This window comes from Hibiscus syriacus, unplaced genomic scaffold (genome assembly GCF_006381635.1).
Source record: "Hibiscus syriacus cultivar Baekdansim isolate YM2019G1 unplaced genomic scaffold, ASM638163v2 tig00111427_pilon, whole genome shotgun sequence".
Classification (NCBI taxonomy): domain Eukaryota; kingdom Viridiplantae; phylum Streptophyta; class Magnoliopsida; order Malvales; family Malvaceae; genus Hibiscus; species Hibiscus syriacus.
In genome coordinates, this window is record NW_024063088.1 from 941640 (window position 1) to 1013728 (window position 72089).

Consider the following 72089-nt stretch of genomic DNA (forward strand, 5'->3'; position numbering starts at 1 on the left):
AAAAGTCACTTTTCTACAATTTGTGTCTTTTCGCGAAGAGGTTCCATTTTGGGACATACTTTTCACCAAGAGCTGCTAAATAATTCCTCAAGATATAAGTCATTTATAGCCAGCTCACTTCCAGCTCATTCACCCTAGAACATGACTTTTCATGAAAGGTTACATTCCAAACATTGTGTCATTTCATAAAGGTTGTTATCCATGACGAGTCACAATCAAAGGGGTGCACATTGGTGAAGAGATTTCAGCCAAAGAAGGCCTAAATCATAAAGAGACATGAGGGAGACCATCATGACCATTCGGCCAAGGACACATTCATCCATCCTAGCCGAATCAACACCTCCTTTTATGAAGAGTTAGCTGAACCAACTTGATGCCAAGGGACCTATGCATTCATCTAATTAATTATGTACTTTCATAAAGACTTATACATTGGCCTAAACATCACCTACCCATTTGGCCAAAGCCTTTCATTTCCTACAAATAGGAAAAACATTCATCATTTGTAATAATCTCACCACTTAATCAGAATATGTCTTTGTGAGTTTATCTCTCTTCCAAGTTATTTTTAGAACTATATCGATTAAGCAAGTATATTTTTATACTTGTGGCTTCACTTCTATTCACCTTGATACTTCAAATTCCTAGATTCATATATAGTGGGTTTAAGTCACTTCTACTACCTCTCAAGCAAGTTTATAAAGGTCGGGGTTGTGCTTTATAACATAGTTTATTCTTTGGCGAGTTTAAGATACTATCTACATCACCATCACCATTGCCGCCCATACTTCATCAACACCATTTTCCATTGAAGGCCACCATCATCAACAACATCTTCCATTGAAGGCCACCATCATCAATGACAACTATCTTCTGCAACCAACGCTCTCCTTATTTCATTTTATTTTCCATTTCATTATTATCTTATCTTATACTTTACTAATCTTTCTTTAAACCTTTCTTTACTTTAATTTGAAAGCATCACTTGTTGTCATTCGTAGATCGGGCACACAATAAGGTTATATATTCCCTTCATCCTTGAAGAGTGTGGACAGGCTTACATCAGTACATGCCCAGAGCTTAATTGCTTTTAATAAGTTCATAACCCAAGCTTTGGGTGGTCTTAGTGAGAAAGACTTGATGAATTTACCGAATTTGGCTAAATATCTATTTTTAATAAGTTCATAACCAAGAGTTGAGTGGGTAGTCCTAAATGTGAAGGACAATTGAACTTACCATAAGAAAAGTTGAGTTTAGTTAAAACTCTATATGAATTCAATCTAAGAGTTTGGGTTTTCCTAGTGACAAGGACGTTTTGAATTCACTGATTAAAGTGGTTGAATATTTATTTGTAATGATTTCTTATCCTAGAGTTTGGGTGGTTCATTTCAGATGAACTTAAAGAAATTCACCTTACCTATTGTGAGGTTGAGTTGTTTTAAAAGTTCTTAATTATTTCATGGTTTATGTTGAGATAAATATGATGAAATAACCTAAGTAAGAAGGACTAGACATCTTCTGTGGAAATCATTGGGTCATTTTTCTAGTACACTTACTAGAATTCTAAGGAAAGATGGCTATATATATATATATATATACATTTGTATATATACTTTGTAGACACAACGAGGACTTCGGTGAATAAAGGGGTTAGTTGTGTGTTATGAGTTCACCTTAATATTTGAATGTCCAAGACTAGTTTCACTTTTCTAAGAGAAGAATTACTCATCATCACTATATATTAGTTCAAGATACGTTCATTAGTGCTTAATCAATTATTCTCGCTATTGCTATTCTCGTGTTTTAACTTCAAATTTCTTGGTTTTACAAAAGAATTCTTTTGTATTAGTGGGGAATGTTGGAAACACAAAAAAATTCACATTAGGTATGAACCGTTTGGCTTGGTCCGATTCGATTCATATGTGTTTCTTTTTAGGAAAGATTCTTCTGGTAAAATATTAATCAGGATTTATTTTTTACCATTTATAGTTGTTACAAAATATTTATGGTCATCAAAATAATATTTATAACAATTAATTATTTTGTAACTGTTATTGGATCTTTTACCATTTTACCCTTATGTTGAGCCTATAAATGGATGTTATTTTGTAACTGTTATAGTTGTATAAATGGATTTTACCATATCATATGGCACTACAAGAGAAATTACTCTAATATTATAAGCAAATGGAATATGCTTTGAGACACTCTTTGGAACTTTTCCTGGAGTGTTATTTTGAGTTGAGAGAAGAGCAGTATCATTAGAGTCCACTCCATCTTTCGAGTGTACGAAATTTGGAGAGCCGTGCTAATCCCGGGTGGGCTATTCGTCAATTGGAGCGATTACACATCGGGGCAAATTCGCTTCTAAGACAGTGGTTAATACCATGACACGGTTATTTCTCTGATTGATTATTTTATTTAATATTTTCCAGTCAGTGCTAATGTCTCGTTTTGCAGCAGTCAAATTTTCCAACAAGCTTCGTCAGAATCAGAGTCTATATTTTCATTTTGGGTTCTGCTTTGAGACGAAGGTTCCGCTTCCGTACTAGGGTATAATGTTGGCTCAAGTAGCCCGGCTTCAAGATCCTCTATCTCTTTGTTCCCTGAATCAAATTGCAATGGGGAAAATGCAGAATAGTCACAATATCTACAAATGTAACATGCAATTAATTGTATTACAACAAACAAGTAATCAGTCAATCTGTGTGACAAAAATATTCTTTTTCATGTTCAAAGGAAAGGAACTTAAAGTTATATTCAATTAAAGGTTGCAGACACTGAGTAATTGGTACCACTATAAGAAGAAGGGAACATGCTTTTAACAAGATTAATCACCTAAAAGAGACGTATGAAATCAAAAGATAAAGATGGTGATCAATAACTATGGAGCTTAAAAACTCCCATTTCATCTGTTTTGGGACAGCAGGTTATATCAAGTGATTCACACTTTGTCAGATGTAAAGTAGTTATATGTGAGTATCGATTATCAGTTACATTTCTGCAAAAAGGCTAACATTAGAAGGATGGATTAGCAGTAAAATTATGTCTAAAAAAGTTCTGCTCACATACTATTTGGCAACTTTAGAACTTCATGAAAATTATGTGGTTTTTATTTCCATGCTTAGCCCTAAAAACATGCACATACCAGCATTTCTCTGAAGCTTGTCAGCTACAGGCTTCTGCTCTCTGGATTGTAACGTAGAGTGCTGTGTGTCGAAGAAAATATGTTACCTATTCCAGGTCGTTTAGATCTTATAGCTACACCATCTATACGTTCCCCGACGGTAACTGATTGGGTTGAATTACCATCTATTCAAGGAGAAACATTTAATATGTGGAATACATCAAGTTCCTTGATACTTGAAAAGAAAGAAAAATATTGCACCATTCAGCAGGATTTTGTGCTTTCATATTCAGCTCATCAAATAATGAGAGAGAGATTACAGAAAACTAAACTGAAGGACAAAAAAGATTACATTTCAAACAAAAGTGGTGTGCATCATCCCAATCAGATCTAAAGTCTAACGAAATATTCTATTATTTCAAATCAATCACAAACAGCCTAATCCTTTCCATAGTGATAAGATGCTAAATAATAAGATGGAAAGAGAGAGAAAGAGAGAGAGAGGTAAAACAACTGAGAAAACTAAAGAATGAAAGAAAGAAAATTACTTTTCCAAACAGAAATCAAGGTGCATTGTATCGATCCCCTCATAGACAGAGAATATGCTATTAGTTCAAAATCAAGCACAAACAGCTTTACAATAGTCACATGCCCAATCTAATGATTGTCACGAAGGTCAAGGAGTTTCATCTAGGAAAACTGACAAGAAGATGAGATGATAAAAGAGAAAGAAAAGTCCAACACTTAAAAGACATTGTAGCTTTCAATCCTCAGGTTCCTTAAAAATTCCAAGCAAGCAGATGAAGATCAAGCTAATCATCACTGAGAAATTTCCTTTTAATCTAACACAGTCCAACGCACAAGAAATAATATAAAAGGCACAACTCAAAACTCCAACGAATTCCAAATAAAAAAGAAAACCCTGGTGACAAAAAAATATTAGAAACAGAGGAAAACATCAACAAAAAGATTCCAGGGCAATCTGAAACTGTTTGCATAAAAATAAGAACTCCATACAAAGAAAAAAACAGTAAGCCAACAAGACAATCATGAAAGAAACAGCCATCACATAATTCCATCTTTTGTTGATAGGAAAGTTAACCTTAACTTTCTCAGTAGTTTCTTTTCCCTTATGAAATGCAAAAAAATGAAAAAATCCAATTTGTACCGGCTGTACATATATTTCGAGGACTTCGCTTGTTTTCATTCTTTTTTATGTCCTGAGGTCTTTGTTTACTTGCATTATGGCTCATCTTTTGAAGGATTGTTTCATCTTCATTGCAGCTTACATGCTGAAGACATTGTGCATCTTCATTATGGTTTAAATGTAGAGAACTATGCTTGTTCTCTTTGTGGCTTACCTTTGGAGGACTTTCAGTGTCTTCATTGTCACTTACTTCTCGAGGAGTTTCTGTGTTTTTATTCTCACTTATCCCTTGTTGAGGATCTTGTGCATCTTCATTATGGTTTATATGTCGAGGACTATGCATGTTCTCTTCTTGATTTCCCTTTTGAGGACTTTAAGTGGCTTCATTGTCACCGACCTTTAGAGGAGATTCAGTGTTCTCATTCTGGCTTATCCCTTGGGGCCTTTGCGTTCTTTCCATCTGGCTTATCTCGTGAGGACTTCCTGTATTTTCACTCAAGTTTTTCCCTTGGGAACTTTGAGTGTTATCACATTGGTTTCTCTCTTTTGGACTTTGTGTGTTCTCTCTCTGGCATATATCTTTTGGATCTTCTGTTGGTTCATTTTGCGTCCTTTGTTTGAAGAACTGAAAGATCTTAAAACAGCCACTTCCTTCAAGATTTTAAGAATTAGGTTTCAAGTTTATAATGCTCCAGGTAGGAATAATTTATAATTTGTCATTAAAATAAGGATAATTGATCCGAAACTCATACCAAGGAACTAAAAATTAAGATACTATCATGCATGAAAATAGCCATTGCATACATGTGAGGTTACTACTGTATCATGGTTTCTGAGATACTTAGATGATTATGCAACATAAGAAACACAATACCTATGGGAATAAAAAGGCTGAAGCTTGAAAAGCAGCCAAATGCTTCTTGCTCTTGTTCTCTACCATGATTTTGCTCACCAGGTGCCACTATTGGGCTAATATTTTGTGTACATCTCAGGTGTGGAACCACTACGACTATCATCCATGGAAGTAGGCTTTTTCCGATGCTTTGGTTTGTGGCGTATATCTGAAAATTTTGGCTTTCTTCTAACAAGGATATCCTTTCTTGTGATGCAAGAATTGCAATTTGGACAATACAAATCATGTGTACTTTGTTTCTCTAAAACCCTTTCAACATCTAACTCCATCAAATCCTCTTCAATTTCTCCAACCAAGTCAAAATTGGTATCTACTTTGGTCGCACTGTCAAAATGCTTGACGATTTTAATTGTTTCTTCATGTAACTGCCCAACTAATGCTGGGCTCAAACCAAAAAAGTATTGACCATCTACATTTTTCACCTGCTGATGATGGGTTCCCGAGCTCAGGATTTTTGGAATTTCATAAAATCTATTGATGGACTTGGTGCATTCAAACCAATCAGCAGATAAGCACTTCGTTATGAAACTTTGGGCTAGCTTTGTCTATATTATGGAACACTTCAACGTGAATAAAGATGTCCAGATAACATGTCACGATTATGTTAAATATCAAAAACTTGCACTTGATAATTGGAATAATAGAATATTAAAACACAGTTCACCATAGATGGACAATGAAATATCTACTAAACACACTAAAACCTCAAAAATATCTGATATTACCAGCACGATATAATTTAACATATAAACCGTAGTTAAACATTTGTTGTCTTACTCTGACAAAGAGATAACCCAGCATCAAGGAATTAAAGCAACTAGTCCACTTTTAAAGCTATTAGCGGTTTAGATGAACTAGAAAAGCAGCAAGTTATAATGAAACAAAACAGCTTGCCCCAAATAAGTACAATTATTTATTGACATGGTTCAGTTGTTGCAGTTTTACCAACAGCTGGTGCTACCATCCCTATAAAAAAATCTTGGTATATACTGACCATTAGTTCTAAAGTGAAAACAGTTTCCACTGGTTCAAAGTTTTGGTATCCACCACCATGTTCACATATCAGATAGAATTATGGACATGAAGAATGCAAGTACTTCGAATTTGGTGAGTTCAATTTCAATAGTGACATTACCATATCCCTTTAGTTATAAACAATGAATAACAATGGCATTCATGACCTTACCAGTAACCAATATAAGAGAGGATCACAAGGAGGAAATAAGCAAGAGAATAAACCATAAGCAAGAAATTCTAATTGTGAATAATGTAAGCTGCGTCAGTCCTATGTTGGAACAAAAGAAACGAAAACCTCGCCGTCCTCAACAAGTTTTAAATTAGATTAAAGCTCCAAGCTGCTAGTAATGTCACTGCAGCTAGCGTGGTGCCATATGTGCAGTGAGCAAAAAGCTCGAACGCTGAATAAGATAAAAATTCAAGACAGGGGAAGGAGAAGAAATTCACTGGGATCATACTGATGAACCATTGTTGACACAAAAGATTCAAAGAATAAGAAAACAATGTGAAAGTAGACTAAAATGTATTGATAATGTACCTTGAAATCTGTCAAAGTAAACGATGCTTTCATTTCCCTCCCCTTCTTTTTTGAAAACATCGTCCTTGTCATTCTCATCGATCACCTCTTCATTTCGACGAATGTCACACTATTGATTCATCTTCTTCATCTTCCTCTTCCTCTTCATGGATAGAATAATCGGATGTAGTTCCACTGGTAGGAGCCGCAACAGGGGAAGGCGTAAGCTCACCACAAGTAGTAACCGCGGCTCCGATCCCATTGATTGGATGCCTGGTTAATAGACCCAAGCCCACCTTTTCGTATTCATCTTCATCCTGATTTACCCACGAACTTCTTTTGGGTAACTTAGGCTCAAGTTGTTGTTCCATGGGGTTATCTCTCTCACTTCCAAGTCCTCAAATCTAGATCCCCCACACCCACTATTCACTTCAGTCAGCTGGCAATGGTGTCCTTGAGTTTCAAGTATAACACAGCTACATGATCCAAATTCCAAAAGCATTTACTTGACATCTATTTCTGTCTCATCTTTAGAATAAAGTATCGAGTAGTACAAAACAAACTGGCAGCGCAGGGCACTGACCTGAATCCAGATCTTTAACCATAATCTTCATCTTTGTGATTCTCAATAATTAAAAGCTCCTAGTATTTTTAAGGTTAAAATACACGAGGTCACTCAATTATTACTTTATCAAATAATTAAGAATATTTAAAAAGATATTACTTTATAATGACTTTTAATTCAATAAAAAAGTTTAAGAAAAAGATGGAATAGTTAAACAGTTTGTTCTTGCAGTATGCTATAAGCGCAAGGACAATAAACAATATTTCATAACTTTTGTTTATGCTAGTCACGAAGCATTGAAATGATGACAATGGGAGCATCTTAAAGCATTTGAGCCACTATCAGAAATCCATGGGTTTTAAGAGGTGATTTCAATGATATTTGCATAATAGAAGAAAGGCGAGGAGCCTTGAATCGTCAACCTAGTATCAGTTAAAACTGCGGGACAAAATCATTAATCAGAGAATAATATACATAAATAATATAATGATAAATAATAATCGAATATCATTATAAAAATTAATGATAAAGAACGAATTTACTATGTCTTAGGATTGTTAAAGATATAACAATCCGAGACCATATTTACACCTGAGAAGATGAAACAAACAAGATTAAACTTCTTAAGAAAATAAAATAAATAGAATAAAAAATACTCTTTTCTTGATTGATCTTTTGATTGGAAACGGTTGAGGTATGTCGCTATACAGTTTCCTTAAGATATATTTTTAGCCACTCCTTTGGTGCTTGAGATCGTTGGTTGTCTGTCTCCTAAGATACAACAACTAAATGATTAACTACAGTAACACAACAGTAGAGATCACGAACTATCCTTACCTTCAACTATTATTGGAAAACTAAGAAGAGAGCCTTTTTCAAGAAAGTAAAAGTTCTTGAATTATGAGATATAAAAACTTTTCAACTTGCGAAACTTATTCTAAATTGTGATTAACCTAGCAGGTTAACTAAGTATTTATAAGGGATTTTCAAGATAGATTTACTCCAACTATATATCTTTTAATGTTCAAATTTAAACAGATAATAATATCTTTTAATTTGAAATATTTTAAAGATATAAACTCATTTTACTATTCAAACTTAAATAAATATTATTTTAATTTGAAATATTCAAAAGGATATAATTATCTTTAATATTCAAAGTTAAATATGTAACAAATATCTTTTAATTTGACATATTCAAAGAATAATTATCCTACTAATATTCAAATTAAAAATATCTTTTAATTTGCAATATTCAAAAGGTACATGAATTTAATTTAAATATTAAATCCCTAAATGAAATTTACTCTTTTTTCCAACAAAAACTTCTACAATTTTCTCTTTAACTAACGATTAATTGATATGGGTTTTAATGGTCCAAGGTTTATATGAGAGTGAGGTTCCTTGCTTTAGCGGTTGGATTGTTGTCTTTGTAATAGTGAGTGGTTGCATCTCTAGAAAACTGGATTCGGACCATAGACCAATCTTAACGTCAATTGAACTCAGAGGATATTTGAAGGTGAAGTATCTGTTTCGTTTTGTCGATGCATGGAATGACCATTCGAACTCTGATGAATATACCTTTGTCGAGAATCTAGTAGAGTTCACTAGGAAGGTTTGTGAATGGAATATGATACATTTGGTCATATTGGTTGTCGTAAATGATCGATATTTGCTAGAATTTGGGGTATTGAGAAAACATTACAGACATCAAATTTTGGTTTCCTCGTTGAACTTGAACAAAACCTGAAAGATGAGTTTAATGTCATTTTAGAGCAAGACACATGGATTGAAAAAAAGGGGATCATAACAAAAAATTCTTTTACATATCCACTATGAATAGAAAAAGAAGGAATTCAATGACCATGATCATATTGGATGATGGAAGCTGTTGCAATGATCCTAACTGACATAAGGTTCTGTTGATGTATTTTGAGTATGATATTGGAAATCAAATATGTTGTGTGTATAAGCTGTAATGATGTCTACTAGTTGTTTTTGAGTCTGTTTTAAGTTAAGTGTTTCTTTTACACTAATGTTTGATAGTTGTATTATTTCAAGCTATCTTATATTTTATAATCCTATTTAATGAAAATGTTAGAATGATGAGAGTGCACTGCATGAAGCTTCTCCATCATATTTTAAAAAATTGTTTGTATTCTCTTCTTCTTTTTCATATCTTTTTTTCTTCTTTATTAAAACGTATTTGCAGAAGAACATTACAGTGGTAATCAGAGCTGCTTCTTGAGGGCTGTGAGGTTCTATTGCTATTTTGTGAGTGATTAAACACTTTGTGAGTTTGAGAGTTTTCTAAGATCTAAAATGGCTTCTTCAAATTCTCCTTCAACACATGTTCCTATTTTTACAAGAATTCATTATCATGTTTGGACAGTTAAGATGAAAGTCTATTTGAGATCTCTTGGCTTGTGGAGGGTTGTAGAAATTGATGAAGATCCACCTACACTAAGACCAAATCCCACTCTTGCTCAACTCAAAGCTTATGACGAAGAAATGTTGAAAAAGTATAAAGATTTAACATGCATTCACTCCGGGTTAAACAGGCCACGTTTTCACTAGCATTATGGATCTTGAAACACCCAATAATTTTTTGATAAACACAAGGAAACCTATGAGGGAGGTGAAAGAATGAAGAAAAATAAGTTTTTAACTATGAAAAGAGAGTTTTCTATTATGCAAATGAACGAGTTGATTAAAGATTCTTCAACTAAGCTTATGGATATTGTAAATCAAATTTGACTTTATGGCATGGTTATCAAAACCGGACCGGATCGGCCGGTTCAACCGGTTGAACCGTGAACAGGTGGCCTGTCCGGTCCGATTACCTCACAAAACCGGTCTGGTAATGAACCGGCTGAAAATCGGCAAAACCAGTTTGAACCGCAGGTTCACATTTTTCTTTTAAAAAAAATTAAACCAAACAACGTCGTTTGTTCAACGAGCCAAGTCAAATTCGAGTATTGCTGAGCTCGACTCGAACTCGAAAACTTTAAAAGTAAGCTCAACTGGACTAAAAAACTCACGAACTAAAAATTATCAAGTTCAACTCGAACTCGAAATATAATATTAAAACTTGAAATCGAAAAGGCTCGAACACAAAAAAAAATTAGAAGTTCGATTGAAGCCTAAAATTTGAGCTCAATTGAAGCGAAAAAATAGTTCGCTATGTGCTCACCAAAATGCTCCATGATTTTGAATGTCAAATTACCTCTATTATTTATAGAAGTAAGTTGGGATGCTCTTCTATGTTTCTTAGCCATGTGGGATTGTTTTGTTCTCATATTTTTACTCTTTAAACTTTTGGGTTGCTCTTTTATGTTTCTTAGCCATGTAGGATTGTTTTTTTTAAAAAAAAAATTAAACCAAATGACATCATTTGTTATGATATTTTTAAGCCCCAATTTTTTTTTTTTATTATAGTTATATAATTATATTTATTATTTAATATGTTTTACCTTAAATATTATATTGTAGTTGATTTGAATCATTTTGTTTCACTTGATTTTATGGTTTTTAATTTATATATGTTATGACTTGTGATATTTTTATACCTTTTAATATTGTAAACTTAAAAAAGTGTTACATATATATTAATATTGCTTTGAATATTATGTAAAATTGAAAAAAAAATATTATTTTATATAAAATCCGGTTCAACCGCGATTGAACCCGGTTGAACCAGTGAACCAATACCTTCATCGGTTCAATGTCCGGTCAAGTTTTAAAAACATTGCTTTATGGTAAAGATCTACCCAAATGAAAAGGTTGTTGAAAAAGTCATGATCAATGTTCCTCAAAGATTTGAAGCCAAAATTTCAGCTATTGAGGAATCTTGTGACATTACGAGTCTAACTATTGTCAACCTTGTTAGTAAGTTAGAAGCACAAGAACATAGAATTTTTATGGGAGCTCAATAGACAAGTGAAGGTCATTTTCTTGCTACTCATAAGGGGGTAAAGTTTAATAACTCTAGGGAGATATATGACAGTTCAAACAAGGTGTCGTAACCGGTTTTCGTCCGGGCACGAAATTTTACTTGGTGGGAAAAATAATGTAAATAAATGGTTTTTATTGAAATGTTTTGGGAGTCGCCATCGACCTTTTGGGTCAGGTAGGTCGAATACCTAAAAATCATCTTTTAAAAGAGTTTTTAAGAAAACATCAATTAAAAGATAATCTGGTATGCGTTTAACCAAAAATTCATTCTTTTTAATAATAAAAAGGGATTCGTGGTCGGTTACATTTGGGGAAGGATTAGCACCCCTACAACGCCCAAAATTGGTACCTTTTGATTATAAATTGTCTCTATTATTGGAAATTTAAGAATTAAAAAATATATTTAATTCATAATCCAGTTATTTCAAATTTATTAGAAAAATATATTAATTTATATATTTTTTTACATTTAAATAAGATATTTATTTACTTAGAAATATCAGAAAATGACTTTTAGGTGCTTTAAGACAGTCCATTTCTTAATATTAAAAAATAAATAAATATTAATAAAATATTTCTCTAAAAATAATTAAAATGAATTAATATATAATTTATAAAAATAGAAAATTTTATTTATTTAAGAATAACAGAAAAGGACTTCTAGGCGCTTTAAAACAGCCTATTTCTTAATATTTAAAAATAAATAAATATTATTATTTAATCAAATATATATTTATATGACTAAAATAAAATAAATAATAATCAAAGTACTAATTTAAACATATTGAAACTAAAAGGATAATAATACAAATAAAATTAAATTGCAATTAAATAGTCAAAATAAAAGGAATTAAAAGCTATATGATTAAATTGCAAAATATAAAAATTAATGTACTAATTCGAAATATCATAAAGTAAGAATATTAACATTGTAATTTAACCATAAATATTAATACGAGATAAAAAATAATAATAATAAAATTAAAAGGACTAATTGTGATATTTATCCTAATATATATATATATATATACAAACATGCAAGGACTAAATTGAAATAAAATAAACTTCGAAGACAAAATTAAAAATGCCCAGAATTTTAATTCAGTGACTGATATGGAAATTTACAAAATAGAGGGATTGCGCGTGTGGTTTTCCCATGTGGAAATTACACAAACACCCCTCACCAAAACGACGTAGTTTTGGTGAGGGCCTTTTAATTAGCCCAATAGGGCTATTTTCCCTCATTTTTCCTTTTGGGTTCTCTATCTAAGGAGAGAACTCTTCCCATTCTCTCTAGAATCCTCCCACCGGAGGAAGTTTTGGTCACTGACCGACCGCCGTATATCGACATTTTTCGCCACCGTCGACCACCGTCTATGGTGGTCGGAATTTACAAAAATACACCCGAAAAATCCTCTTTAGATCCTAAAGCCGATTCCGGACTCCCTTTTTCTAAAAAACCCCCAAACTCCGTAGATCTAAATTTTTACCTTCGGTTTTTTGGTGGTTCACGGCAGTTTGGATGCTCCGACGAGTGTAAATTGCTCGGTATCTTCACTCTTTTTTTTTGTTTCGGTTTTGTAGTTGTGTGTTGTTGGTGATCTCCTCTTTTTTCAGGTTCAATCGATGGGGCTTTTATAGGCTCCTTTGTACTCCCTTTGGACCGGTTAAAGGAAGGTAACCCGGTGAGTCACCCACCTATGACGGTGCTAGAAGCTGATGGAATTTGCAACGTGGAGGGGCTGCTGGCAGTGCTAGAAGCTGATGGGATTTGTAACGTGGAACTGCTGGAATGAGGAGGTAAAAATGGTGCTTACATCTGCCTCTCTTTGCTCGTTACTATGGAACATGAATGAAGCAAAGACGTAAAACACCATTTTTAGCTTGAAATGTTCAAACTTATGAGTTATAAGTTCTTCTTATTATGAATTTTTCACTCACTTCGGACGAGTTTTTCTTATTATGAACTTTTCCACTAGGAATGACGATCCTCCTCCTTCTGTAATGGATTTAATTAAGAATGACAATGTCAATGTTGGTATCTCTTCCTCTGTGATAGAATCAAGCAAAAGGTCGAACAAGTTCTTCTCATTATGAACTTCTCATCCCTCATCGGATGAGTTCTTCTCATTATGAACTCTCCACTGGAAATGTTGATCCATCGAGTGAGGTGTTGGTGATTCAACTCCATATGTGATGAATTGAACTAAGGTTGAACAAGTTCTTCTCATTGTGAACTTCTTCTTCAGATGAGTTCTTCTCATTATGAGCCCCTTCTGGAAATGTTGATCCATCAAGTGATGGAAATTTTTATTTCTAGTGAACTGTCTCAAGCGAGACGAATCTTGTTTTAAGAAAAACAATCTCAAGTGAGATAAATTGTTGTTTCGAGTGAAACTGTCTCAAACGAGACAAATTTTGTTTTAAGTAAAACAATCTCAAGTGAGATAAATTTCTATTTGAAAACATCCTGCACTGAAGGTCTTATGGATGGCCCGTAGGTCTTATAAATTTGGGAAATAGTTTACTAAGTAAGATACTTTGGAAATCGTTTTCTTACTATTCAACAATTTCATTTTCAGAAAAGATTAAATGAGAAACTTTGAAAATTGTTTTCTCATTTTTTTAAATAACTTGTTAGTTGGGTAACATGCCCCACTTCAAAATAATACTTCTTTTGTGGATTGCAACCATCTGATCTTCAAATGTTTACTTCTCCTGAAGTGATTTGAATTCTTCCTTCCTTTTGTAAGGTATTTTCCATCATGAATCTTCTTTGTTCATACGAAGATCTATAAAACTTCATGTTTGAATGTAATCAAATGTATCAATGTAATGCATTTTCTATTATGCAAATGATGTTCTTATGAATGCAAAAATGTTGATGCAATCTTCATTCGAATTCAAAGTGGCAAACTTGGTCTTCATTCACTTAGTCAAAATGTCATTTCAAGCGGCATTTCTGATGAACCATCTGATCCACTTGCATCTTTGTGTCTTTTTTGTTTCATTAAAGTCTCAAAAGAAATGTTTCATTTATGGAATTTTTGCCATAATCAGAATTATGACCTTGATGCCCCATTTTGTCGTGGATAAAATTGGTTTTTTTCATCTGAATTTGTGTAGAAATCTAATAAAGCTTTCATCTTTGAAAAGAGAATCTATCATTTTTGAAGAATATAGATGTAGATATGTTAAACTCAGCAGAGTAATTAGGAGATCAACGTCTGTTCTGATTTGAGTCTTGAAACACATCATAAGGAGGATTTATCCTAATTCCTTTCATGTTTCCACATCTAATTGGATCTCGAACAAAGCCATTCAGACCATATCATGTCGAGATGCTTAACAACAACCTATTGTTCAATCTTAATTGGCTCCACTAGTTTCTTGTTGTTAAAATTTCAGCCTCCCTTTTATGGAAAGAAATCTTAATCATATTTAACTTCTAACCTTGGGGTCGAAGAAGTCAAACTTCATCTTGGGCCCATAAATGTGAATGCCATATGATTGCAACATTGGTTCAGCACCATAATCACTAGTTCGTAAAACATTTGACAACACATTCATCATTTCCTGTGGCTTCTATACAGATTTTTTCAGTGAAATTCTTTGCATAGTGTTCGGAGCTTTTGTAGGACGTCTCTTAAGAACAAAGCTCAGTGAGACCACAAGTAGGATGATTTGACTTGCCAGCATCAAATCATCAGAACAATGCAACTTTCTGTCTTATTGGAAATATTTGCTCAAATCAATGATCTTTCTGCAAGATGATATAGGCCTTCAGCATGCCCCAGTATTTTCTGATATGAACGTTCAAAATGAGTTCAAAATTTTTCTTTGATGATGTGAACCCTCAAAATAAACTTTCAAAATGCTTCACATGAATCATTTCTGTCTAAAATAGGCTTTCAAGATGTCCCAACATTTGCTTCTTGCTAAAATGAGCCTCCAAGAATGCCCAAACATTCCTATTAATGTGAGCCTTCAAAATACCCCACATATATCATTTATGTTTGAATTAGGCATTCAAGATGCCCTAACATTCTATTTCTGTTTGAAATGGGCCTTCAAGATGCCCCACATGGATCTGTCTGAATTGGGCCTTCAAAATGCCTCAACATTCTAAATTGTAAAGCTTACTCTCAACATTTGTTTGACTTGAATATCATGATCCCCACGAGGTCCAATTTTGAAAATGCACTGTTATGGGTACTTGTGGCTTTATTCGTGCCCCAAATCGGTTTTTCTTGAATACTCTCATTCTGGTGTTACAAAACAGCAGTGTTGTCAAGTAATTTGAGAAATTCTCTTTATGTTGTCACAAACTTAAGAAGTATTCAATCATTCTGACAGAAACGTCTAAGATATATGCATCTTCTGAATGAGGTGATCATCTTCTGGATATGGAGGGTTCTAGTCGGAAAAAATGGTATAAATCGCTTGGTAATACATTCCAGGCCGACAAAATGGCTTATCATCTTTCAGTCTTAAGAAACATGTTTCCAGGAGTATCAATGTTCTGTCTCTTTTCTTTAGGATTGGTGGTGCAAAGATTGCCCTTTACCGGCTCGTCATACCTTTGAAAGCAGATGTGCAAGAACTGAATGATGATCAGTTTGAGCAATTGATGAGTAGATTTGACGGATTCGACCTTGTTGTCGATGGCATCCCGTGTAACAACTTTACTGGAAGAAATAAACATCATTGAGATGGACTCAAGGATTTTTGTTGGTGCATTTTCTTGCAATGACTGCTACAACAACTGTCTCTTCTGCTGCTCCAAGATACGCACTACCATATCCCACTCTTCCCGAACCATGGAAAGGTTTAGTTGATAGTAAAATTGATTATCTCTATTTTTGGAATCCTGTAACCAATGTTACCCAATATGAAAGGCCTACAAATGTAGAATCTGTTCCAATGTCTTATTTTGTGCCTATAAGTTCTCAATTTCAAGTTCAACAATCTTCTGAAGGACATAATGGATATAATCCTGACAAGGAAAATGATCAATATGGAAGAAACAACAATGATGTATCAAGACTTGAGCCAGTATCATGGTATAACCAGAGTACAGGTGGTGGACTTATTTATTCCCATAGTACACCTAATGAGACTTATAGCTCTGTGATTGGAGGATCTGCTAGAGACATGGATTGATGGCTGGGCAAAATAATTTGTCTGGTGATGCTTATCGCCCTCAGCATGAGATAAGTGTCCCTTTTAAATAGGATAATCTTTCTTAATGAGTTGCTAATAATGTCACAGAAGAGCGTCACAAGTTCAATTCTCCAGACTTTCTGGTTTTTTTGGACCACTTGCTTTCAAGAGAGTGAAATGCTTCATCATTCTGACCTTGTTCATTCTTTTTCTTCAATAGAGGTAGAATTGGCAACAACTTGCTTCAAGGACTTTCCTCATTTGAGACTGTCCTGTTTGAAAGTGTTTTTTATTCTTTCTTTATCGAAGAATGAAAGAATTTTGTAAAGTATTGCTCCTTACAGGTTCACAATAGAATCAAATCATAAAACATGAGTTTAATGAATATCAAATAAATCAACTACTCTTTTAACTCATAAAATCATAGTCCTATGGAAAATGTCAAAATTATTGACTGATTTAAGGTGTAGGTTGATTATGGTAAAGCAAGGTCTCTTCAGGTTGGTCCAGGATATATGTATATTTGAACTTTCACTAACTTGAAGAAATGGTTGTTATGTTCATCTCATAGAGACACTTGTTGGTTCCAGAATCTCAGGAACATCTTTGGGATGTGCGGTGCTTCATCAAGAGCTTAAGATCGTCTCTTATGTCATTGTTGCACCATTCAATATTCAAGCCGCCTTTTCAGGTTTTCAACTCGAATCCTCCTTTGGTTTCAAGATGTTATTTAAAAATTTACATCTTGAACCCCCCTTTTATCATTTTTCATATTATACATTAAAGATTAAAAAAACCATTTTTGTAAATAAAAATCAATCCTGAGAGGCGGAATGAAATCTGAAGATAGTCCCTTTCACATAGAAATCCATGTATGATTAGAATGGACTTTTCAGGTACGTAACGTAGGTCATGGCTCATGGTTAAGAAAGAAAGGGATAAAAGGCCCAAACAAGTGTTTAAGGGTAATTGAACCAAGGATCAATTCACTCTGATGCCTTCAATCTTTCTTTGCTTGACTTAGATCTGCTTTGCTGGGGATTTTTCTATAAGATTCATTCATCTCCAGCATTTCTTGTGTTTCTTGTTGAATATGAATCTTTGAACTAATTACACTTGATCAACCTTGTAACTTGAGCTCAATGAGTCACCCATCTTGATTTAATTTCTCATCTTTTCTTTTTTTCCTTTTTTTCTTTTTTTCTGATGAATGAGTATATGACTCTAATTGCTTTGAGAACCTCCTTTTCCTCTTGCATTTCAAAAATTCTTTCATTATTCTTGAATGGATTGATCTTCAAGCACTTTGTATTTAATCTACCTTGTGGTATCAAAACTCTCTTCATTTCATGATGATTTGCCTTCGTAATTGACAATTTTTATCCCTATGAGCAGATATCATTGTTCTTTCCCCCCAATGTGGAGGGTGATCCTTGGTTAAGGTTGAATCAGAAAAAAATATTATAGGCTCATAAGGGGACAACAATGGATATATATATATATATACATATATTTGAAATGATAAATCAAACAATGTCATTCGTCATCTCATATACAAAAGCCTTTGTAAAAAGAGGTATCCACAGGGGGGTGAATATTCAAGATTAATCTTTATTTAAATGAAAACAATTAATGCATAATGTATTTATCTAAATCAATCTTTTTTCTTCTTCTTTGAGTATGCCCTAATCACACGAAATTATCTTCGATAAGTTGGTCCATGATGCCTCATCTCGTCTCTTCTTGCAGGAAGATTCACGGATAATTGAAAGTTTGGTTTTTTTGAGGTCTTTTAGTTTATGATGGTTTTGTAATTGGAAGGATAAATGAATGACTTCTGAAGTCGTGTATATGGTGGAATGTTATAAACCAATCAACTCTACCCAAGAATATAAACATCTGGATTTGGTGTCTCAAAAACAGGTAGAGACATTACTTCAGAATCTCAGATATTTGTGGGGTCAAGATTTGGTTTTAGTAAGGGTCAAGTAATTGGCATTGGATGCAATATGGAATGTATAATTTTACCACTTGCCAAAGATATATAATTCTTGAAAAAGGGTATTTAATCTACTTGATACTAAAACATTTCAAGATTAAAATTTGATTCCTTGCTCATAACCATAAAAGCAACACAAGTTTATTTATTGCACACTAAGACAGAGAAAGAAACAAAAGACAAGTTCAAACAAGATGCTGAAAATAGAAAGCACTATAGTGGTAGATAACAACTTCCACTTGTTTATTTAGCTTGCCCTATCATTCCTCGAATGTCCATGCTCCTAATTCAATTAAATTTTGAACCTTGCGCTTCAATGCCTCACAATTCTCAGTAGTATGCCACGAGCTTCCCATGTGGTAGCTACATATTGCATTAACATCACATCCTTTAGGAAATGAGGGTTTTTTTGGTTTAGACTGAACTGGAGTCACAAGACTGTTGAACTAGTAATGGGAGTAGTTCTTCATATGTCATTGGAATTTTATCGATATGAGCCTTCTCTCGGGTCATTCTATAAGATTTGGTCCCATGATTAGTTGGATAAGACCTCATTGTATTGATCTCGACGTCAGTACTATTGGAGCGTCTTATTTTACCATTCTTGATAGTTATTTCTATCATTTCTCCACACATGACGATGTCAGAGAACTAATTAGTCGCAGCCCCTATCATGTGATTAATATAGGCATATTTTAATGTATTGATGAACAAAGTAGTGAACTCCCTCTCAGTCAATGGTGGATTCACTTGAGAAGCAATGTTTCTCCATCGTTGTGAATATTGTCGAAAGCTCTCGTTTCACTTCATATTCATGTTTTGCAACATTGTTCGATCAGGGGCCATATCAACCATGTGCTTATATTGACCCAAAAAGGCTTGAGCTAAGTTTTTCCAAGAACGAATTTGAGTATGTTTTAGCTGATTACACCATTTGGAAGCAGGTCCAGATAAACTGTCTTGAAAACAGTGAATCAATAACTTTTCATTCTTTACATAGCCAGTCATGCGACGACAATACATGGTGATATGAGATGAAGGGCATGTGGTCCCATTATACTTCTCGAAATCTAGAACCTTGAACTTTGGTGGGAGAACCAAGTCAAGGACCAAACTTAGCTCTTTGGCGTCAAACCCATAAAATGACTCAGCCGTCTCTCTAAATTTTATCACCTCTTCTATATTTTTCAATCGTTGGATGAGTTTTTTCTTCTCAACTAATTCATTCGGGTCAGAGATCTCATTATCAGTACAAAATTCATCTGGCTTCAATCCAGAAGCAGTAGGAAGGTCAGTGGGGAATGAAGATCCAGCCTGATATTGTGGGTTCTTAACAGTGAAGTCAACTGGTGGTTGGATTTCCTGATGCGCAGAAGTGTGCCCCGGAATGTAAACAGGTGTAACACCAAGGGGATTTGTGGGGTTTTCAACAAGACTTTTACCAGTGGTCAAATGTTTCCCAATCATTTCTTCCATCTTTTTCAGTAGATTGAACTGAGAATTTGCGATATTAGCTTCAACTTGTACCAACTTGCTCCTCAATTCTTCTTGCGTCTCTTTCTGCTCTATCTCAAATTTGGCTAGCCTATCCTCAGTTTCTTTAGACTTTTTTCTTGTGTCGTGCTAAGCGTTTTTGCTACAAGTAAGAACCAAGATCACTTTGGTTGAAATCCTTCTTTTAATGAATGATCTTGATTTTACTTTTACAAAACCTTTCATAAAGTATCTTCATGTATGTTGCAGCTCTTTTTTAGTTTGGTGACCCCTGTTATCCACTCTTCTGGAGTGTTTCTTATACCAGCATTTTGAAAGGCTTGACTGATCTTCTGAAAATTTTCATGCATGGTTTCCATTTCTGTGCTCAATTTCTTGTTTTGATCTTTCAAATAACATGCTTAAGCTTCATAAAAACCTCCATTATTCTGAATGCCCTGACTGATACTCTTGCCGTAGAATGTTTTTGGTATCAATCTAACAGGATCTTTGTGGAATACTTTTGGTATTAATATAACATGATCTTTGTGTGCATAGCTCGCTTCTATCCTCGGAGTTTCCTCAGGATGCCATTCCATGGTTGCGTCATATTTTGTTCGATTATAAAACTTTTTGTCCATTTATGAAAACTTTTCAATTTGATAAACACTCTCTCGAGTCAACACCTTCTGGTTATGTCATGATCATGCAATGCAAGCAGAAGAAATCACTATAAACAAGTTAAAGTAAAATAAAATGTATCTTAGAAAATAGATAAAAATAAAAATAAATAAAATGGTTAGTACCAATTAATAGAAAGAAAAGATTCTTATTTATCATGGTATATAAATAAATCATAACCTCATGTTTTCTAGTTCCATGCTTTGTTTGGAAAAATTAACCTAACCGCATGATTTCTAGTTCGCATGCATTTATTTAGAATAAAAAATGAAATCAAATAAATTAAAAGCTAGAGCATATTTCTCCTTTGTGTACACCTATGGACAGAGTGTCAGTAATGTCTAAGATTGGGTGAATTTCTAGGGTTTATTATATGCAGGGTTTCAGTTCTAGGAGTAAAGGTACTCGAATTGTCCTTGTTGGTGCCCTCTTGGGTTGTAATCCTGGTCCATTATAGACTTAAGCGGATCGAGTTCAATTCAAGGAGACACATTTCCCTATGCCTGACACGGAGAATAAATTCTCACGAAGACATGGAGTATATGAACCCCGAAAGCTACTTGCTAGGTCTGACACGGAGAATAAATTCTCACGAAGACGTCGCTTTCACTCCCACTTAAAAGGGACAAGCTTGATTATAAAGCTTATGTTATGCAATGCACGTGTTGTGTGTGAGGAGAAATTTTCACAAAGAATAAATATTTAAAAAAAGTAATTCAATACAAATAAAAATATACAAGGGTATAAAATAAATTGAAAGAAATTAAAAGAATCATAAATTAAATAAAATTGGATTCTCAATTTCTAATTATAGAGACAATATATAATCCACTTAGGTTTGACCGGTCCCCAGCGGAGTCGCCAAGCTATCGTAACTGGTTTTCGCCCGGTCACGAAATTTTACTTGGCGGGAAAAATAATGTAAATAAATGGTTTTTATTGAAATGTTTTGGGAGTCGCCATCGGCCTTTTGGGTCAGGTAGGTCGAATACCTAAATATCATCTTTTAAAAGAGTTTTTAAGAAAACATCAATTAAAAGATTAACTGGTATGCGTTTAACCAAAAATTCATTCTTTTTAATAATAAAAAGGGATTTGTGGTCGGTTACATTTGGGGAAGGATTAGCACCCCCACAATGCCCAAAATTGGTACCATTTGATTATAAATTGTCTCTATTATTGAAAATTTAAGAATTCAAAAATATATTTAATTCATAATTCAGTTATTTCAAATTTATTAGAAAAATATATTAATTTATATTTTTTTTTATATTTAAATAAGATATTTATTTACTTAGAAATATCAGAAAAGGACTTCTAGGTGCTTTAAGACAACTCATTTCTTAATATTAAAAAATAAATAAATATTAATAAAATATTTCTCTAAAAATAATTAAAATAAAATTAATATATAATTTATAAAAATAGAATATTTTATTTATTTAAGAATATCAGAAAATGACTTCTAGGCGCTTTAAAACAACCCATTTCTTAATATTTAAAAATAAATAAATATTATTATTTAATCAAATATATATTTATATGACTAAAATAAAATAAATAATAATCAAAGTACTAATTTAAACATATTGAAACTAAAAGGATAATAATACAAATAAAATTAAATTGCAATTAAATATTCAAAATAAAAGGAATTAAAAGCTATAGGATTAAATTGCAAAATATAAAAATTAATGTACTAATTCGAAATATCATAAAGTAAGAATATTAACATTGTAATTTAACCATAAATATTAATACGGGATTAAAAATAATAATAATAAAATTAAAAGGACTAATTGTGATATTTATCCTAATATATATATAAACATGCAAGGACTAAATTGAAATAAAATAAATTTCAAAGACAAAATAAAAAATGCCCAGAATTTTAATTTGGTGACTGATATGGAAATTTATATAATAGAGGGATTGTGCGTGTGGTTTTCCCATGTGGAAATTACACAAACACCCCTCACCAAAGCGACGTAGTTTTGGTGAGGGTATAAATATCCTTTAATTAGCCCAAGAGGGTTATTTTCCCTCATTTTTCCTTTTGAGTTTTCTCTCTAAGGAGAGAACTCTCCCCCTTCTCTCTAGAATCCTCCCACCGGAGGAAGTTCCGGTCACTGACCGGTCGCCGTATATTGGCGTTTTTCGTCGTTGCCGGTCACCGTCTATGATGGTCGAAATTTACTAAAATTCACCCGAAAAATCCTCTTTAGATCCTAAAGTCGATTCCAGACTCCCCTTTTTCTAAAAAACCCCCAAACTACGTAGATATAAATTTTTACCTTCGGTTTTTCGGTGGTTCACGGCAGTTTGGATTCTCCGACGAGTGTAAACTGCTCGGTATCTTCACTCTTTTTTTTGTTTCGATTTTGTAGCTGTGTGTTGTTGGTGATCTCCTCTTTTTTCAGGTTCAGTCGATGGGGCTTTTTATAGGCTCCTTCGTACTCCCTTTGGACCGGTTAAAGGAAGGTAACCCGGTGAGTCACCCACCTATGACGGTGGCCGTCTTAGGGGAGATAAGGTGTGCAGTTGATGCTTGCTGGAAGCTGCTGGAACGGGGATGTGAAAGGGTTGCTGGTAGTGCTGGAAGCTGTTGGAATTTGCAACGTGGAGGGGCTGCTGGCAGTGCTAGAAGCTGATGGGATTTGTAACGTGAAACTGCTGGAATGGGGAGGTAAAAATGGTGCTTACACAAGGGAAAGGCTTTTGTTTCTCCGGCTAGTGTTAAAAAAGAAAAGGTTTTGTCTTATCCTATTTGTAAGAAGACAAACCATGTTGTAAAGAATAGCCGGTTAAAGGGGAAAAAAAAACAAGTCCAAATTTCAGAGTACCTTTTGCGATAAGTGTGGACACACTGAAAAGTTTTGTTGGACTAAGAAGAAGCAAGCAAAGAAGCAGCCTCAACAGCAAGCATATGCAAGTGAAGAGAACCAAAAGCAGGGTGAGCATTTGTTTATGGTTTCTTATGTTACTGAACCATTGCATAACATTATTTGACTTGTGGATAATGGGTGTACCAGACACATGACACCTGTGGCAGCATACTTTAACTTACTCGAATAATACCTTTAAGACGAGTGTGAAGTTGGGGTGGCACGGTTAAAGTTCATGGCAAAGGATCAATTTCCGTGATTATTCTACAAGGTAAAAGAACAATCTATAATGTTCTTTTTATTCTTGATTTAGATCAAAGTCCGTAGAGTATTCCCATAAATGATTAAACGTGATTTTAGTGTTCCGTTTAAGGTAATGTCTGTAACATATTTGATGTTTGTGGTTCTAAATTTGATGAGCTGAAAATAAAAAATAATAGGTTTTGTTTGAAGCTTGATGTTGTTTGTGAACATGTGTGCTTGGCAAAGGATGATGTCAGTCCTTTTAGGTAAGGATGGGCTATTTTAATCTTAGAACGTCAAAGTATATGCAGTCAAATGGCTATGTGGGTTTTTGGAATATCAAACCCAAGTTAACACGTACAAATTATAATATCGTATCCAGAAATTTTGGGATGATCCTGTGGGTTCGATCGTAGTTCCTCCCATATGCTTTTAGATTAAAAGGGCTCGAGTGAGGTTAAGCCATGGAAACGATAATTTTTTTTACGTATAAACTATAAATATTTCTGTCTATCATTTTAATTTTTTAAATAAAAATTAACTTTAAATACTAAAATTATTTTGATTAATTGCAAAATTTCCAGGAGACAGCTTTTGTGGAATGAAGGTTACTGAGTTGAGTCGCTAGCCATTTTTGTACATATAATAAACATAACTTGAACAATGCTTAGCAATAATGATTTTATCATAAAAGTTGAGAAGCAGCTGGATTCACTTGAATGGGCCGCAAGAATATCCAGTGCAGAGACCGGTGGCACTGTTGTAAGGGAACAATGAGACGGGTCGACAAGCTGGGAGCTCTGGTATTTGTGTCTCGTTGCTCAGATACTCCATCACCTCTTCCATGCTAGGCCGACCTTTCGACTCATTTAATGTACAAAGTAATCCAATGTCCAGAACCCGAATGGCTTGCTCCAAGTTAACCAGTGACCCCATCCTCCCATCCACCACCTTCACCTTCTCATCCTTCACATGCATTCTCCAAGCAAAATCCACCAAGTCCCTTTCTTCTTGCTTTGCTTCTGCCTCTAACCTTCCCCGTCCCGAAACCACTTCCAACACGAAGATTCCGAATTCGAATACATCAGCTGTCTGACTGATTGCTGACTCGAACCTTCTTGAATCTGTTGCCGAAAGCACCATCCCGAAATCGCCTAGAACTGCCCGGAAGCTTACGTCAAGGAAAACGCTGCTCGTTTTCATGTTCTTGTGAGCCAGTTGCTTAGAATGAAGGAAGCTCAGTGCTTCTGCAACGTCGTTGATGACTTTGAAGCGTCGTGTCCAGGGAAGAACCCCACCTCCGAATAGCCATTTGTCGAGGCTTCCATTGGGGTAGAAGTCGTACACGATCATCATTTCGTTGTTATCATGACACCATCCCCTGATGGGAACCAAATTCGGGTGTCGAACTCGGCTCATGGCACCAATTTCTTTGTGAAGCCGTCGTCTATCCAAGCCTTGCTGTGAGTTAAGAAACTCGGCTGACAGCCTTTTGATGGCCACTTGACAGCCATTGGAAAGCTTCCCTCTGTAATAAACACCCCTGGCATCGCCACCTAGAATTTCTGCCTCGCTAAGACCCCTAGTTGCTGATGAAATCTCAGAAAGCGTGAAGCGACGGGGCTTGTTCGGAGGCCTTGGTCTCTGGGTTTTCTCTGGTAAACCTGTAAGTTTAGAGTTGCCGGTTCTTCCCCTGCGGATACAGAAAAAGAAACCAATCATGGTGGCCAAAGCTAGTACAGCTACGGCAATGAAAATAAAGAAACTGCTGGACGGTTCTTTAGTAGATCTCTTTTGGGTAGTTTGAGCACTAGCCTCAGATTTCTGGAAGGTGATTTTACTCTCACAGGTTTCCTCCGAAGGGAAAAGAAGAAAAGCTTGGCTGGTTGAGCTGAAGTTCCAGGAGAGTACGTTATGAATTTGCGTCTTGTTCCCTGTGGATGCTGAGAATCCAATGAACATGTACTCATTGAGATGGGGAGATAGATCCAGAGAACCAGAGAAGATAGGCTTAGAAGGGTAATCATGGCCATCTGATCCGAGGTGGATGTCCATCCATCTACGAGCACCATCATATGTAATCCAAGCCCGGTGAACTGAACCATCGTTAAGAAACACCCCAAAATCTGATGCATCAATGGTCTTGGTGGAAACAATGCTAGCAAGATTAACGCCAACATGATTGTCATTCGGATCTCTAAACTCCGGATTCTGGTGTGTATCGAATTCAATACCTACGGCTTTGTAATCTTCCTGACAAGCATCATTGAGCATACCAAGCCATGGTCCAGGTCGTCCCACGGTGAACTCATCAGGGACTATGATAAATGTGAGACCACTGCCTCCATGATGAACCCCACCGGCGCTTGAATTAGATGAATTGCTGAATTGAAAAGCAAAGGTGGTTTGAAAAGATGCTGGGGTTTGTGTGTGTGGATCAAGCAGGCGGACTGGCGAGGAGTAAATGGCTCTCCCTGCTTGATGTCTCAGATCAAAGGCCACTGATTCATCTGGAATTTGGATAACACCTTTTTCCATTGAAAGCTTCGCACTCCCAAGAAGTTTCACATCTGATGTAACTCTAGGATCATCAAGGCTGAAATGTGCGAAGGAGATGTTCTTGGTCACGTTTATCACAGGCCCACTTGTAGCTGATGAATCCACGAGAACAAACAGGTGTATCAGAGCTAGAAGATGAAGTGACGATGACCACCAAACAAAACAGTGCCGGAAAAACCCAACAGGTAACACAGATGAATAACAGATTCCTTTTTCCATTTTCTTGAGCAATGAATTCTTGCAGGGTCTCCTACGTAGATAAGCTGCAAGCAAAGATATTGTTAAACTTATACGGATGTGGCTATACAATCTCCTCCCATACCAGTCAAGCATTTCATTACAAGGCATGAGTAGTTTTTTGTCGCTTGTCAACTATTTGTGACAAAAAAAAAAAAACTCAAACTCAAATGACAGGTTTAAGATAATTACAAATACCTTAAACAAGGATCATTTTGTCCTGCCAAATCTCCATTCACAAATCCGATGTTACCTGAGTGCCGCATGCAAACACGTTTCAAGAGTTCTATATTTGCATTAATTCATAGTGGGGCCAATGATTGATACCATTCATCATATGCTTTCCAGTCATCTCCCTTGGTCCCCCTACTCAATTATTGACCTATTTTGATTAGAGACCACAACTTAATTACCAGTTCACTAAATACTAATATAATTTATCTAGAATAATACCTAACAATTATTAAACGGCAAAATCGATCGAATGGAGCGTTGAAAAAAAAGATTGGCTAGTATAAGGTGGTGGGAGAAATATTTTTTGAGATGGGATGATTGCTACATGCATAAATGACAGATTAGAATGGAAAACGCACATTCGGAGCTTCAATGGTGATAAGAAGGGTATTTATTTTTGTTCTTTCCACCGAGCCAAGACAAGCTGAAGACATATGGGACCAAATCATTGAGGGTCGGTGAGAAGTGTAGAAAGGACAAACAATGCTTACGAGAGATACGAAGATGCCTTGTATATTGGATTTTGTCGTATCATTTCGGTCATGAAGATAACCTCTTTGCCCCTAAAACATGGGTGAAAATAAACCAGAGCTTATCATTCAAATCAAAAAGCATAGTTATACATTTGAATCAAAAAAAAAAAAAAAAAAACGATGCGTGTTGCATGTATATATGTACATGGAAGATCACAGGAAGGCAAAGCATTTGAAAGGCATGCACAACTTCAAATTTCACTCAGAGGCAAGTTTCCTTGATTGTTGCTTTTAAATTGAGACTATTAGCAGAGATATAAGAGCCATTGCTACTATGTCTGGAATTGCTTGGGTTCAATCATTTTCACAAGAAATTAAAACAACATTTCTAGTTTTTCACCTAAGTTTCCTGATAACCTTAGTGTCACCTGCATCATTCTAGTTGTAATTACTTATATTTTCATGTAAACATCAGGTCCACACTTAAGGGAAATGTTGATCAGTGTCTAACAACACCAGCTATGGTAATATTTAAGAGAAGAATTAATGAATCGGTTTCTTTCCTTGAATTGTGTTATAATAATGCCGTAAAATGAAAAACCATACACTTACTTTCTCATATTATCTACATTTCTGGAAACAATAAACATGCGTCAAACATCATACTGTGAGTGCTCCCATACAACAAAATTCAAATAAACTTGTTCTAATTGGAAAATAAAGCAAAAAAAAGTCATTAATCACACCCATACTAATCAAGTTTTATATGGATATAATACGGTTTTCAATAAATACTTTTGGATTTTTTAGCTTAACTTGTAAAACTTAGTTTCCGGAAATCGTTCAGTTCGTTTCAGTAATAATTACTACTATTATTTTTCTTTCAACTTGCAGCATTAGTGACTTGTACAATTATTTTCAACTAAAACAACCAATTAACACCAACTAAAATACAATTGGAGCTTTCAAATATAACAGTTTCACGAGTATGATGGAATACTTTAAGCTCTATCTTTTCTCGGTTGTATAATCACAAACTCAGAAAAGCGTTTGAAATTATGTGATGAACCTCGTGTGAGTTGACAGCAATGTAACAATAAACCAACTCCTACACTGCATTCCAATCGCTTACACCAGCAGCATCAACCATTTCCAGTATCGATTCTCTCATATCGGACAAAGGTGTTGAAAAAGTCAAACAAAGGGGGCTAAAAAATTCAACAAAGGGAGCTGGGAGCTGTATTTTCAACTAAGAGAGGCCATCGAATTCGATGGAATTGTGCACTGAATTCGGTGTAATAAATGTGTTAAATATTTTTGGGATAATTGCAACTTTAGTCATTGTAATTTTTAGGGTATTTATAAGATTAGTCCCTAAGCTTCAACTATAAATACCCTAGCTCATTTAGCTTCAAAATCATCCCAAAATCAATTTCTTTCTCCCAATACTAAAGAGTTTAGAGAGGTCTCTTGTGAGTAGTGAGTGTTTTGTAAACACCTGTAAATTTTCTCTCAATAGTAAAAGATATGCAGCAGTCCGGAGACATAGGCAAAAATTGGCTGAACTCCGTTATCAATTTTGGGTATTTTTTTTTCCACTTTTATTTCGCATTCCTACTAATTTGGTTATAGGGAAATTACTTGTACTCGGTTTATTTCTCAACAACTGGTAATCAGAGCTTTTGGTTGTGAATTTTGTCAATTTTTTGCGAGGTTACTATTCATTACTATTCACGTGAATAGTGAAATTTTGTCGACGATATGAATTTATCGACGGAGGTATTCTAATACACGGTGGTTCGCAAGAATTGTCAGAAACAATCCAAACGAAGCCAAATTCGAGTGGGAGCGATGGATGCAGATGAAGGGAAGGTGAAAATTGAAAAGTTCGATGGTACGGACTTTGGCTTTTGGAAGATGCAGATTGAAGATTTTCTGTACTAGAAAAATCTATATCAACCTCTCTCAGGAAAACAACCAGAGGGCATGAAGAATGAAGACTGGGCCCTTCTCGACAGACAAGCCCTTCGAGTTATCCGACTGACGTTATCCCGCAATGTTGCTTTCAACATAGCAAAGGAAAAGACCACGGCGGGTCTTATGGCTGCTCTCTCCAGTATGTATGAGAAGCCATCGACCTCAAACAAAGTTCATTTGATGAGGCGATTATTCAATTTGCGGATGACGGAAAGGGCATCAGTGGCTCAACACCTATCACAACCCAGTTGAGTTCAGTGGAAATTGAATTCGATGATGAAGTTCGAGCTTTAATTCTCTTATCATCTCTGCCAGACAGTTGGAATGTTATTGTTACAGCAGTCAGCAGCTCGTCGGGAAACAACAAATTAAAATTTGACGATGTTCGGGATCTAGTATTGAGTAAAGAAATTCGACGGAGAGAATCGGGTGAAGCATCAACCTCCTCAGCCTTCCACATAGAGTCTAGAGGGAAAACTTCAGAAAGAAATTCAAATCGTGGCAGATCCAAATCCAGAAGGGAAAAATCAAGAACGGGGAAGAAAGATTTTACCTGTTATAACTACGGCAAGAAGGGTCACTTTAAAAGAGATTGCTGAGCACTGAAGAAAAATACCGGCGCACAAGAATCTGCCAACGTGACAGAGGAGACAGGTGATGCCATGATTTTAAGCGTCAATAGTCCGATTGAATCATGGATCTTGGATTCAGGGGCATCTTTCCACTCCACCCCATGCCAAGAAATCATGGAGAACTATGTCAGTGGTGATTTTGGGAGGGTTCATTTTGTTGATGATGAAACCTTAAAGATCATCGAAAAATGAGACATCCGACTAAAGTTGCCAAACCAGACCACTTGGAAGCTGACAGGAGTGAGACATGTTCCTTGCCTCAAAAGAAATTTGATTTCTGTAGGACAGCTTGATGGAGAAGGTTATAGTACAACCTTTTCAGGTTGTGAATAGAAGATTACCAAAGGAGCACTCGTCATTGCTCGTGGTAAGAAGACTGGTACTCTCTATGTAACCTAAAATTTAGAGAATATCATTACTGCAGCAGATGCTGATGGAAAATTAAACCTATGGCACCAAAGGCTTGGTCATATGAGCGAGAAATGGATGAAGACACTTTTGTCAAAAGGGAAGCTGCCGGATCTAAAGAATGTAGATGTCCGACTATGCTAGGATTGCATCTTTGGCAAACAAAAGAAAGTCAGTTTTGCAAAGATTGGCAAGACACCTAAGGTAGAAAAGTTATAGTTGGTTTATACTGATGTATGGGGACCATCTCCAGTTCCATCTCTTGCAGGCTCACTATATTATGTCACCTTCATCGATGATTCTACAAGGAAGGTGTGGGTTTATTTTCTGAATAAGAAATCAGAAGTCTTTGATACCTTTAGAAAATGGAAGGCCATGGTGGAAAATGAGACTAGTAAAGTGCGGTTGAGGTATGATAATGGAGGAGAGTACAGAAATACAAGATTCAGAGATTTTTGCGCAAACAATGGGATAAAGATGGAGACAACAGTTCCCACGAAACCACAGCAGAATGGCGTAGTAGAGCGCATGAACAGAACTCTGAATGAACGTGCCAGAAGCATGAGGACACATGCCTGCCCAAATTTCTATGGGCTGAAGTTATCAACACTGCAGCTTACCTGATCAACCGTGGGCCCTCAGTTCCTTTGGATGGCAGAATACGAGAGAAAGTTTGGAGCAAGAAAGAAATAAACCTTTCACACTTAAGAATGTTTGGTTGTATTTCTTATGTACACATAGATTCTGTTGAAAGAAATAAACTTGACGCCAAGTCCAATAAATGCGTCTTTGTTGGTTATGGTGGTGATGAGTTCGGTTACCAGTTTTGGGACTATGAAAATCGAAGATCATCAGAAGCAAATATGTCATTTTCAATGAGAATGTAATGTACAAAGACAGGTCAATGATGTTCAGATCACTCCTGAAGCAGTTCAAGAAGAACCAGTCACACCATAACTGAGACGCTCCTCCAGAATTCCTAAACCAACCCAACGATATTCTCATTCTTTGCACTACTTGTTGCTAACTGACAATGGTGAACCAGAGTGCTATGATGAAGCAATGCAAGTAGAGGATTTAGTCAAGTGGGAGTCTTCCATGAAAGATGAAATGGACTCACTTATGTCAAATCAGATGTGGGAATTAGCTGAATTACCACCAGGCAAGAAAGCACTCCACAACAAGTAGATTTACAGATCAAGGAAGAGCACGATGGGAGAAAACGCGACAAAGCGAGATTGGTTGTCAAAGGTTTCAGCAAAAAGAATGTATTGACTACAATGAAATTTTCTCTCTAGTCGTGAAACTGTCTACAATCAGACTGGTGTTGAAAATTATAGCTGCAAAAAATCTACATCTTGAGCAGTTAGATGTAAAGACAACTTTCCTTCATGGTGATTTGGAGGAAGAAATCTATATGAGGCAGCCATAAGGCTTCATTGAGGCAGGCAAGAAAAACCTGGTATGCAGGTTGAAGAAGAGCTTGTATGGTTTAAAACAAGCTCCTAGACAGTGGTACAAGAAGTTCGATAGTTTCATGAGTAGCAATGGTTTTACCAGATGCCAAGCAGATCATTGTTGCTACATCAAAAGGTTCAACAACAACTTCATTATTTTATTATTGTACGTTGATGACATGCTCGTTGCAGGCTCAGACATGCAAGAGATTATAAACTTAAAGCAAAAATTCTCGAAGCAGTTTGCAATGAAAGATCTGGGTGTTGCAAAGCAGATTCTTGGGATGAGGATCAAGAGAGACACAAAGTCAGGGACTTTGAGGTTATCACAGGCTGAGTGCATCAACAAAGTACTCTCTAGGTTCAACATGCAATATGCTAAACCAGTAAGTACACCTTTAGGTGTTCATTTTAGACTCACCAAAGAACAGTCACCAAAGACGAAGGAAGAACGTGCACACATGGTGAAGGTGTCGTATGCCTCAGCAATTGGAAGTCTAATATATGCCATGGTTTGTACCAGACGAGATATTGCTCATGCAGTGGGAGTTGTTAGGAGGTACATGAATAATCCAGGTAAGATACACTGGGAAACTGTCAAATGGATCCTCAGATATCTGCAAGGTACTACAAACAAAAAACTTTGTTTCAAAGTTGGAGATACGATACTAACAGGCTATGTAGATGCTGACTTAGCCAGAAATGTTGACATCAAAAAGAGCACTACAGGGTATGTCTATACTCTAGGAGGAACCGCAGTGAGTTGGGTTTCTCAACTACAGAAGATAGTTGCTCTCTCCACAACTGAAGCAGAATATGTCATTGTTATAGAAGCTAGAAAGGAGATGGTTTGGCTCCAAAGTTTCTTGGAAGAGTTAGGCAAGAAACAAGAAAACAATGTATTGTATTGCGACAGTCAAAATGCTCAAAATCCGGTCTCTTCTGGAAGATGGGATTTTGAAACTTGAAAAGATTAGTGGAGCTGAAAATCCGACAGACATGTTGACAAAGACGATGACTACGGACAAATTGAAGTTGTGTTCAGCTTCAGTTGGCATGCTAGGTTAACAAGACCAGAAATGTTGTTGTATTGATTGAGGTGTGAAGACAGATTACAATCAGTCTTCAAGTAGGAGATTGTTGGAAAAGTCAAACAAAGTGGGCTAAATAATTCAACAAAGGGAGCTGGGAGCTGCATTTCCAACTAAGGGAGGCCACCGAATTCGGTGGAATTGTGCACCGAATTTGGTGCAATAAATGTGTTGATTTTTTTGGGTGTAATTGCAACTTTAGTCATTACAATTTTTAGGGTATTTACAAGATTAGTCTCTAAGCTTCAACTATAAATATCCTAGCCCATTTTGCTTCAAAATCATCCAAAAATCAATTTCTTTCTCCCAATACTAAAGTGTTTAGAGAGTTCTCTTGCGAGTAGTGAGTGTTTTGTAAACACCTGTAAATTTTCTCTCTTTAGTAAAAGATCTGCAGCAGTCCGGAGACGTAGGAAAAAATTGGCTGAACTCATTATCAATTTTGGGTATTATTTTTCCGCTTTTATTTCGCATTCTCACTAATCTGGTTATAGGAAAATTACTTGTACTCGATTTATTTCCTAACAAAAGGGTCATTAGATAACTTAACTGCGCAAATACTACCAGCAAAAGCACCGCTAACATCACCAGATAGGGTGGCTGAAAAGCTAATCCTTTTGTGCCTGCTTTTCTTCCTTTGAATCTTGTTTCGCTCCTCGGCACCATCCCTCATGGCTCCTGCAAAACTAAGCATGCCATTACCAGCTCATTGTGTCGAGACGTTTCTCTGCCCGGCGACAGAGAGTGCAAATAGTACACCTAAGTGTATCTAGTCTTGAAAAAGTAATTGTCTATCTTCCTTGAATCAGATAAAATACTAAGTTGTAAAGTCGCCACCAATCTTTTAATGTGGTGAGATTGATTATCAAAATGTTATTTTAATAAAATTTATGAGAATATTATTAAAATAACAAAAAGAGGTCTGCTTACCAGAAAATGAGTTCGAGAGTCGGCTACGTGCGTGGAAAGATTAGCACCCCACAACACCCAAAAATTGATATCGGTGTTTATTAATTAATTTGTCTTTGCATTAAATTTATAAATTTGTATCTAATTTTAATTTATAAATAACTGAAATAAATTATTACTTTATTTAATATAATATTAATAATCTCATTATAATACTAAATATTAAAATTACATAGGTTAAATTATAAAATATTAATAATCCTAATATAAGATATAAATACTAATAGTATAATTAATCCTATAGTAACAATTAATGATTAAAATATAAAATATTAAAATTAATTAACATAATTTGAAATATTATTAAAATTATGCAACAATAATGTAATTTACCCTAAATTATTATACAAGTCGAAATATAAATTATTAAAATTTTAAGGACAAAATATGATATTTATCTTAAAGTATATATGTGTGTGAGTGACCAAAATATAAATAAACAAAATTAAAATACAAAATTAAAATATATAAAAACATGCTTTTTAATGACTAAATTACAAGATTACAAAGTTACAGGGACCCCAGGCATAATTTTCCCACACTGGAAATTAGACGCAAGCCCTCCCCAAAACGACGCCTTCTGGGAGGGGTATGAATAGGCCCAAAGAGGCTTCAAGCCTCATTTTACCTCTTTACTTCTCTCTCTTAGAGAGAGAAGTTCTCGCATCTCTCTAAAATTCCCTCACCAGAGGGAATTCGTCCCTGGCCGGCCACCATGTTCCGTCGCCGATAGCAACAACCGACCACCACCCACGTTGGCCAAAAATCAACTGAATATACCAAATTAACCCCCTTTTTATCCTAAAGCCAAATCCGACAACTGTTTCCCTTAAAAAGCCCTAAATCGCAGTAGATCTAAGATTTATACCTTCGGTATTTTGATTCTCCGGTGACGCTTGGGCTCTCCGATGACAGTAAGGCTTCCTTCACTCTCTTCTCAATATTTTGTTGTTTTGGTTGTTGTGTATTGGATGCTTGTTCTTCGTGTTTTTTCTCTTGTAGGTTCAACCCTATTTATAGGGCTCTTCGATGCACCCTTTGGTCCGGTTAAAAGGGTAAACCTCGGTGAGTCACCGGAGCTACGATGATGACTCACCCTAGGGGACAATGAGCTGTGCCGTGGAGAGACTGGGTTAATTAAATGCACCCAGATCTCGCTGATCCGACGAGGACGTGATAACTGTTGGTTGGAGGCGATGGTGGCGAGGGCATCATCACTTGTATGGCGACAGTCGGAATAGCCTTAGGGTGTAATGAGAACCCTAGGGTTCCTACTGGTCATGTTTGGGACCGTTGGATCTCTCCAGATCCAACGGTTGAGATCTGTGCGATGCTGGAACATGTGTGAAACCCTAACCAAACTTAGATCTACTTTTTGGGCCTGTTGGGCTACTCAGGTTGGATTTGGGCCTGAACCGAGTTTAGATCTGCTGGGATTTGGTTGTAATCGGGGTTCGGGTTATAATTTATTTTGTATTTGGGCCTTCGGGTTGTAATTGGGCTTCACATTTGTGCCTGTAAAATTGTAACAATTAATTATAATATAATAATAATAATATATAATAATAATAATAATATAATACGTATAACGAATCGGGATTCAGACGAAAACGACTATCGAAAACTGCCCCTCTTTACTTATTTTTGAGTTAACAAGAATAAAGCAATGATAGAAAGACAAGAAGTTTTCGTCCAATTGACTTCATATTTTGATAAAAAATTGTTCCACTACTCTTCCGTGGAGATCGAACTTTTGATATGATCTTGCTTCACTACTCTTCCGTGAAGATCAGATTCAAGGTTGATTTGCTCCCACTACTCTTCCGTGGAGATTATATTGACTTGAAAAGAATATGTTTAACTATTCTTCCATTAAGATCAGATTCAATGTTGATTTGCTTCCACTCCTCTCCCGTGGAGACCAAATCTGTAATATTGGAAAGAACTTGTTCCACAAGAACTTTTCCGTAGATACTAGACTCATGCAATCTTTGGATATCCCTCTTTTTAGGGATTTTGAGTTTATTACTCATATCTCAGAGTTCCAATATCTTGAACCTTCGGCTTTATTTTGAAAAACCTCCAGATGTGACATTGTGTTTGCTATCATGCATTTATGAATGTCATGATTCTATTTATGCCTAAAATGTGTGCAATGACAAAGTTTCAGGGTATTTTTTTCTTCGAACGAGGACCCCTTTTTTGTTATCCATTCTTGACTTAGTCACATCATGGGTACAACAAACATAATCATTTTATCTCAACTGACCACCTTGATTCTTTTTGGTCGAACCTGAACTTGTCTTTGTTCTTCTTGAACTCCACCAGTAGAAATGACAAACCATTCAATTAATGACAAATATTTCAAACCATCAACAAGTATCTAAAACCTCCTATACTTCAATGTTTCATGTATCATGTCATCATATGTTAAAACCATTGTTAGCCTAAAACAATATGTACTCTTCAAAGACTTTTTGCATGATAATACACCATGATTTCATGTACTCCAAGTTAAACTACATGTTTTAAATTTTCAACGCAAAATACTTGTAAAAAAATTAACAAGAAAATGTCTCTTTTTTATTTATGTGAAGAATGTCTAAGTAAATACATGGCAAATTTTACTAAAAAATGTAAGCATCTTCAAATACCAATAGCACAAATGCTTTTGAACTGGCGCGCCACAAAGTGATTTAAGCATAGCTTCTATAGAAAGGATCTCGAGATTGCGATAAAGGTGTGGAGTTCCTTCTTTTACCACCAAATCTCCAATATTAAAACTTCTCTTTAATCATAATGTTGAACGACACTTGATCTTTAATCCTTCTTTTCTTTCATGCAAAATATCTTTTAACCGCGTCATAATTCACTAGGTAAGGTAATTATGGCCCATCCATTTTAGCAAGGACTAAAGCTCCTCCAGAAAAAACCTTTTTTACAACATAAGGTCCTTCCCAATTTTGCATACATTCCCCTCGGAAGTCCTTTTGAAAAGGTAAAATCCTTCTGAGCACGAGATCTCCTTCATAAAATTCTCAGAGATGAACTTTCTTATCATGTGCTCGTATCATCCTCTTTTGATACATATGACCATGGAAAATAGCTTTCATTCTCTTTTCTTCATTTAAATTCAACTGGTCATATCTGGTTTGTACCTAATCTACCTCATCTAGCTTTACTTTTGATAACACTCGTAGTGAAGGAATTTCTACCTCAATAGATAAGTCTGCTTCCATCTCATATGATAATGAAAATGTAGTTGCCCCAGTCGATGTTCATACTGAAGTTCGGTAAGCTAACAGAGCAAATGGTAGTTTTTCATGCCAATATTTATTAGTTTCAGTCATCTTCTCTATAAGCCTCTTGATATTCTTATTAGTTGCCTCAACTGCTCTATTCTTCTTTGGGCGATAAGTGGTGGAATTATGATGCTTTATCTGGAACTGTTCACTGACTGATTTCATCATCTTGTTGTTTAAGTTCAAAGCATTATCAGTAATAATTCTCTCTGGCAGGCCATATCGGCAAATGATTTCTTTTTTCAAGAATTTACAGAATGTGGACTGAGTGATATTCACATAAAAAACTACTTCTACCCATTTGGTAAAATAGTCTATTGTTACCAAAATGAAGCAATGACCATTTAAAGCTTTGGGAAAAATTTACCCAATAACATTCCCCACATAGAGAACGGCTAAGGAGCTGTCATTGCATGCAAATGATGAGGAGGAGTATGCTTCATGTCTCCATAAATTTGACACTTGTGACACTTTTGAGCATAATCAATTTCCATAGTTGACCAAAAAGTATCCAAATCTCATAATTTGTCTAGCCATTGTATGCCCATTAGTGTGAGTATCACATACTCCTTCATTCACTTCTTCGAGAATTGTTTTGGCTTATTTGGTATCCACACATCTCAATAGGATTTGATTCAGGCTCTTTTTGTACAAGATTTCACCATCGAGTACATACCATGATGTCATTCATCGGATAGTTCTCTTATCATTTTCAGTTGCTTGCTCATGATAACTTTGATATCGTATATATTGTAAGATATCATAGTACCAAGATTTCTCCTCTTCTTCCTCTTCAATGCTAAAACAATGAGCTGGATATTCATAAGCCTGTATTTCAATAGGCATCATGCTTGAATACTCATCTGCCTTAAATGCAGATGCCAAAGTTGCCAAGGCAGTTGCCATTTGATTTACTTCTCTGGGAAGGTAATTGAAAGTCACTTCTTCAAATTCTTTGATGAGTTCCATAACCAATTTATGGTATTTTACAAGCTTAGAATCTTTTATATCCCATTCTCCTCTAATTTGGTAGATTACCAGAGTTGAATCTCCATATACCTTGAGCATTTTTATTTTACGTTCTATGATAGCCTTTAGATCCAAAATATATGCCTCATACTCAGCCATATTATTTGTACAGTCAAAATTAAGTCGGCTGGTAAACGGATAATGCTCTCCTTCGGGTGAAACTAAAATTCCCCCAATTCCATGCCCCAAAGCATTCGAAGCACCATCAAAATTCAACTTCCAATATTCATTTGTGGATGTAACTGATTCTTCCACTGAAATTGCCATCAAATCTTCATCAGGAAAATCAATATCTATTAGCTCATATTCTTTAGAAGTTCTACTTGTAATAAATTCAGCTATTGCACTCCCTTTTACTGTTTTTTGATTGACATATTGGATGTCAAATTCTGACAACAAAATTTGCCAACGAGCTAACCTTCCAGATAATGCGGGTACATCCATTAGATATTTCAAAAGATCAAATCTGGATATAAGCCACGTAGTGTGATATAACATGTAATGCCTAAGCCTTCGAGTAGTCCATACCAAAGCACAACACAATTTCTCAATTAAAGAATATTTAGTTTCACATTCAGTGAACTTTTTACTGAGATAGTAAATAGCTCTTTCTTTTTTCTAGCTTGATCAAGTTGTCCTAATACACACCCATTGAGTTTTTCCAGACTGATAAATAAAGAATTAATGGTTTTCCTGGGATTGGTGGTACCAATATTGGGGTACTCGATAGATATTTCTTAACTGTCTCAAAAGCTTCTTGACATTCTTCATTCCATGTCCCAGAATTACTCTTTCTAAGGAGGCGAAAAATAGGATCACATTTCTCAGTTAGCTGCAAAATAAATCGAGCTATATAATTTAGTCTGCCAAAAGATCCTCGACCTCTTTTTGTGTTTATGGGGGTGGTAAATATTGAATAACTTTAACTTTATCTGGGTATTTTCAATCCCTTTTTAGCTCACGACAAATCCCAAGAGTTTACCAGATGTTACCCCAAATATGCACTTCTTTGGGTTGAGCTTTAACTAACATTTCCTTAATCTTTGGAAACGTTTCCTTAAATTCTCGACATGATCCTCCTCTAAATTGGCTTTCACAATCATATCATCAACATAAACTTCTATTTCTTTATGCATCATGTAGTGAAATAATGTTACCATAGCCTTTTGATATATTACCCCTTCATTCTTTAGTCCAAATGGCATCACTTTATAACAAAACGTTCCCCATAAGGTGACAAACATTGTTTTTCCATATCATCAGGGTGAATTTTGATTTGATTATAGCCAGAGAAATAATCCATAAATGAGAATAGAGAATTCTTAGCAATGTTGTCCACCAATGTGTCTATGTGTGGCAAAGGAAAATTATCCTTCGGATTGGCTCTATTAAAATCTCGGTAATCAACACACATACATACTTTACCATCTTTCTTTGATTCAGGGATAATATTTGCTACCCATTCAAGATATTTGGCCACCTTAAGTTAAGAAACCCAACATCGAATTGTTTTTTTACTTCTTTTTTGACCTTGAGTAGAATTTCAGGTTTCATTCTTCTCAGCTTTTGTTGCACAGACTTACATTCTGGTCTTATTGATAACTTGTGTAATACCAATTCTGTATTCAATCCTGGCATGTCTTCATATGACCAAGCATGTACATCTTTTTACTCTTACAGCAATTTAATCAAATTTTTTTGTCCTTTATCATATAAAGTAGTGCCAATTTTCACCTCATTCTTGTCCACATTGGTCCCAAAATTCAAGAACTCAATAGGTTCCTTATGAGGCAGAATTTGTTTATCCTCTTTTTCTGCCATTTTTAACAGCTCGGAGGGTAAATCACATCTCTTACCATTATCATAACCCTCGACTTTCTCAAGACACATAGGTTGCTCGAAGTCAATTTCCGGGTCAGTATCATTAGCATTTATGTCTTTGATATTTGAGTTCCTGAAAGAAAAATAAACAAGAGTATATATATATAATCATAAAATGCACTTAAAAATGATTGCCATTTGGAACTAATGCATCCTTTATTGAAAAAAGAAAAACACATAGTTTAACCCTTTACACAAAATCAAATTATTTCCCATGGTATAAGCAACAGTGAAAGTTCTGGTGTATTACTCTGAAAAAGATTTGAAAACTCTAGGTAATTCTTCCGCAGTCCAATTATTTAACTGAAAGTCTGATGATGCAGGGTAAATGCCCACAGCTTCATTTTCTACAGACTCATCATCTGATATGACATTGATACTCATTTCTTTCAAAACATCTTCAATAATCAACCCTTTGCTTTGCTGATTTTCTTGGAAAACATGTCCTCCAGACACAAAAGTATTACTCAATGATGGAAAAATCATTGGTTCCCATGTGAGATCTTCTCCAGCTAACTTTGTCTTTCTTAATTCTTGACTTTTTCTAATGCTCCTCTGTTTATCTTTAATGGTCGGCTGATATCCCAAACCAAATTGATCTTTCTTGGAGATAAGGAGAACTGGATTAATTGGTCATTGCAAATAACTTCCTAATCTTTTTCCAGATTATGCTCATTTTCCTAAGGTCAATCTGAGTCCCATTTTAGTGCAGTTCAAAATTTTAGGTTTAGGCATCCTTTTGCCCTTGGCTATAAATGTGGCGTTGACAAATTCCAATGATCTGAAAGAGCACTCAATAGCTTCTTCATCCAACTCAACATGTGGAGCAGTGGTCGAGACTGAAGCAATGATGTCTTCTTCAACATTAAGACATATCAGCCTACCATCTATTACAAATTTTACCTTTTGGTGTAACGTGGATGGAACTGCCCATGCTTGGTAAATCCAGGGTCTTCTCAGTAAACAATTATAAGTGGGTATAATATTCATTACAAGGAATTTTACCTCATATATAGCTGGACCAATAGTTAACGGAATGTCGATTTTTCCCAAAACCTCTTTATTGGTTCCATCAAAAGCTTGGATAATACTCTGGCTATTTCTAATGAGTGTGCTGTCAATTGGTAATTTCTTCAAAGTCACTAATGGAATTACGTTCAAAGCTGAGCCATTATCTACTAACACTCGAGATATAATACATCATTTGCACTTAACCGTGATGTGCAAAGCTTTAGGGATACCACTCATCTCATAAGGAATTTCATCTTTAGAGAAAGAAAGGAAATTGTCAGCCTGTATGTTTGCAATCAGCCTATCCAATTTGTTAACAGGCAATTCTTTTGGCACAAAAGTTTGATTTAACACTTTTAGTAAAGCATTATGATGTATTTCGGAGCTTAATAAAAGTGATAAGACTGATATACGAGCTGGAAATTTATGCAACTATTCAACAATACTATATTCACTGTGTTTGAGAAACTTCAAGAATTATATAGTTTCATTTTTAGTTACAAGTTCATTGATGACAGTTTCATCCTCTTTCAGTTGTAATTCAACCTTTTTCCCTTTATCAACCGGACCTTGCTTCTCAGGTTCCTTATAATAACACCTTCCACTTCTAGTAAAATGTCCAACTTCGTCTACTTCTTCATTTCCTCCCATTATTTCCTTCATTTTGCAGTCATAATTCCATTGTACTTGCTTGTCATCTTTATAAAGGAACGGGGATAAAGAAGTGATAACCACCTTTGGAGATATTTTATCTGATACATGAGTCCTTGGTGTGATAATTGGAGGATAATTAGAGTTGTAGATCTCTCTAGATGATCCTTCAGAGGAACAAATATTCATTTCCTCCTCTTCCGACACTTCTTTGAAAACTTCAATTTCCTTGTCATCAATAATCTTCTGTACCAAAGCCCAAAAATCTGGACATTGTTGTATGACATGTCCTTCGCAACAATGATAATGGCATACATTTCCACAGTTTAATCGTTCTGCTGGCAGATTAGATTTTAGCAAACCATCTTTAACTATTTGAGCCCATACCCAAAACATAGGTGATTTTACTTCACTGACTTGCCTTATCATCTGCTTTCCTTTTCCCTCTACAATTGCATTGATTCATTCTCCTGTGTGATTTGGCAACGGATTTTGAGCCACATTTGGTAGCTCTTTATCACCAAAATTTATGATATTCTTTGTTCTCAGGCTTTGAACAATTCTTTTGAATGCGATGCAATTTTCAATAGAATATCTGCGAGCCCCTACACGATATTCTCATTGCAAACTATCATTGTACCACTTAGGATATGGAGGTTGTATGGTTGATACATGATAGGGTGATATTATATGATTGTCGTATAATATCTGGTATAATTCTTTTTTTGTCATTGGAATTGGGTCAAACTGAGGTCTCTCTCTTTTCATCCTTGATTCCCTTGTCCCTTGTTTGGCAGAGTTTTGTGTAGAGAATCCAATGTCCTGAGGTCGAGATGCCGTAATATTATTGGATTCATATTTTTCTTGCATCATTTACCTCGCTTTATTTCTTTTTCATTAATGGCTTCTTGCTAGACTCACCAGTTTCAAGTTTCCCACTCTTAACTGCCATTTCAATCATCTCACCTGCTGTGACTATATTAGTAAAGCTCTTAAAAGAATTCCCTATGAGGTGAGTCAAGAAAGGAGATTTTAAAGTGATCACAAATAGTACATTTGTTTCCTCTTCTTCCAGGGGTGGATGTACCTGCACAGCTATGTCCCTCCATCTCTGGGCATAATGCCTGAAACTTTCATTGAATTTCTTTTCCATGTTCTGTAACACCATTCGATTAGGTCTTATATCCTTCACATGCTTATATTGTTCAAGAAAAGATTTAGCCAAATCTTTCCAAGATTTAATATGAGCTCTACTTAATTGGTTATACCATCGGATGGCCGAACCTGTTAAACTTTCTTGGAAACAATTGATCAATAGTTGATCATTCCCTATATAATCATTCATTTTCCTGCAAAACATTGTGATATGGGTAGAAGGAAATTTCATGCCATCAAAATTTTCAAACTCTGGGATCTTGAACTTGGGTGGTAGCACCAAATTAGGTACCAAACTCAACTCTTTAGCTTCAATTCGATATACATTGGAGCCCTCTTTCATGACCCTAACGTCTTCCATTAGTTGTTCCAATTGTTTTTTGGATTCTTTTTTTTCTTCTTGATAAAAATATGGAACATTTTCAACTTGTTGTTGGTTTATAGAAGCACTAGGTAAGTTTATGTTTACTAATCCTGACTGGGCCTTAACATGAGATGTTGCAAGGTCTGAAGGATACAAAGGTTCTTCAGTTACTTTAGCTTTTTGACGATATGCTCTTGGTGTAAATCCTGGATGATATAAAGGTTCTTCAGTGAAAGTACCAACAACTGGAGTATTTATTTGGTCCATACAACTCCTTTGTAACATACTTGCAAATTTTTCCATCATATCATTCTGGGATTTTATCAAATGTTCATGCATTTCGTCCTGAACTTTCTTAAATTCTCTTCCATCTCAAGATGATTCTTTTCAATTTGAGCGATCTTATAGTCCATTACCCTTTTCTGGTATTGTATGGATGCTTAGAGGTGCCCAGTATTCTTCGAAAAAGAAAAAAAACCATTTTTTAATAAAAATGGATGTTTTATTAATGAATATGGTAAAATGTAAAATGCTATATAAAAATGCAAAAATATGCAAGGATGCAAGGTATTGATATTAGAATGATTACTTTAGAATAGTTTTTATATTAAAACAAAGTTTTATTATAAAGCTTTAAAACATAGTACATATACATCACATATACATCTGAGCAACTTCTCCTAACTGCTGTGTATGCTCAAGTAACTCAAAGACCTTATGAGCTTCTTCAGTTTCTGGTTCTAATTCTTCACTCAAAGTGGTAGCTTCGTATTCCAAATCCACCAAGTATTGCGCTATTCCTTGAGGTTGCTCCAAATATTTTGCAATAAGATCATCTCTTTGTTTGACTTTCCATTGGGCATGTTCCCAACGATAACGCCATTGTAAAATTCCTTCATAAGGGACAATAGGGAGTTGATTTGCCTTCCTCTAAAGATCTTGGACCTTGGTTTCAAGTTCATTTATTTTCTTTCTCAGGCTTCTAACTTCCGAATCACTTTCTTGGCTTTGTAATGTTGTCTCCAACCTTACGATCTTGCCTTTTAGTTTCTGGTTTTGGGCTTGATTTTCCATCAACCGTTGCTCTAATGCCTCATTTTCTTTGGAAAGTATCTTGGCATGGGGCTTGCTTTGTTTGAGATCCTCTTCATCTTTTCTTTTCAAACCAGTCGATGCTTGTTTGCTTGAACCTTCTGCAATTTGAGTCTTTACCATCCGCTGATAGGATGACTGGAGATCGTTAAAATCTATCCTGAGCTGCTTTTTAACCTTTCTAACTTGATCTGCTCGTCCTTTATGAATGTCTATTTCAATTTCTTTATGGTACAATTCCTCTTCTAGTTTTTGCAGAGTTTTCCTCCATTGTTTTCTTTCAATCTCAAAGTCTTTCTTTTCCAATTCTAATGGAGATGGTATAATTCTCAAATGTTCTTTGATATGTTGAACATTCTCAAAATTAACCATTGGAATGTTGTCGTTGATTCGGCTAATCCTCCATTGCTCATATTCTTATGAAAATTTTGACTAAAAGTGAATAAATTTACTCGATGAATCCATTTCAAAGCTTCAACAACCTTTCTAATCTTATCCTTGTAATGATCACTTCTAAATGCAAACTCTGATTCGGATAAACCTGATGTCGCAGGAATAAACTGTCTTGATCCATATTGTCTGGAAACCATCAAAGGTGCATATCCTATGGAACCCCAAATACCAAGAAAAGGAACCCAATCATGCTCTCCACACTTATATAGTATATTTGAAGAAGTATTCCATGAGGCTTGCCATATCACATCACTGTCTTTAAGATTTTGAAAGATGCTCATCCATTTTTTTTCATCGTAACCTTCGGGACATTTTCGAGAAAGAAAATCTTGTAAAGGAGAAAAATCTTCCAGAAATACTTGACTAGGTGTTTTTTCCTCGTGGTTAAGATGATTCAGAACCCATACCAACAACAAAGGTGCACAACCTATAAAATGTCCCTCTCCTTTATGTCTGCAGGAATTCAAGGAACGAAATGTTTCAGCCAAAATAGCAGGAACCAGATATGCATTCTTGTTTAATCTTTCAAATAGGTCTACAGTTGATATATCCAAATGCCCCAGGATCTTCGAAAAAATGACCATTCCATAAATACCTAAAGCCATCATATCAATCTTCATTCTTTTGTCTGGATGGCAGTATATTACTTCTCTCAGAGCAGTCCAAGTGATACATTCACTATCACCCTTCTTTTTGATATTTCTTATGGCCCACTCTTCACTCATTCCAATCAGTAAGAGCACTTTCTTCTTAAAAGGAGCAGTATTAGGTGACTTGATATTTACCCAGTCTTTATAGGATCTCGAACAACGAATAAGAGCTCGATATTCCTCCACTGTAGGTGTCAAATCTACTTTGCCAAAGGTGAAACAAATGTAGGCAGGGTTCCAAAATTGTGACAAAGCTCTAATCAAATTTCGGTCAATAGGAATGTCTAAAAGATAAGCAATGTCACCATATAGCTGATAGAATAGATGCTTGTCAGTTATTTCCCATTTTCCCGAGATTTCTTTCAACTCACTCAAATTGTTTTGGCGTATATTGATATGTGTATATCTAATCAGGTTTGACACGTACCCCGGTGATAAGTTATTTCCTTTGATAAGTTGAGATTACTCAGACCATCTTAAAACAACAACATTGTCTTCTACTTCGTGTTGGACTCTTTGTTCCATATTTACATCTTTCTATATGAAATCAGTCACGAATCAACACCATGGTATGAAAATGCAGAATGCATAATGAAAATGCAGCATAAAATTAATCAAGAATAATTAGTAAATCCTAACTTCATGCCATCTAGTTTCATGCTTTATTCAGAACAACGAACCTAACCGCATGATTTCTAGTTCACATGCATTTATTAAACAAAGTAATAATTTAAAGACCCAACAAGCTTTTCCTTGTGTGCTAATCTTAAAATACTTAATCAGGTTAGGTTTTACTTAGATTTAAGTTCTAGGTTCACTATATGCTGGGTTTTGGCTCTAAGGAAAAAAGGGTCAACGAATTGTCCTTTTTTGGTGTCCCCTTGGACTGTCAAGCCCTCAATCCTGGTCCATTACATACTTTCGGATCAAGTTCAATTCGAAGGAACACACTTCCTTATGTCCGTACGGAGGTGAAAACCACACGAGGAACATAAGGTGTGAGCTCAAAGAATGGTCCCCTATCCCATACGGAGGTGAAAACCACACGAGGGAGTAGTTTCTCATTCGAACTAAAAGGATAAGAGCGGGGTTTTAGCTCATGTCATGAATACATTGAATAGTGGGTGAGGAAAAACATAAAAAGAATAAAATAATGTACACCCTATTATTCTATTCTAAAGACTTTAATTAAATCTGTACACATAAAAAAAAGTTAGTATCATTAATAAAATTATTAAGGAAAAAACTAAATTTGAAACAAATTTATAGTTTTATTGCAAAAACAAATAATTAATAAACTGGTGGCTTGACTCTCTTTTAAAAAGTCCCCAGCGGAGTCGCCAAGCTGTCGAGACGTTTCTCTGCCCGGTGACGGAGAGTGCAAATAGTACACCTAAGTGTAACTAGTCTCGAAAAAATAAGTGTTTATCTCCCTTGAATCAGATAAAACACTAAGTTGTAAAGTCGCCACCAATCTTTTAATGTGGTGAGATTGGTCACCAAAATGTTATTTTAATAAAATTTCTGAGAATATTATTAAAATAACACAAAGAGGTATGCTTACCAGAAAATGAGTTCGGGAGTCGATTACGTACGGGGAAGGATTAGCACCCCCGGAACACCCAGAAATTGAAACCGGTGTTTATTAATTAATTTTTCTTTGCAGTAAATTTATAAATTTGTATCTAATTTTAATTTACAAATAACTGAAATAAATTATTAATATAATATTAATAATCTCATTATAATACTAAATATTAAAATTACATACGTTAAATTATAAAATATTAATAATCCTAATATAAGATATAAATACTAATAGTGTAATTAATCCTATAGTAATAATTAATGATTAAAATATAAAATATTAAAATTAATTAAAATAATTTGAAATATTATTAAAATTATGCACTAACAATGTAATTTACCCTAAATTATTATACATGTCCAAATATAAATTATTAAAATATTAAGGACTAAATATGATCTTTATCCTAAAGTATATATATGTGTAAGTGACCACAATATAAATAAACAAAATTAAAAAACAAAATTAAAATGTATAAAAACGACATCGTTCGGGGAGGAGTATAAATAGGCCTCAATCGGCCCAAAGAGGCTTCAAGCCTCATTTTCCCTCTTTACTTCTCTCTCTTAGAGAGAGAAGCTCTCGCATCTCTCTAGAATTCCCTCCGGTGAGGGAATTCGTCCCTGACCGGCCACCATGCGTCGTTACCGATAGCCATCATCGGCCACCACCCATGGTGGTCGAAAATCAACTGAATATACCAAAGTAACCCTCTTTTTATCCTAAAGTTGAATTCGGCAACCTTTTCCCTTAAAAGCCCTAAATCGCAGTAGATCTAAGATTTATACATTCGGTATTTTGACTTCTTCAGTGACGCTTGGGCTCTCCGACGATGGTAAGGCTTCCTTCACTCTCTTCTCAATATTTTGCTGGTTTGGTTGTTTTGTATTGGGTGCTTGTTCTTCGTGTTTTTCTCTTGTAGGTTTAACCCTATTTATAGGGCTCTTCGATGCACCCTTTGGTTCGGTTAAAAGGGTAAACCCCGATGAGTCACCGGAGCTACGGTGATGACTCACCCTAGGGGACAGTGAGTTGTGCGGTGGAGAGACTGGGTGCATTAAATGCACCCAGATCTCACATATCCAGCGAGGATGTTGCAGCTGCTGGTTGGAGGTGACGACGACGAGGGTATCATCACTTCTATGGCGGCAGCTGGAATAGCCCTAGGGTGTAATGAGAACCCTAGGGTTCCTGCTAGTCATGTTTGGGACCGTTGGATTTCTCCAGATCTAATGGTTGAGATTTGTGCGGCACTGAAACATGCGTGAAACCCTAACCGAACTTGGATCTGCTGCTTGGGCTTGTTGGGCTGCTTGGGTCAGATTTGGGCCTGAACCGGGTTTAGATATGCTAGGATTTGGTTGTAATCGGGCTTCAGGTTATAATTTATTTTTTATTTTGGCCTTCAGGTTGTAATTGGGCCTGTAAAATTGTAACAAGTAAATATTATAATAATAATAATAATAATATAATACTTATAACGATTCGGGATTCGGACGAAAACTACTGTCGACCCATTGAAGATATAAGATCTGTCATTTGGTAATTGCATGCTTAAAAGGGTACTCGAGTTGAGTCAAGATCAGGCGCTGGGGACAGGGGTGCGGTGGAGCAGGATTTGTCTCGTTGTGCCCATGAATTGATACATATGATAGCTATGTTACAAAGGTGCGTGAGCCCATGAAAGCAATCCTGCATGTTTGTTAATTAATGTTACGAAGGCGTTCCCGAATTAATAATGTTCATGTGAGGTTGTTGAGAGCTCCGTTGGACCATTTATGGACTCCTGTACTATAGAATGGTACAAAACTGATAAAAAAAAGAGAAAATAACCTCAGTGACCAAAAATCCCATATAATATACGATTTTAACCAACTTTTTCCGGATTTGCCAAAATGACCAAAAAAATCCAATACGATCGCTAATTCGCAACGCGATCTCCATTATCGCAAATTCGCGTTGCATTTTCGCAATGCGATAGTTGAAAATCGCGTTGCGATGGTCTACAGTGTCATTGCGATTTTCCCAATTCGCAATGCGAATAAGTAAATCGCAACGCGAATTGGGAAAATCGCAATGCGAATAAGTAAATCGCAACGCGAATTGGGAAAATCGCAATGCGATACTAACTATCGCAATGCGATAATACAAAATCGCAACGAGATACTTACTTTCGCAACGCGATACTGACTTTCGCAACGCGATTCTGACTTTCGCAACGCGATAATACATAATCGCAATGCGATTTTTAAAGCGCCATTAGTATCCTGGCCAAGTATTTTATTTTTAAATTCCAAACACGAATATTAATATATTGGAACACTGAACCGTCCACAGTATATCCCGTAATCGCAACTCATAACCTAAAACCTAAAATCACAACTCAGTCCCATCTCCATCTCTCACTCTCTCACCCATCTCCGACGAAATCCGTCCCCATCTCCGGCGAAATCCGTCTATCTCCATCTCTCAGAGCCACCCTCACAATCAGAAATGGAAAATCAACCAAATCAACCAACGAGGGTTAGTTTTTTTAATTATTTTCTTTTTGAAATTTTTGCATTATTATTAGGTTTTTCATATTGAAATTGATGATAAGTTTACTGGTAATTTCAATAATAGATTAACCATTTCACTTAGATTGCTTATTAAATCAACCGAGAATCGCAATGCGAAATGAAAATCGCAACGCGGTTTTAGTTTCGCGTTGCGATTCTCTCGTTGCGATAGTCATTTTCGTGTTGCGATTTTCATTTTCAGAAACTATTCTTCTTCTGCAAATTGAAACTTGAATGAATTGCATTACTTCAACCAAAAAACAAAGACAAATAAGAAATTCACAGTGTTGCAAATTTAAGTTTGAAGAATAACCTACTACTCTTTATGTTTATTATTGTTTTTGGTATATCTTCATAGTGTAGTTTTTGGTATATCTAACTTAGTATGTTTATTGTTTTTGTAGAACTTTTATTCGGCTCAATTAACCTTAAGAAATAAAGTCAGCCTGGCCAAAACAATTGCGTCGAAGCTTTCACCTGCACAAAGAAAAATGTTTGAGGATACTTGCTTCGGGCCATGGCTGAAAGTACAACATCCCGGTGGAGATGCGATGTTGACACACCTATTTCTTCAAACCATGACTAGGGATCTACCAGATACTATACAACGTCGTGATGAAGAGATATGGTTTGATTTTCCACCGGCGTATACGTGTTTTGGGCGGGAGGAGTTTTGCTTAATCACCGGTCTACGCTTCGGACACGATGATGTAGGTCGGTACACTAGACACATTACCCACCCATCATGGTTATCCCGGGTTTTTCCTAAGCTGGAGAGGCCGAATCTATACGTGGAAGACCTGACGATATTATTGAATAAGAAAGATAGTTTTACTCGGATGGATGACGTCGACGTTGTCCGAGTATGCCTTCTAATTCTTTTGCATGCCGGCTTTTTAGGCAGAGAGGCCAGACAACCTATTCCAAATGATCTAATCAAATTGGTAGAAGACCTAAATGCGTGGAACCTATTTCCGTGGGGCTCGTATTTATGGAAAGCTACATGGAATAAGTTATTGTCTGCCTTGTATGATTGAAAAAGTTTGCATGGCGATGGTTCCAAATACACTTTGACAGGCTTTATTTGGGCCTTTAAGGTAAGAATTTTTATATAATGTTTCCAAAATTATAAGTAATTATTTAACAATTACTAATGTTTGTTATTATATTGTCTGTAGATTTGGATATTTGAGGCCTTTCCCGCCATGAAGACATATGCAATAAAAACTTCAAATAATATTCCCAGGGCTATTTCCTGGAAGAGGAAACGAACCTTGCAATGGGAAGATTTACTACGGTATACGACAATAAATAATGTAAGTTAACATAAATACTACCATATGTTTATAAACAAGTTATTACTAGTACACGTTTAACTTTGTTTGAGCTTTTATATTGTTAGGAGGCCAACACTCCTCTACAGAGGCTGACACCCACGGAAGCTGAGCTTGCCACTGATTGGTGGCAAGCTAGTAAGCGTTTTTTTGATGGAACGGTTGATGAGCAGCCTCCACTTCGGGAGCCATCACCTCGCCCAGAGCTATCACCTCACCCAGAGCCATCATCTGATCGACCCGGCTATACACCTCCACAACGATAGCCATCACCTATTCTGTCACATCATCGAGCCTCTTCTCCACCATCACCGCAAGATAGGCGACCGCCAAAGATTCCACGACGTTTATCTCCCTGTTCTCCACCTCAACGGGATGAGTTAGGGGAGTTACGTGATGAGGTCAATGCCTTGCGTGAGGAGGTCGGTACTTTACGCAAAGACGATGGTGCATGGCGTGTTGAAGTGTCTACATTACGCGGTGAGGTAGCCGCTCTACGTGAGATGGTAGCATCGTTGCAGAATGAGGTTCATACTCTACGCAACGAGGTAAGTTTAAGATTTTTCATACTCGTAATTCATTCGGTTGCTGCCAATACTGCTAAACTATTTTTGTTAGTATTTGTTTTTGTCTTTTGGTTGAAGTAATGCAATCCATTCAAGTTTCAATTTGCACAAGAAGAATAGTTTACTTTCACAACACGAAAATGACTATCGCAACGCGGAAATGGCTATCGCAATGCGAAATGAAAATCGCAATGACAAAATCGCAATGCGAAATGAAATCGCAACGACAAAATCGCAATGCGATTTGTGTTTCGCGTTGCGATTTTGTCGTTGCAATTTCATTTCGCGTTGCGATTTTGTCGTTGCGATTTTCATTTCGCATTGCGATAGCCATTTCCGCGTTGCAATAGTCATTTTCGCGTTGCGATTTTAAGTTTCATGTTGCGAAAGTAAACTATTCTTCTTCTGGAATGTTTATATATGTTGTCCTTTTAAATGTTTATATAAGTGCTTACTTCTGGAATGTTATCTGAGCATTTTGTGAACTATGATAGAATAATGACTTGGGTGAATACAATGCTAGTTTGAAACATATTTGTCTTTGTTTAATATCATGTCTGTTTATTTACTGATTTATGTATTAATTTTTTTTAGCGGCCCGATAAGGTGGATGCTTTACGTCGGGTTTTCCTTGCACGACGGAGTTCACGCATCAGACGGCGTGGACGTGCTATTACGTCTCCGTTCACCCCAATGGTGCGAAGACTCCGCAAGAAGAAGCCCGACTCACCGGTCATCCCTCAAGAGTCCCATCCAATCGTTCAAGAGGCCCCTATTCTCCCTCAAGATTCCCCCTCCACCGTTCAAGAGGCCACTGTCATCGTTGAAGAGGTCCCTCCCACCATTCCAGAGCCCGATTTACATGGGGTAATATATCGAAGTATTGAGAAACCCCCACCGGTTTCGGACATGATGGATGAGAGTTGGCTCTCGTATGAGTTACCGGCTAGTACCCTTCCGGTATCTGAAGTGGAGAGGAGACAACTACCGTAAATAATTGTGGATAATACCCTTTGGGCTAAGACCGCAGTTGATTTTTATCTACATGAGCGGAGCCAAGGGTGTTACACTGACATCAGCAAACTCAACGATGAAATGTTTTTGTTGCTTGATCGGTCTTGGTGGGGTGTGCTATTAGGGGTTGAAGACAGTGGCTATTTGGATGGGGAGGTAAGTCTTATATTTGTCTTATATATGATTTTGATTAATTTGTTTAAAAATTAATGTAATTCACTAATATATGTATTTTTTTGTAAAACAACATATCGATGCGTGGGTGTCACGTCTACTAATTATAAGGAAGCTTAGGAAAAATAAAAAAAATTCGCTATATACAATAATGCCGACGGCTTTTCACGCAGTTCACTTGAAGAATCAACGAGATGAATCATTTTTGTTGGGCAATGGACAAGCTAAACTTTATCCTGCATGGTGGGAGGTCGATAAGGTTAGTGTTTATTTTTTAAATTTTTTAAAGGTGTTCATAAATAAGTGCGCAAATAAATGAATTATTACTTATGATCGCAGGTGTTTATCCCTGTTTTGGAACGTCGTCACTGGCTTCTCGTCCAACTTCAGCTCCCATCCTTGAAGATAATAGTGTATGACAGCATGATCAATTACATATCACTGTCTGATTTGAGAGATATTTTCAAGGGATGGAGCTCTCATTTGGCTAAATTCTTGGATGGGATTAAGTATTGGAGTCATTCTGGACACAAGAAGCCAAAGAAGTTCAATGTCACAGTTGTCAGAGACGAGACCACGCCACAGCAATCGCCGGGAGCCAGAGGGGATTGTGGTCCTCTCGTATGCCTTTGCTTGGCGCGTTTGACGACGGGAAGCACAGAGTTTTTACCTCCCACTAATAGAGATAGAGCTGCAGTAGGCTTGTGGTTTCGGCATTATATGGCTAGAGCAATATATTCGAGACGCTGCCTACCTGCATCCGTGTTATGAAAGTGTCCATTGTTAATTGGTAAGTCAAATGCAAGTTTTGTTAACATATATACTTCTTTTGGTTTGAAAATGTTTGGTTAAGTACCTAGAATTCAATAATTTACTGTTTGTAGGTTTTAGATGTGTAGGAAGTCTTGTTTGAGCAAATGTTTGGTTTCTGCAGGTTAATCCTTAAGTGAGCTGCGTGAAATGGATGTACGGGGTCACAAAGTTGTGGTTTCATTGATTCAATAATTGATGAAGAAATAAGAATTATTATTATTTTTTGATTGTTTAATTGATTTGTAAAAGATGATTTGTAAATGTTGATTTGTTTAATTGATGTGTACATAATTTGTGTTGAAATGTAATAGTTGATTTGTTGATTTTCAATCTGCTTTATGTTGAAGGCAAAACAGACTATCGCAACGAGAAAATCGCAATGTGAAATGAAAATCGCAATGCGAAATGAAAATCGCAATGCGATTTTCATTTCGCATTGCGATTTTCGCGTTGCGATAGCCATTTTCACGTTACGATAGCCATTTTCGCGTTGCGATAGTCAAATGAATGTCTAATAAGTGATAACAACTGAACAGATCATAGCAATGTTCAAACTCAAGTTACTAATACATGCCTAACTGAAAATGTTAAAAGTGCACACATAAAATACACATAATGCAAGTTTTGTTAACATATATACTCCTTTTGGTTTGAAAATGTTTGGTTAAGTACCTAGAATTAATTGTTAAAAGTTATGCATGTTAATCCTCGTTGCCTTTTTCATTTCGCATTGCGATTCTATCGTTGCGATTTGCATTTCGCATTGCGATGGTCAAATGATTGCCTTTCGCAACGCGATTCTGACTTTCGCAACGAGATAATACAGAATCGCAATGCGAGTTTCAAAGTTCGCAATAGATTTTAGTTTCGCAAGCCAAATTTTTTGTGTATATATCTACGCAGCAGCAACAACTCATAACCTAAATCCCTAAATCGCAACTCATTCCATCTCTATCTATCACTCTCTCCGGCGACATCCGTTCCTATATCCAACGACATCCTTCCCCATCCGGTAACAGGTCTTAGTTTCGCATCTCGTTTGTTTAGTTACAACCATGAAATCATCTAATGTTGATCATGTTTGGATAGATTTGTGTTTTGGAGGGTCATGGGAGAATGTTCATGGTGTTTTACAATATATGCCTTTACCCATGAATCTTCAACTAAAACTGTCATTAAAGAAGTTAACTTATGAAACCCTAATGTTACGTGTTTCAAAAAAATTGAATTTAGAGCCCCTAAGTGGATTTAGGCTATCTTATCAGAGAAATAGTAAAGTTTATTTGTTAACCGACAATGAAGATGTTGAACGATTCATTGCTTACATTAATGTTTCAAGTGATGATGTTACATTGTATGTTGTTGAACCTAGAAGTAGTATTGTTGGGTCAGTAGCGGGTAGTAATCAACTAAGTGGGTCTCAAAACCCACAGCCTTTCTCTAATCCAAATCCAAATCAACTTTCAGCACCAAATTCTGGTTTTCGTATTTGACCAATTAGACGATGATGAGCCAAGAGAAAAAATTGTGAGTACTAGTCAGTATTTGAAATTTGATCTTGGTCAATACCCGGACTTTGATATTGGTCAATACACGGATTTTGATGATGTTTCAGAAGAAGAAACAGACCCTGCGTGTAATGATTTTGATATTGGTCAATACCCGAATTTTGATGATGAAACACCCGTTACCGAGGAAGATGTTATTGATGATAATGAGGAGGAAGTTACGACTGTGAATGAACATCTTGAACATCCATTCTGTAATTCATATAATCCTGAAGAAGAAAAAGAAGAAGAAAAAAGTCCCCGAAGAAAAGAAAATGCCACGGGAGTATAACTGGAATATGCCAGAATTACTTCAGCTACCGGAAGAAGAGTTGGCAAAGAAAGCAGTTGATTGTTACACAAAAGTTATTCGTATCAAGAAAGATGATTGTTTTGATACAAAGGAATACTTGAAGATAGCTTTGTATACGAAATGTGTGGAAGATGGCTATCAACTAAAAGTTAACAAATCAAGCAAAGATCGTTTCGAAACAAGGTGTACGATTGACAAAAACTGTACGTGGCGTATGATTGCAAAGAGGATAAAAGATTGCGCAATGTTTCAAGTTAGGACTTTTATTGATAAACATACATGTTCAAGAACCCAAGTTTTTCCTCACCATAGACAGGCAAACAAAAAGGTGTTGGGTGGTTTTCTGGCTGAGTTAATGTTTTTGAATGGCAGGGTATATCGGGGACATGAAATTATGACTGACATGAATGCTCGGTTCAAGATTAGTATATCATATTCTCAAGCTTGGAGAGCCAAATGTTATGCCTTGGAATTGTTGAGGGGGTCGCCAGAAGCATCGTTTGCCCAACTGCCGACTTATTGTCACAATTTAAAGCTAAAAAATCCTGGGTCGGTAACTCATATCAAAACAGATAGAGATGGACGCTTTGAGTTGCTGTTTATCGCCATTGGTGATGCGGTTAGTAAATCAATATAATTCTGTTGACTCATTTCTGTTAGTTACATGCATTTCACATTTAAATGATTATATTTCTTGTGTATATTATTTTGTAGATTCGTTCGTTTATTACTTGCATGCGCCCAGTTATTATAGTTGACGGAGCACATTTGAAAGGTCGATACCTTGGAGTAAACTTATTAGCAGTAGCCATGGATGCTAACAATGGGATATTGCCAATAGCTTACGGGGTTGGCATATCTGAAACCTCTGATTCATGGACATGGTTTATGGGGCATCTTAGGGATTACATAGGTCCTATTAACAATCTGACAATCATATTCGATAGGGCAAACTCAATTGACAACGCTGTTAGAAGGTGTTTCCCAGATGCTTTTCATGGACTTTGTGGTGTTCATTTGTATAGAAATCTAAAATCAAGGTCTGCTGGTATAAAAAAGCACAAATGGACATACTGGAAGGCTGTAAAGGCTTATCGGGAAGTGGATTTCAATAAGCATATAAACTGTTTAAGACGTGTTTTGCCTCAGTGTGCTCAAACACTAGAAGATGTCGGGTTTGAAAGATGGTCAAGAGTACATCAACTTGGAGCAAGATATGGTTTCATGACGTCTAATAGTGCAGAATCAATTAACGCTCTTAGTCGTCATTCCCGGAAATTACCCATTACTATGTTAATGGAGTTTTTTCGAGCCTCTATTCAACAGTGGTACTACAAGAAAAGAAACCTGCAGGTATTATTTCTTTGAATTCGTAACTTATCATATATTTTACTAAGTATTATTTATTTAAATTTACAGGAACATTGGAACATCGTGTTACACCATGGACTGAAAAAAAGATAACGAAACGTGTTGTGAAGTCAACGTCATGGAGAGTTGAACCATGTTCAAACACATTGTTTGAAGTACTGGATAATAACTTAAATGGGCTTGTCGATCTAAATGCAAGGACGTGTAGTTGTATGAAATGACAAACATCTGGTTATCCGTGTGGCCATGTTATAAAAGTTGCTCTTCATCTAAACCAAGATGATTCAAGCACATACGCTATGGATTGCTACACTACAGAAGTATATCGACAGACTTATGCCGAGATTGTCTACCCTATTTCACATCCTTCTGAGTGGGACATACTAGATGACTTACAAACAGTTTTGCCACCAGCCATGGACAGAAGGCTACCTGGCCGACCAAAAAGTCACGATCGTATACCGTCTAAGGGTGAAGAGAAGAAGAGATCCACATGTAGTCGGTGCAAGGAAAGTGGTCATACAAGGTTGACATGTGGATCACCAGTGCCATCACAATCATCTTTTCCTCTACCAAAATATGGATCATCATAAAAATCCAAAGCTCATATGGTGTCAAGAAAAAGGCAATCAAAATCGCAATCATCTTTAAAATCCCAATCACAACTGGCTTCACCTTTTGGGACTGTTAACTTAGGTGATTTTTAAATGCAAACGTTGTATTATGTAGATTTTATGTGTGAACTTTTAACATTTTCAGTTAGGCATGTATTAGTAACTTGAGTTTGAAAATTGCTATGATCTGTTCAGTTGTTATCACTTAATAGGCAATCATCTTAATGTCTATCGTAACGCGGAAATTACTATCGCAATGCGAAATGAAAATCGCAACGAGAGAATCGCAATGCGAAATGAAAATTGCAATGCTAATTTCGCAATGCGAAATGAAAATCGCAACGAGGGAATCGCAATGCGAAATGAAAATCGCAACGCGAATTTAATTTCGCGTTGCGATTTTCATTTTCGCGTTGCGATTCCCTCGTTGTGATTTTCATTTCGCATTGCGATAGTACTTTTTGCCTTCAACATAATGCAGATTGAAATCAACAAAATCAACCATTACATTTCAATCAATTAAACAAGCACAAATAAGAATTATGTTAACATCAATTAAACAAATCAACTTTTACAAATCACCTTTTACAAATCAATTAAACAATCAAAAAATAAGCAATAATTATTAGAGAAAATAACACTTCTACTATTGAATCAACTTTTGCAGCCATACATCATTTTCACACAGCTCACTTCTGAGATTAACCTGCATAAACCAAACATTTGCTCGAACAACACTTTCTACACATCTAAAACCTACAAACAGCAAATTATTGAATTCTAGGTACTTAACCAAACATTTTCAAACCACAAGCCTATAAACATACCAATTGTTTATGGACATTTTTATAACGCGGATGCAGGTAGGCAGCGTCTCGTATATATCGATTTAGCCATATAATGTCGAAACCACAAGCCTACTGCAGCTCTATCTATATCGGTGGGAGGTAGATACTTTATACTTCCTGTGATCAAACGGTCCAACGCCAAGCATACGAGAGGACCACAATCCCCTCTGGGTCCTTTCGTTTGTTGTGGTGCGGTCTCGTCTCTGCTAACTGTAATATTGAGCTTCTTTGGCTTCTTGTTTCCAGAACGAGTCCAATAATTTATCGCATCCAAGAATTTAGCTAAATAAGAGCTCCATCCCTTAATAATATCTCTTAAATCAGCCAATGATATGTAATTTATCATGTTGTCATATACTATTGCCTTAAGGGATGGGATCTGAAGCTCGACGAGAAGCCAATGGTTACGTTCCAAAACAGGGATAAACACCTGCAATCATAAGTAATAATTCATTCATTTGCGCACTTATTTATGAATACTTTTAAACTCAATCTAAAATAAACACTAACCTTATCGACCTCCCACCATGCAGGATAAAGTTTAGCTTGTCCATTGCCCAACGCAAATGATTCATCTCGTTGATTATTCAAGTGAACGGCGTTAAAAGACGTCGGCATAATTGTATATCGTGTATTTCTTTTATTTTCCTTAAGTTTCCTAATTATTAGAAGACGTGACACCCACGCATCGATATGCTGTTTTACAAAAAAAGACATATATTAGTAACTTACATAAATTTACAAAAAAATAATCAAATGAAAATATAAGAAAAATATAAGACTTACCCCTCCATCGAAATAGCCATTGTCTTCGACCCCTAATAATACGCCCCACCAAGACCGATCAAGCAACAAATAGATATCATCATTGAGCTTGCATATGTCAGTGAAACACCCCTGGCTTCGCTCATGTAGATAAAAATCAACTGCGGTCTTAGCCCAAAGGGTGTTATCCATAATTGTGTCCGGTAGTTGTTTCCTCTCCTCTTCAGATACCGGTATGGTACTGGCCGGTAACTCATACGAGAGCCAACTTGAATCCATCATGTCTGGCACATCAGAGGGTTTCTCAAGAATCCTACATATGACGCCATGTGAATCGGGCTCTTGAATGGTGGGAGGGACCTCTTCAACGATGACAGTGGCCTCTTGAACGGTGGGAGGGGACTCTCGAGGAATGATAGGGGCCTCTTCAACGATAGGAGTGGACTCTTGAGGGATGACAGGCGAGTCGGGCTTCTTCTTGCGGTGTCTTCGCACTATTGGGGTATACGGAGACTTAATAGCACGTGCACACCGTCTGATGCGTGAACTCTGTCGTGCAAGAAAAACCCGATGTAAAGCATCCACCTTATCGGTCCGCTAAATAATTAAATACAAATATCAGTAAATAAATAGACATGATATTTAAACAGTGAAAACAAAGATAAATATATTTCAAACTTTCAACCAAAAGACAAAACAAAGACAAATACTAACTTCACAGTGTTAAAGTAAAAAGTTTAGCAGTTTTGGCAGCAACCGAATAAATTTACTAAGCAATCTAAGTGAAATGGTTAATTTAAGTGAAATTACGAGTAAATTTATCATCAAGTTAAATATGGAAAATCTTAAACTTACCTCGTTGCGTAGAGTATGAACCTCATTCTGTAACGATACTACCATCTCACGTAGAGCGACAACCTCACCACGTAAAGTAGACACCTCCACACGCCATGCACCATCGTTATCAAGTAGAGTACCGATCTCCTCACGCAAGGCATTGACCTCATCACGTAACTCCCTTGACTCATCCTGTGGAGGTGGAGAATAGGGAGATAGAAGTCGTGGCATCTTTGCCGGTCGCCTATCATGAGGTGATGGTGGAGAAGAGGCTCGATGATGTGACGGGATAGGTGATGGCTCTCGTTGTAGAGGTGTATAGTCGGGTCGATCAGGTGATGGCTCTGGGTGAGGTGATGGCTCTCGAAGTGGAGGAAGTGGAGGCTGCTCATCATTCGTGCCATCAAGAAAACGCTGACTAGCTTGCCACCAATCAGTGGCAAGCTCAGCCTCCGTGGGTGTCAGTCTCATTAATGGAATGTTGGCCTCCTAAAAATATAAAAACTCAAACAAAGTTAAACGTCTATTATTAATAACTTGTTTATATATGATAATATTTGTGTTAACTTACATTATTTATTGTCGCATATGGTATTAAGTCTTCCCATTCCAACAGACGTTTCCTCTTCCAGGAAATAGCCCTGGGAATATCATTTGAAGTTTTTTATTGCATATGTCTTCATGGCGGGAAAGGCCTCGAATATCCAAATCTACAAACAATATAATAACAAACATTAGTAATTGTTAAATAATTAATTATAATTTTGAAAACATTATATAGAAATTCTTACCTTAAAGGCCCAAACAAAGCCTGACAAAGTGTATTTCGACCCATCGCCACACAAACTTTTGCGGTCATCAAAGGCAGACGACAACTTAGTCCAGGTAGCTTTCCATATATACGAACCCCACGGAAACAGATTCCATGCATTTAGGTCCTCTACCAATAATATTAGCTCCTGAGGAATAGGTTGTCTGGCCTCTCTGCCTAAAAAGCCGGCATACAAAAGTAGTAGAAGGCATACTTGGACAACATCGACGTCATTCATCTGAGTAAAACCATCTTTCTTATTAAACAATTTCTCCATGTCGTCGACGTGTAAGTTCGGCTTCTCTATTGACTCATCAAGAAAAACCCTGGATAACCATGATGGGCGGGTGATATGACGAGTGTACCGGCCTACATCATCGTGTCCGAATCGTAGACCAGTGATTAAGCAGAACTCCTTCCGCCCAAAACAAGTATACGCCGGTGGAAAATGAAACCATATCTCTTCCTCACCACGTTGTATACTGTCGGGTAGATCACTAGTCATGGTCTGAAGCCACAAATGGGTCAAACTAGCATCTCCACCCGGATGCTGTACTCTCAGCCATGGCCCGAAGCAGGTTTCTTCAAACAATTTTCTTTGTGCAGGTGAAAGCTTCGAAGCAATTGTAGTGGCTAGGCTAACTTTATTCCTTAAGGTCAATGAAGCCGAAAAAAATTTCTACAAAAAAACAATAAACATACCAAGTTAGATATACCAAAAACTAAACTGTCAAGATATACCAAAAACAAAACAATAAACATAAATAGTAGTTTATTCTTGAAACTAAAATTTGCAACACTGTTTTTGTCTTTTGGTTGAAATGAAAATCGCAACGAGATAATGAGAATCGCAACGCGGAAATGACTATCGCAACGAGAGAATCGCAACGCGAAATGACTATCGCGACCAGACAATCGCAACGCGAAATGAAAATCGCAACGCGAAATGAAAATCACAACGCGAAATGAAAATCGCAATGCGATTTTTGTTTCGCGTTGCGTTTTTTATTTCGCGTTGCGATTCTCTCATTGCGATTCTCTCGTTGCGATAGTTATTTCTGCGTTGCGATTTTCATTCTCGAAACTATTCTTCTTCTGCATTACTTCAACCAAAAGATAAAACAAAGACAAATACTAACTTCACAGGCTAAACAGTTTAGCAGTATTGGCAGCAATCGAATGAATTTAATAAGAAATCTAAGTGAAATGGTTAATCTATTATTGAAATTACCAGTAAACTTATCATCAATCTCAATATGAAAAACCTAAAATAATGCAAAAATTTCAAAATAAAAATAAAAAAAACTAACCCTCGGAGGTTGATTTTCCATTTCTGAATGATTGTGAGGGATTTTTGACTGTGAATGGTTGTGAAGGATTTCGCCGGCGATGGGGACGGAAATCTTCGGAGATGGGGACGGATTTCGCCATAGAGAGTGAGAGATGGAGATGGGACTGAGTGTTGTGATTTTGGGTTTGAGGTTATGAGTTGCGATTACTGTGGACGGTTCAGTTTCCGATTTATTAAGAAAAAATTCGTGTTTGGAATTTGAAAAAAAAAATACGCGTTAATACGAATGGCGCTATGTAAATCGCGTTGCGAAAGTCAGAATCGCGTTGCGAAAGTCAGTATCTCGTTGCGATTTTGTATTATGCATTGCGATAGTAAGTATCGCATTGCGATAGTCAGTATCGCATTGTGATTTTCCCAATTCGCGTTGCGATTTACTTATTCGCATTGCGAATTGGGAAAATCGCAACGACACTGTATACCATCGCAACGCGAAATGCAACGCGAATTTGCGATAATGGAGATCGCGTTGCGAATTAGCGATCGCATTGCGATTTTGTTGGTCATTTTGGCAAATCCGGAAAAAGTTGGTTAAAATCGTATATTATATGGGATTTTTGGTCACTGAGGTTATTTTCTCTAAAAAAAATATCGTTCCTTCTATAGAAATAAAATTGCTTAATGAATAAGTGTTAAAACTATTTATTGTTTATTAAGTGTTTAAAGTATTTTTAGCTCAACGTAAGTGTCTAACTTTTTCAACGTTACCTCTTTAGGTATCTGGTCCGTCACGTGTTTATATTTTCTTGAATTTTTTTATTTTTTATGAAAAAATTAAAAATATTATTATTTTTCAAAAAACCCTAATTTTTTTATCAAATCTTAAAAAATTCTCAAATTCCTAAAATCTCAAATTCTAATCCCTCTTACAGTCCTCTTACCGTCTCTGCTCATAAAAGATTTAGGTCCCTAATTAGGCCCCTAATTAAGGATTTAAATTAGAATTTGCATTTTTGTCTTCGTCAGTGTTGTGTTTATCCCTATTACGAATATAACTGATGATATTACAGTCACTGTAAGTATCGTGGTTGTGAATTCTTAATAACATATCTATTGTTGACATAACGATTGTGGATATTGCAGTTTCGAACGATGTTGTTACCACTATTCAACGGTCGTTGTTTTAGTTGCATACCGTTATTTAAGTAATTGTTCCTAATAACAAGTGTTGATTTTTTTAAGGATAGCTCCATAATAATAAGTATTGGAAAAAATGGGTCCCTAATAACAAATATTAAAGAAAAAGGAAAATTTAAGAGTGTGCTTATAATAACAAATATTAAAAAAATTGGACCTCTAATAAAAAGTATTGAAAAATTTGGACTATATAACAAATAAATATTAAAAAAGAAATTGAATTTTAAAAGTATGCCCTTAATAATAAATATTGAAAAAATTAGACCCCTAATAAAAAGTATTGAAAAAATTAGCCTCTTTAATAAAAAAATGTTAGAAAAAAACATTTGCGAAAAATTAAACATTTAGAAAAAAATGAAACCATAATAATAAATATTGAGAAAAAAAATAGCTCTTAATAACAATAATTAAAAATAATTTGACCCTGTAATTTCTATAAAACTATTTTTTATAGGTATAATACATTATAAAAAATGATGTGGCCTAGGCAGGTGCCCTGATACGGCACTGTTTACAATGTGTTAGCAGATCTATAGAACACTTCAGAAGTCTTTTACTTGGCTTCTTAAAGTAGAGTAGAACTGAGCTTTTCCGTTGGGAGTGCATTGACTTAATCTGGGTTGCAAATTAATGTCCTTTTCGATGACGAAGTTATGCTTATAATGCTTCATTCTCTCACTGAGATGCAATCCGTCAACTGGAATTTTTTTTTTATGTTTGATTCCTTGTATTTATATATGTATGGAATCTCTTCTTGGTGTCTTTTAGCAGTGCGTCTTTGGTTGGTTTTGATGTATAAGGCAGCAGAACAGCTCATCAGAATCGTGCAAGACCCAGCAAAGTTAACACCTTCAAACACAAGATTTCAGCGAGGAAGCTCGAGTACACTCAGAAGGTCCCAAACCAATGAGATCACTTCGACTCCTCCCACTGATGTTGCCTATGTGTTCACTCCGGTGATGAAGGAAGATGAGGCGATATTACCTTCTTGCAAAGTTACCCTTTATTGCCGAGAATATAGGCATCTTCTTATCAAACTTTTCGAGATTAGCTTAGCTTCTATACCTGTGGAGGAAAGCTATGGTCGAAGAAAAGTAAAAAAGGGTAATTAAAAATTTGTCCCTAAAGTGCTTTTATTTACAAAAAGCCCATAATTAGTTTTTTTCCATCTAAAGTTGAAGGATTAAAATTAAATTAAATTATTTTATTAACGTGTCATGTCTGCAATCGGTTAAATGTCTAACGGCAGTTAACCTTCAATAATCATATCTTAATTAAATAAACGAAAGTGATCAAATATTATGTTTTTTGAAACCAATGATGAAAAGGGGACAAAACATAAACGAAAATGATCAACCATGTAGTTAATCCTATTTTTTAATTAGCAAGTAATATATATATATATATATATATATATATGGTAAAAGATGTATAAGAGTAAAGAAGGTTTATTCACCATGTATATAAGAGAATTTATATTTAAACTTTGAAAGGGATACTTTTTTAGAGGAATAATAATACATATTTAACATAAGTTATAAAATGAGGGATTAATACAAAAAAAGTACTTAAATTATGTCTCGAAAAATGTTTTAGTGTTTAAAGAATTTTTTATTAGAAATATGTGTATAACATTTTCTCCATTATCATTTTAGGTGCTCGGACATTGACTGTCGTTAAAATTTTTCGTTAAGTGATACGTGTCAAGTTCTGGTAATTTTTTTTAAATATTTAAAATAAAAAAATAAAAAAATATTTAAAAAAAACCTTAAAATTTTTCAAATCTTAAAGAAACCCAAAACTTTTAAAACTTTAATTTTAATCTCGTTGGCACCGTCGGCCGCCACCAACGCCGTTAATCAGCCGAACACTCAATGACGTGTGACCAACCAACCACCCATGAACAAAACTCTCATACTTTCGCAACGGATCGAACACCCAAACACGGTGTAAATGAAAGATTTGATTTAGGGTTTTGAATCTCTTATGTTTAGGAATTTATAAATGAAGGGGGTTTTGGGGTCCGATCGATTGCAAAAGTATGAGGATTTCACAACGGGTGGTTGGCCGGTCACTAAAAAAAATTTAGGTTTTTTTTTTAATTTTTTTAAAATTTTTCATTTTAAATAAAAATTCTCAAAATGATCAGAACATGACACATTTCACTTAATAGAGATTTTTAATGGCGGTTAACGGTCGGGCACCTAAAATGGTAACAAAGAAAACGTTAGGAATCTATTTTTAGTGAAAAGTTCTTTAGGCACTAAAATGTTTTTTGAGACAAAAGTTGGGCACTTATTTTTGTATTAAGCCTTCATTTTATAACTTATGTTAAATATTTATGAATATAAAAGTTTAAAAGATTTAGGGTAAGTTACACGTTTAGTACTTAAACTTTCAATTTTTTTCAAAACCATGACTAACGTTTAGTTTTTATTTCATTTAGTACCCTATTAAAAACTTAACATTAAGTTTTGAAAATAAAATAAAAGTTTAGGTATTAAAACATACTAAAATTGTTAGTTTAAGTACTAAACGTGTGAGGTTTTTAACGGCGGGATATTAAAATGAAACAAAAATTAATCGTTAGGTATGATTTTGAAGAAACTAAAACTTTAGATTCTAAAACGGATCAAAACTGATAATTTAGTTACTAAACGCGTAGTTTACCGAAAATTTGTAATGACACTCGTCCTTGGAGATGGGTGGTTTAGAGGGAAATAAAACCTCCAATTTATGTTTTTTTTTTAAAAAAAAAGTAAGAAGAGGCCTAAGCTAGGAAATTAAGGCAGTAAAATGCTAGAAGAAGCACTGGTAAAGTTTCTACATAAGATCGGAAGAACAGCTGTTGGATGAGTCTCAAAAACTTGTAGAAGATATCTCCGTCTCAAGGACAACTTTGCAATAGAGTCAGCAGCAGTATTAGCTTCACGTGGAATATGGACAAAATCAATTACCCATTCGTTGGTAAGCATGGCAGCGATAGAGCGAATCAAGGCGAAAAGGCTCGCAGCAGAAGGTGAAGAGAGCAAGGTATAAACATCAGCATTGTCTGTTTGCGCAGCCCAGCTTTAGACTTTCGAAAACTCGCCAAAGTTCGGCATGAAGGACAGAGTAAACACCCAAGTTCTTATTGTAAGCCAAGAGGAAATTACCTTGGTGGTTTCGAAATAAACCATCAGCCGAGCTATGATCTTGTCCTTAAAAACAGTTGGTAAAAAACTTATTATCAAAAAAAGAAAATTCCATAAAATAAGATTAACTTGTAGAACAAGTAATCTTCACAAAATAATTTTAACTTTCAAAACAAGTTTACTTAGTGGACAAGTTCTATCATCGATATTTATTTCGTTAAATTTACGAGAATAATATTCTTTTCAAATATAATTATAAAAATAGTACATCAAACAACATTATTTCTAGAAATAACATATTTTTCGGTCACATAAGTCAAAGGCGTTACTAATTGGGAGCGTCTTTGGTAAGATACGTTTAGCTGGTAGCACCTTTTGGCCTACGTGGTCGAAATGGCAGAAGACGCTTCCTGCACATCAAGCCTTCCACTAAAACCACAAATAATATTGGTTTTCAACTATACACTGATTTTAGGATATTTAAAAAAGTTTAGGATTTTGAAAATTAAGGTTTAGAATTTTTGAATTATTTAATAGGACATGTTTAATATGTATGCAATTTTATTTATGTTTCGTTTAGTCCTTACTCCTTAATTATGTTATTTAATTCAAAATTAACTCTTATTTTTGTTCCATATTTTATAATTTAGTGTAGTTATATATAAAGTATTTAATGTTATGTAATATAGAAACTATTATATGGTGTTTAATATGTACAAAAAATTAATGTAAAATAAATATAATAAATTTAAACAACTATAATAATAGGTAAAAATAGTTTACGATTTTGTAGAGAAGAGTAAATCTTAAACGATTTTTATTTCTGATTGAATGAAATATTTGATTGAAAGTTCTTTTAACCTGAAGTGCCTTTAACGCTCGGACAATACATCAACTTTGGGAAGACATTCCGACGACTTCCTCCAAATTGCATGCCTTGCAAGCTGATAAGATTGCAATCTTGCCAAAGTCGTCGAGTGACTGTCTTTCCAAAATCATCATGTCATCGAAATATCTTCCGACGTATATTGTATTATTCACACTAAATGAAAAATTATTTTACTCAACACCCTATATAATAGAATATTTTTTCCAACAAATTATCTAACTAATTTTATTAATTTTTTAGTAAATGATTTTATGCAGTCGCATGATATCACATCCTTGATCCCATTTACAAACGCCTTTCTCATAAGGTTTACTTCTTTCTTCTTCTTTTAAATCATATTCAACTACTACCTTTAATCTTCTGTTTTGTTTTGCATTAATAATGAATGGATTCAGGACCAGAATTGTCGCGAAAGCGATTATAGGGCGTACTGGTTGGCCAGGAATCAACCGGATTCCTTATTATACGAGAGATCTTCCATTATGTGTCTGCAGGTATCCGTTTCAGTTTCAAACTCTTTCATTCCAATATTATTAGTTGCTTCTTTTTTCATGATTCTAATTTGCATTGCTGTAGGAATTCTGGGTTGGGAATGAAGAGCTTGTAAACATGTATGAGAAGAGGCTTGGAGATGTTGATTGCCTCCGTTTCAAGCTTGGACGTACCAAAAACCGTGCTGATGGTAAGTTTTAACTTTTCTTCATGGATTTTGAAAGAAATGATGGAATGGTTACTTGAAGATTAAGCACTGAAGTGCTCCATTTTTCTTCCATCTTGGTTCTGCACTTGTTCAGTTGATTCCTTCTTACTTGACCTTGTTTCACTGTGTCCAAGGAAACAAGTAAAACTTGTCAACAGCGTACCATTTTGAGACACTGTATCCAAGGAAACAATGGTACGTTGTTTTCATGGATATTGAGATTTGAATCACTGTATCCAAGGAGATGAGTATTGCTAAACTGCAGAAAGACATTGCAAGTAAAATTGGAGTAGAGTTTTCTGGGGATGAAGATGAACTAACAAGGGCAGGGATGCTCTTTGAAACATTTTTGCGAAAGAATAAGTTTGTGATGATCTTGGATGACCTATGGGAGAAGGTTTCCCTTGATAAAGTAGGAATCCCTGAACCGTCTATTGGGAGTAAATTAGTATTGACAACCCGATCATCTGATGTGTGTCGACAACTGGGTTGTCGAGTAATTAAAATAAAGCCTCTGACGGAAGAAGAGGCATAGAAGCTGTTCTTGGAGAAGGTGGCTCGTGATATTCTCAATATTCCAGCCGTGGAACCAATTGCAAGATCAATTGCTAAGCGTTGTACAGGTTGCCCTTGGGAGTAATTACTATAGCTTCTTGTATGAAGGGTATTGATGACATTTCGAAATGGAGGAATGCACTAAAAGAATTAAGTCTACGCCAAAAGAGTGTTATTATATTCTGATGGAATGTTGATGCTCCGGCACAAAGGCCGGCATTACTAAACTGCAATATGAAATGGAAAGAAGAAAGGAAATAGACTATGGAAAACAAACAGAGAGTATTAAGTTTTTTCACTAACTGTAGAAAATGGCTTACAATGATATTCAACACATTACTATAATTGGATATTTATAACCTAATATTAACACCCTAACAAATCTAACATATTCTTAACTAATTGTCAACTAACATCAACTACTTAACAATCTAACATTCCCCTAACTTCTTCGACCTTCTTGACTTAAAGATGAACACTTGAATCGAAAGTGCGATGCCTCCTTCCGTTCGACTTGAATCGAAAGTGCCGATGCTTCCTTCCATTCGACTTGAATCGAAAGTGCCGATGCTTCCTTCCGTTTGACTTGAATCGAAAGTGCAGATGCTTCCTTTCGTTCTTCTTATGCACCTTCATTTCTTTCTTCTTCATCCTCTTATACAAGGTTCCTTGATATTTTTTTTCATGGACACTTGGATGTGAAGCTTTCAAGTCCCATGACACTTTGAGATAGAAGCAACAAATCATGACGATGCACAATCCAAAATAACCAGCAATGCAACAAAGTGCAACACATCCACAAGAAACTAGTACAACAAAATTTGTTTCTAAAGGCAGCAAGAAATTGAACTCCCGGCAAACTCTAACTTTAAACAAACTATTAAAAAAACTCTAACAATTTACCATACCATTAGCTTTCAAGAGTGACCCTGCTCCATGTGGTCAATTGTGATGAATCCTATTAACCGCAATTAGAAGCAGACATTATGTACTGCTGCTGATTCAGGGCTCCATCAAACCTCAATGAGGCTGTAAGAGATGAGATAACCTGAGGTGAAGGATAGACGGTGAACCCAAGCTTTGACTTCTTTCCATAGTCAACAGAGAGACGCTCCAAGTGAAGAGATCAAAGTCCAGAGCCAGTACCACCACCAACAACATTGAAAACCAAGAAGCCTTGGAGGCCAGTGCAATTATCAGCAATTATCAACACCAGTAAACTTAACGAAATCAGAATTCAGAACACTCTATAAACACCAACAACTACTGATACAACTCCAAACGTAGGACACGAATCACCAAAGTAAATGAAAAATTGAATCCAATGTTAAAGCACACTAAGGTTCCAGGAATGACTACAACCTACAAATCAATTTCTTTCATACCAGAAACAGAGTTAGAAGATGAATTGAGAAGATTCCCAGTAACTATGATGAGTTGATGACAACATTAAAATACATGCACCATAGCATAAGCAATAAAACAACGACAATAAAACTGGAGATCGAAAAAATCTACAAACTCTGCAGTAGCAACATCATAAGAGTAAAGAAACTCAATCTTCGGTGCAACGATGGAAGAGAAAGCGACGCTAGGAACTTTTAGCGAATGATACCATGATGGAATGTTGATACTTCGGCACAAAGGTCGGCATTGCTAAACTGTAATATGAAATAGAAAGAAGAAAGGAAATAGACTATGGAAAACAAACTGACAGTATTAAGTTTTTTCACTAACTATAGAAAATAACTTACAATGATATTCAACACATTACAATAATTGGATATTTATAACCTAATATTAACACCCTAACAAATCTAACAAATTCTTAACTAATTGCCAACTAACATCAACTACTTAACAATCTAAAGATGGACACTTGAAGCAAAAGTGCGATGCCTCCTTCCGTTCGACTTGAATCTAAAGTGACGATGCTTCCTTCCATTCGACTTGAATCGAAGGTGTCGATGCTTCCTTCCATTCGACTTAAATCGAAAGTGCAGATGCTTCCTTTCGGTCTTCTTATTCACCTTCATTTCTTTCTTCTTCATCTTCTTATACAAGGTTCCTTGACATTTTTTTCATGGACACTTGGATGTGAAGCTTTCAAGTCCCATGACACTTTGAGATAGAAGCAACAAATCATGACGATGTACAATTTAAAATAACCAGCAATGCAATAAAGTGCAACTCATCCACAAGAAACTAGTACAACAAAATTTGTTTCTAAAGGCAACAAGAAATTGAACTCCCGACAAACTCTAACTTTAAACAAACTATTCAAAAAACTCTAACAATTTACCATACCATTAGCTTTAAAGAGTGACCCTGCTCCATGTGGTCAATTGTGATCAATCCTATTGACCGTAATTAGAAGCAGACGTTATGTATTGCTGGTGATTCAGGGCTCCATCAAACCTCGATGAGGCTGTAAGAGATGAGATAACCTGAGGTGAAGGATAGACGGTGAACCCATGCTTTAACTTCTTTCCATAGTCAACAGAGAGACGCTCCAAGTGAAGAGATCAAAGTCCAGAGCCAGTACCACCACCAACAGCATTGAAAACCAAGAAGCCTTGGAGGCCAGTGCAATTATCAGCAAGCTTTTGGATGCGATCCAAGCAGACATCAACAATCTCTTTGCCAATTGTATAATGACCACGAGCGAAATTATTGGCAGCATATTCTTTGCCACTAATGAGTTGCTCAGGATGGAAGAGCTGACGGTAGGTTCTGGTCCTCACTTCATCAATAACAGTCGGTTCCAGATCCACAAATATAGCGGGTGAGACATGCTTCCCAGCACCAGTTTTGCTGAAAAAGGTGTTGAAAACGTCATCTCCTACACCAACAGTCTTATCGCTTGGCATTTGGCCATCAGGCTGAATTCCATGCTCGAGGCAGTAAACTTCCCAGCAAGCATTTCCAACCTGAATATCGGGCTGGCTGATGTGAACTGAGATGCATTCTCTCATTTTTCTTCTTCTTAAAGATTCAATATCTAGAAGGAAAATCTAAAAGGAATGGAAACAAAAAATTGCTTGAAAATATAAGAAAAACAAGGAGGGGCGGGGCGTGTATCCGTTCAACTGAAACAAATCAGATACCAGCAACATCATTGAAACATTTGGTCGAATAGATTATCAACACCAGTAAACTTAACGAAATCAGAAATCAGAATACTCTATAAACACCAACAACTACTGATATAACTCCAAACACAGGACACGAATCACCAAAGTAAATGAAAAATTAAATCCAATGTTAAAGCACACTAAGGTTCCAGTAATGACTACAGCCTACAAATCAATTTCTTTCATACCAGGAATATTGTTAGAAGATGAATTGAGAAGATTCCTAGTAACTATGATGAGTTGATGACAACATTAAACCACATGCACCGTAGCATAAGCAATAGAACGACAATAAAACTGGAGATCGAAAAAATCTACAAACTCTGTAGTAGCAACTTCGTGAGAGTAAAGAAACTCAATCGTCGGCGCAACGACGGAAGAGAAAATGACGCTAGGATCTTTTAGGGAATGATTCCATGATGGAATGTTGATACTCTAGCACAAAGGTCGGCGTTGCTAAACTGCAATATGAAATAGAAAGAAGAAAGGAAATAGCCTATGGAAAACAAACAGAGAGTATTAAGTGTTCTAACTAACTGTAGAAAATGGTGTACAATGATATTCAACATATTACAATAATTGGATATTTATAACCTAATATTAACACCCTAACAAATCTAACAAATTCTTAACTAATTGCCAACTAACATCAACTACTTAATAATCTAACATTCCCCCAACTTCTTCGACCTTCTTGACCTAAAGATGAATACTTGAATCGAAAGTG

At 35.8% G+C, this 72089-nt stretch overlaps 3 protein-coding genes and 2 long non-coding RNA genes across 5 annotated transcripts; 1 reads left to right on the top strand and 4 right to left on the bottom strand.

The window, feature by feature from the left end:
- Window positions 1-2514: 2514 nt before the first annotated feature.
- On the bottom strand, window positions 2515-3196 carry LOC120162989. Its single transcript, XR_005519600.1, has 2 exons — window positions 3149-3196; window positions 2515-2606 (listed from the first exon to the last, which is right to left on the bottom strand). It is a non-coding gene; the product is annotated as an uncharacterized LOC120162989 (long non-coding RNA).
- A 1074-nt stretch (window positions 3197-4270) lies between these two features.
- LOC120162988 lies at window positions 4271-5677 on the bottom strand. The gene is made up of 2 exons (XM_039173025.1): window positions 5149-5677; window positions 4271-4925 (listed from the first exon to the last, which is right to left on the bottom strand). Exons 1-2 carry the CDS (start codon window positions 5411-5413, stop codon window positions 4648-4650), a joined length of 543 nt encoding a protein of 180 aa, XP_039028956.1. The 5' UTR covers window positions 5414-5677; the 3' UTR covers window positions 4271-4647.
- A 1500-nt stretch (window positions 5678-7177) lies between these two features.
- On the top strand, window positions 7178-23872 carry LOC120162990. Its single transcript, XR_005519601.1, has 3 exons — window positions 7178-7268; window positions 18534-18541; window positions 23862-23872. It is a non-coding gene; the product is annotated as an uncharacterized LOC120162990 (long non-coding RNA).
- A 362-nt stretch (window positions 23873-24234) lies between these two features.
- LOC120162986 (probable L-type lectin-domain containing receptor kinase S.7) lies at window positions 24235-26689 on the bottom strand. The gene has a single exon (XM_039173024.1). It carries the CDS (start codon window positions 26589-26591, stop codon window positions 24396-24398), a length of 2196 nt encoding a protein of 731 aa, XP_039028955.1. The 5' UTR covers window positions 26592-26689; the 3' UTR covers window positions 24235-24395.
- Window positions 26690-70753: 44064 nt separating this feature from the next.
- Window positions 70754-71220, bottom strand: LOC120163065 (tubulin alpha chain-like). Its single transcript, XM_039173085.1, has one exon. It carries the CDS (start codon window positions 71201-71203, stop codon window positions 70754-70756), a length of 450 nt encoding a protein of 149 aa, XP_039029016.1. The 5' UTR covers window positions 71204-71220.
- Between the last annotated feature and the right edge of the window lie 869 nt (window positions 71221-72089).

Excerpts from the sequence above, each read along its gene's own strand:
- LOC120163065 (XM_039173085.1), bottom strand. The coding sequence starts at position 71,203 with ATGAGAGAATGCATCTCAGTTCACATCAGCCAGCCCGATATTCAGGTT.
- LOC120162988 (XM_039173025.1), bottom strand. The coding sequence starts at position 5,413 with ATGATTTGTATTGTCCAAATTGCAATTCTTGCATCACAAGAAAGGATA. Across the intron at positions 4,926-5,148 it reads CAGCCTTTTTATTCCCATAG|GAAGTGGCTGTTTTAAGATC; the intron begins GTATTGTGTTTC and ends AAAATCTTGAAG.
- LOC120162986 (XM_039173024.1), bottom strand. The coding sequence starts at position 26,591 with ATGCCTTGTAATGAAATGCTTGACTGGTATGGGAGGAGATTGTATAGC.